We start from the raw sequence: 72089 nt of genomic DNA, 5'->3' as shown, positions 1-72089 counted from the left end.
CACATATTCCCTTATGTATGGCACAGTGATATGGTAATGCTTCTCTCCGCTGCAGTTCCTCAATATTGTACTGCCAGCAATAATGCTACGCATATACATTCAAGTCAGCAGTGCACTCCAGCTTAGCCCCATACAGTGGATTATTGTTAAATCCTGAAGTTTATCATCTGAATGAATGCATGACTATTTCTCTGTCACAAAAATTAACTCCTGGCCAGAGGAACTAATGATAACGTATCACACTGGTAACATAGTTCAGGTAGATTCAATCTTTTATTTGGCACATCCAATTATCACATTTTATTGACCTTTAAACAGTATTTATTGGGTTCTCCAATTACAAATACATACAAAATTAGTATGCACCTTATACAAAGCACCACACACACAACTACTGGAGAATTTGTGAGACAATTGGAATTTTAAATATAGATCAAAAGAATGAGTTAAAGGAAAACTGTCAGCTTTCTCCCCTCGCACTAACCAGCGTAACCGGTTGTTAGTGCGGGGGACGCTGATCAGTTTGATCCTTACCGTGCCCGGATCTGCCGCGCCGTTCAGCCGTAATATTCTATTTTCGGTATATGCAAATGAGGGGCTAACTGGCCCCGGCCGGGCTAACTGGCACTCTGACATCAGTGCCGCTGGCCACAGCGCCGCCCAGCTAATCAATATTCCTCCCCTCCGCCTCTCCCTCTTCTCCCCGCTCTGTAATGACGAGAGAGGGGAGGAATATTGATGAGCTGGGCGGCGCTGCGTGAGTGCCAGTTAGCACTTCATTTGAATATACCGAAAATAGGAGATTACGGCTGAACGGTGCGGCGGATCCGGGCACAGTAAGGATCAAACTGATCAGCCTCCCGCGCATTATGAGTCAGTACCGCTGGTTAGTGTGGGGGGAGAAATCTGACAGTTTTCCTTTAATAAAAAAGAGGAGCTTGATACAAATGAAATGATAAATGTATCACCATTTTAGGTCTACAGCTATATCAGCTAGAAGCCAGCTATTGGACGTGAAGTAGCTGTATTAAATTTGCTTATAGATAATCTGTCAGTTCTAAATTGTGCCCAGATCTCAAGTGTTAAGAAGGCAGTGCTGAACTGCAGTATTCACACTTCCTCTCTCCTGCACCCCTCCTTGCTTTGACTGATGTACAGAGCTGGGTGTTGGAAACGGAGCCCTGTATAGCGATCATGCAGAGAGGGGTGGGGGAGGGAGGAGGCATGTATCCTGTGGTTCAGCACTGCCTCCTTAACACTTGAACTCTGAGCATGATGTAGAACTGACAGATTTCCTTTACCCACCTTGGATTATACAAAACTGGGCAGCTCATTATTAGAAATCTTATCCAGTCGGGCATCTTTCTCCACACACTAGATCTGCTTGGTATTAGAATGATGCCTTAAAAGGTTTTTTGATAACAACCGGTACACTTTATGTATTGTAGATAATAACATTATTTGTAATATACATTAGTTAAAAATATGTATATTTTTAAATGAGAAAATGCTGTCTATGCAGCTGTTGCCTGTGTGCCCTGCTTGTCCTCAGTTCACAGAGCCCTGCTTGTCCTCAGTGCATAGAGCCCTGCTTGTCCTCAGTATACAGAGCCCTGCTTGTCCTCAGTGTACAGAGCCCTGCTTGTCCTTAGGGTACAGAGCCCTGCTTGTCCTCAGTGTACAGAGCCCTGCTTGTCCTCAATGTACAGAGCCCTGCTTGTCCACAGTGTACAGAGTCCTGCTTGTCCTCAGTGTACAGAGCCCTGCTTGTCCTCAGTGTACAGAGCCCTGCTTGTCCTTAGGGTACAGAGCCCTGCTTGTCCTCAGTGTACAGAGCCCAGCTTGTCCTCAATGTACAGAGCCCAGCTTGTCCTCAGTGTACAGAGCCCTGCTTGTCCTCAGTGTACAGAGCCCTGCTTGTCCTCAGTGTACAGAGCCCTGCTTGTCCTCAATGTACAGAGCCCTGCTTGTCCACAGTGTACAGAGTCCTGCTTGTCCTCAGTGTACAGAGCCCTGCTTGTCCTCAGTGTACAGAGCCCTGCTTGTCCTTAGGGTACAGAGCCCTGCTTGTCCTCAGTGTACAGAGCCCAGCTTGTCCTCAATGTACAGAGCCCTGCTTGTCCTCAATGTACAGAGCCCTGCTTGTCCTCAGTGTACAGAGCCCTGCTTGTCCTCAGTGTACAGAGCCCTGCTTGTCCTCAGTGTACAGAGCCCTGCTTGTCCTCAGTGTACAGAGCCCTGCTTGTCCTCAGTGCACAGAGCCCTGCTTGTCCTCAGTGCACAGACAGAGCCCTGCTTGTCCTCAGTGCATAGAGCCCTGCTTGTCCTCAGTGCACAGAGCCCTGCTTGTCCTCAGTGCATAGAGCCCTGCTTGTCCTCAGTGCATAGAGCCCTGCTTGTCCTCAGTGTACAGAGCCCTGCTTGTCCTCAGTGTACAGAGCGCTGCTTGTCCTCAGTGTACAGAGCCCTGCTTGTCCTCAGTGTACAGAGCGCTGCTTGTCCTCAGTGTACAGAGCGCTGCTTGTCATCAGTGCATAGAGCCCTGCTTGTCCTCAGTGTACAGAGCCCTGCTTGTCCTCAGTGTACAGAGCCCTGCTTGTCCTCAGTGTACAGAGCCCTGCTTGTCCTCAGTGTACAGAGCCCTGCTTGTCATCAGTGCATTAAGCCCTGCTTGTCCTCAGTGTACAGAGCCCTGCTTGTCCTCAGTGTACAGAGCCCTGCTTGTTCTCAGTGTACAGAGTCCTGCTTTTCCTCAGTGCATAGAGCCCTGTTTTTGAATCGGAACAAATAATTGTTATCGCACACAGTTTTCCATCCTACAAAAAGTCGAACGAAAATATAAATGGACCAAAACCACGGTTTTCTTTCTTACAAAAAGTTGAACAAAAGTATAAGTGGACCAAAGTGAGTGCATGAAAAATATTATTTGTCATTAGAAGTCGATGGATACGTCAAGAAATACGATTCTATATGATGAACTAGATGGATGTAAAAATTGTTATGTGAATGCAGCTTTGTGATTTCTACCTTATACTTGATGTGTTCCAGAGAAAACACTCAATAGTAGTAGCCATGTCGCACTTATCATAAATATATTAATTTCTATATAGCTGCAAAAGATAGAAATACAGTACATTTTACCTACATATTAGCTGTGCCCAATGACTAACCCAGTCCTGTCCATGTTGTAATATTTTGACAGCCATAATGTCATTGAATCCTATGGAATTTACTCAAAATGCCAGATCCATATGATGCTAAATACCTTCTAAAAAGAACAAGATACCACATTGATGTGGCACATAGCTAGAACTATATCACTAGACATGACTTTGTGACAAGGTTTTATCACTGCAGTTTTCTGGGAAGGAAAGAAGGGTTAATGTGAAAGACTACATTATTTTCAGTCACATCTTTTTGCCACAACGTTATATTTTCATCAAGTTATTTTTCATTTCTAGGGTACAGAACCTGCTCAGATCAGCATTTTTTAGTAACTGGATTACTGCTGTCTCTCCCAGGAGAGAACGCACTGCTTGTTCTGTATTGACCAGGGAATATTACTGCAGGCTCATTTCACAAACATTGTTTTCTGCTAATACCATTTAAAGCACGATTTATCAATATGTTTAAAAAAAAAAATATATATATATATATTTTTTTTTTTTCTTTAGACAAACAAACCATAGGATTTAGTACATCTGCTTGTCTCCTACTGCAAAATAAATCAAATGGTCCAAATTAAAATTAAATGTTTATTAAAGGAGTACTGTAGTGAAACATACATTATCCCCTATCCAAAGGACCGATAAGTCCTGAGACCCCCGCAATCTCCTGAATTGGGCCCTGGCAGTCTGCTGGAAGCAGGCGTGCCGACCCCCACACAGAGTGGCAGCCGACACCCCCCCCCCCCCCAATGTATCCCATAGAGATACATGGAGGGGGCGTGTCGACTGTGGCTTCCTGCGGGGGTCGGAACGGCTGCATCCTGTGCACTGCTGGGGCCCCATTCAGGAGTTTGCGGGAGTCCCAGTGGTCGGACTCCCCACGATCTATAACTTATCCCTATCCTTTGGATAGTGGATAACTTTTATATTTCACTGCACTACTCCTTTAATAATAAACCTACTTACAGGGTGGAGCGAGGCCACACCCCTGACATACTGAGCTTTAGGGATACGTTTACACAAACTTAATTCGCTGCATATTTTATGCTGCAATTTTAACTATTCATATGGATACAATCTGCATGCTCTGGGGGTGTATATATTAGGCTGAGGGGTGTGAAACATGCTCAGGGGGTGTAAATATGAAGCTTCTATTCACACCCCATTAGCCTAGCATTCACACCAATTTTACAATATAGTTCCTGCCCATCTATCTATCCAGTGAAACTGACCACAGGTCCTCTTTAGATATAAAAACATGACTGCTCTCATTGTCCTACCCTAAAGATTTATCTTTTAGCTCAAACTACTATTAGATTCTCTACACTCTGTTACTTCTCATATTGGGGAAATGGTTATACACTAAATCAATGACCTGTTTCTATTTAGTAACATGTTTCATACCTTGTAAATTGCGCTTAGGTAAATCAGAGAGAAAACTAGGATACCCACTCTGGTAACTCTGGAGGTCCTGCAAAGATCAACAGCTGAGGGAGAATCTGTCCACAGGACAGCTATTAGTGGTGCACTCCACAAATCTGGCCTTTACAGAAGAGAGCCAAGAAGAAAGTAGTCATTGAAAGTGAGCCACAAGATATTCAATTTAGAGTTTGGCACAAGCCATGTGGGAGACACAGCAAGCATATGGAGGAAGGTTCACTGGTCAGATGCAGGGTCGGACTGGGACTTAAAAGCAGCCCTGGAACACAAACCCCACCAGCCCACATACAATATGACCTCCTATTCCAAATTGGATATAAAAAAATTGACAACTGAGTATCACCATTCCCCTCATCCATACACATGGACATAGTCCAATCCTTGCTGACAGTATCAAACTACATAGAGACATATGATATTGACTAGAGAATTTGTAGCATCCAGTATGGAATTAGGTCAGAGACTTACAGATAGTAATTGAATATTGCATCACAAAAAGTCATCAATGTAGACCAGGCCATTTTCATACATAAGATACCCCAGAATTCTTATCTTATGGGCAACACGATGATTTATTATTATAACAGACAGGTCAGGAGAGGTGACCGCTCCTTTATAATGTAATGACTTCCAGGAGATTTCTTCTCTAATTAATTGTCATCAGTTTCACTCATACTTACCTGCCCCCGATCCGTAGTCCCGGTCACCAGTTATCTTCCTTGTTTAGGTGGCGGGCTAGGTGGCAGGCTCCTGAAGCTCCACCAAGCCTGTTGCCTGAATGAGGAAGATAACTGGTGACCGGGACTACGGATCAGGGATAGGTAAGTATGATTATCATCAGTGTCACCCACACTACACGCTTGTACCAACAGGTTAATGTGGGTGAAACTGATGACAGATTCCCTTTAAAGTCATTCACCTTTCCTATTCTTTTCCATCGGATGGCTGTCTCTAACAATTGCAGATGATGAGACATCTTCTGCCCTTCAGTTGTACCACCTTCCCTCTTTAACAACACAAATAAATCCAGACCCCTGCAAAAATTCATACCCCAGAACACTAAATCAGTTTTAACCCTGAACCCCTGCATAAATTAATAATCCAAAACCCTAAACAAATTTGAACCCCCAAACCCTTGCATAAATTCATACCACAGACCTTCAAATCAATTTATACCCGAGACTTCTAAATAAATCCAGATCCTAGACACTAACACTAACAAATTAAGACACCAGACCCCAAATTAATTTCAGGCAAGAGTCACAGAAGGTCTTCACTGATTCCTCTTCCCAGTCCCAAGTCACTGCAGGCTGTCTTTCACCCCCCCTGCCCTGAGATAGTAGTAACAAAGTCAAAAGGGCACAGGTGTATAAGATTGGGAAGGGCTGTACAGTGGTCTCTCAACATACAATATTAATTGGTTTCAGGACGGCAAATGTTTGTGACTCCTCTTCACTAGGATATAGGGGGAGGGGCTCTGCCCACTCTAAATATTCATTGTCTGTGTCTCCACTTCCCTAGGATGTGGAGTCGCATACAATAAATATGTAAATTCAGCCATCAAAGCCCCGCCCCCTGTGCGTGATTTACTGAATTTAGCAGAGGATCTTCTGGGGAACATCTCAGAACCTACTGGACGTATTTAAGTAATTGACCCCTCGTTGGACTCCTGTTCACCCACATTATAACCCAGTGTATTGTGTTTAGTATGGGTGCACAGGCTGACAGTTTTTCTTTAATGAAGTAAAAAGATGTGCACCTACACCACTCTTGATGAATGACCCCATGTCCCAATGACCCTTAATTTACAACCAAAGCTACAGAAGAATTTTTAGATCAAAGCATGTTAATGTCCTAAAATGGCCCAGTGAAAGCCAAGGCCTGAATCTAACTGAAAATGTATGGCAATGCTAAAAATTGCTGTTCATTGCCAGTTTCCATCCTATCTGACTGAGCTTCAGCTTTTTTTGCCAATAAGAATAGACAAACATTTCCATCTCTAGATGTGCAAAGATTGTAGAAACATACCGCCAAAGACTTCTATCTGCAATTGCATCAAAAAGTGGTTCATCCAACAGATACCAATTTGTTGTTCTCATTGTTGTTTGTGTCACGATAAGAGTACAATACATACTGTGTTAATCAAATGGTAAAGGTCTATTTAAGTCTATTTAAATTTCAGTTTGTTACAGTAATAAAATTGCCAAAAGGTGAAAAGCACTGAATACTACTATGGGAAACAGATCTATACAAGAATGGTCCTCATGGACCAGACAAGTGTCCCTATCTTACAGTCTCTGCTTTAAGATGACATCTCATAGAATCTCATTTGGTCCATAAGGATCATACCTAGAATTAAAGGGGTACTCCGGGGGAAAAACTTTTTTTTTTTTTTTTTTTTTATCAACTGGTGCCAGAAAGTTAAGCAGATTTGTAAATTACTTCTATAAAAAAATCTTAATCCTAACTGTTCTTATTAGCTGCTGAATACTACAGTGGAAATTCTGTTCCGTTTGAAACACAGAGCTGTCTGCTGACATCATGAGCACAGTGCTCGCTGCTGACATCTCTGTCCATTTTAGGAACTGTCCAGGGTAAAAGGAAATCCCCATAGCAAACATATGCTGTTCTTGACAGTTCATAAAATGGACAGAGATGTCAGCAGAGAGCACTGTGCTCGTGATGTCAGCAGACAGTTCTGTGTTTCAAAAAGAAAACAATTTCCGCTGTAGTATTCAGCAGCTAATAAGTACAGGAAGGATTAAGATTTTTTAATAGAAGTAATTTACAAATCTGCAGGGCCCTTGCAGAATCACAGCACTCACTGTATAATAATATATATAAAATAAAATATACTAGATTAATATACAATGCTAAAAAATATAATAATAATATAGAGACCAAAAGGTGATAAAAAAACTGTATAAAATTCAATAAATAATGAAATTAATGAATAGCCCTCCTAGGAGTCCATCTGCATTTATATATGCTATATTATATAACATATATAATATTGCTGCTGAAGAAAAGACTAAGTATAGTCTTGAAACGCGTCTAGCCCCTTTTATATGAACTTTGAGACCAGTGCATAAGCCCCCGAGAGCCCCAGTACCAGTGGCCACTTACCCAGCTAATTGGCAGCCAAGAGCGCGCTCCTCTGAGCCATGAGGACGCGACCGCGACCGCCAGCAGAAGCGCTGGAGCCACATCTTCCGGAACCCACCGCCAGCCTTGACACTGTCATCCTAGGAGACGACAGTGTCCTCTCGTGCAGAGAGAGTGAATGGTCGGACTCGAATGAAGAGACACCGCCAAAGCCCGCAGGAGGCATCGCAAGAGAGATCGCAGCATCCCCTAAGAAAGCCGGCATTCCAGAGCGGTGAGATAATCTGTATCATTTGCAATACAAAGTAGCTATTGAGACATTATATGACACATCCTTACTACAGCGCTGCAACACATTGATTCACCATTTATGCTGGAAATTATTAATCTCCTTTGTATACTGGCTATTGGATATTGACCTTCTGTATACACTGGTACTGGATTCTCCGTTGTATGCTGGATACTGGAGAGTAATTTTTCTCCCCATTTAGGATATTGACTTTACCAGCATTAAATGCAGATGGACTCCTAGGAGGGCTATTCATTAATTTCATTATTTATTGAATTTTATACAGTTTTTTGTCACCTTTTGGTCTCTATATTATTATTATATTTTTTAGCATTGTATATTAATCTAGTATATTTTATTTTATATATATTATTATACATTGAGTGCTGTGATTCTGCAAGGGCCCTGCAGATCACGACTCACTGCGTCTCTAAAATGTATTCTATTATTAATAAATGAATAAATAATAACATCTTGATAATTAAACCAGCGGTGTCCTCATATCCTTTACCCTGAGCCCCAATTATCTTCTTGTAAACCAGTTTTATTTTTTCACCTTGGGTATAGGTGTTATTTATTGGGCAGCCCGGGTAACCATTGGTTACAGTTGAACAAAGAGCCACTCCAATTCTCTTCTAAATTACAAATCTGTCTAACTTTCTGGCACCAGTTGATTTAAAAAAAAAGTTTTTCACCGGAGTACCCATTTAAACATGTTGGTGAGGATGTGGCCAATATAGTAGCATGGTCAGCATGACCTAATGTACAAGCATATTAGAATGTTGTTGTCATGGCCGACTGGGGGGACAGGGAGTGTGTGCCCTAAGCTTTCCCTGATAACCACTCTCCCTGCCTACTTACCCATCCGCCCTAAACGGCAGATCGACAACCACAGTGCCGGTCCCTACCTGAGCTAAAGTGCACTGGGTGTAAAGCAAATATAATATACATAGTTGGTCACAGATCAGAAATAGAATGGGAAAATTACCAAACAAACAGATATACCAGGCAGAATATAAACTCACAAACAGGGCAGGATGTAGTGTACTAACAAACAGATCAGAAACCGGCAGAAACCAGGAAATGCAGGGGATGAACAGAAGAACTGAATCTTAAACACTAAACTAATCAGGAACAAAGGACACTGTTCACATTGGACACAGAACACTAACATAAACAGATTAAGTTCAGAGGACACAGATCAGTGAGTAAGCACAGAGGAAACACTAGATCACTGATCATGTACTCTTTGATCAGTGTATGTACAAAAACTCTAAAGATCAGCAATCATGAACTCAAGACTCCCCATTCCATACATGGAGGGACATAAATTGTAACTCCAGATAAACTTCTAGCCAGTGGGCACACTCCACCGTGTGATCAGGATGCTGGCCCAGAAGGAAACAGAAATATAAAACATGAAACTCTAGACTGAGAAACGGAGGAGTCTGAACAGACTCCACAAAATCAAACTCCACAACGTGGAGGGAAACAGGTCAGTGTCCTAACAGTGTGAACACAGACTAAGATACAAGGCAAAAGCAGAATGACATACAATCCGAAAAAAGGACAAATGTACAACATACTAAAATCTATAATAAACAGGACTATTAACCATGGTTAAAAACTCAGAAATATCACAATATAAATACAAGGTGCATGATTAAGCAGACATGGACAGCATAGCACAATAGCTGGGCTGCATAATAAAACATAGTCAGAGTAGATCAATCACCAGCAGCAGAGCTTGGGTATAAATAACCACACCCAAGTTGCAATTGGCTCAGAGCATTAACTATTCGCCAGCCAGGGAGAATAGCAAACTGCTCAGACAAAAGTTAAAGTCTGAACAGACCCCAAGATATAAAAACACAAAAGCAAATAAACGGACATTACAGTTGGGATTTATCAACAACTTATTTTATCTAAATGTATCTCTAAATCCTGCTTTTGTATTTTATTCCATACAAACCTCCCTTATTCCTCACTACCCATTTTACCCATTATCCTGGTGGTCAGAATCAGAAATGGTTTTTCATAAAAACTGGGAACCTAAACTCTACATTCATAATCTCAGAACTTTAAGGTTTTGTTGATTTCTCTTACAGAATGCAGCAAATAGAAGCCTTTTGCACTATAAGAGCGAACCACTTTTTGCAGACGTGGTTGTCTCGGTTCCTTATCATGTCTGCTGTCATTGGACACCCTGGGCCAGAAATAAGGAGAAACTGTAAGCAGCAGGGGATCAGATGTGCGTGGAATGGGAGCTGCAGGGCATTGGGGTAAGAATGGATCATTTTTTGTTTTTTATGTATAGCATAGCAACATATTGGCCCTGATTTACTAAGAGTGTAGTTTTTTTTTTTTTTTTTTTTCGTGTGTTATTTACTAAGATGTCCCTTTACAGAAGGTACAAAAAAATGTGGGAATAAACAACAGTGGCTCTCCAGGTCTGAGAAAATCTGAGGCAAGTGACACCACCCCAACAACCAGCAATGCAAAAGCATGACATTTCTAAAGCATTTGCCGAATTACTGAGAAACTGAGTTGGGTGTAAAATCTGCTCAGTGAACCATAACAATTTTATTTAAGAAATTACACACTTTCACAATTTTTGAATACCATTTGAGCATGCATTTTGACACTGAAGCTATAGCCATAGCGACAATATTCTACAGACCAGATGGAAGAAAACACTGAAAGTGGATTATGCTAGCAATCCTACAAATAAAGTTGTACAATAAATATTGAATAAATACCAGATAAAGTTAGAAAGTAACAATGCAAACATCAAAGTAAACAGTAAAATTTCCGCACATTTAAGGTATAAAAATTAAATATTTGTCCATATATCCTATCAAGTCAGGAATATAATTTCCGATGAAATTAAAGTTAAGCGAACCATTCTTTTTTAATTTTGGTTTACCTAGTTTAGGGTGATTTCACACTACGATTGTAGTGTACGGTTGCTGGATCCGGTTGGGAGGGGCGAAAACCGAAATCCCAGCCGGATCTGGCCCGAACCCCATTAATTTCAATGAGCCGACCGGAGTCAAACGCTGTCTCCGGTTGTCTCATTTTTGCCCCGTATACAGTTTTCTGACCGGACCTAAAACCGTGGTATACCACGGTTCTAGGTCCAGTCAGAAAACCGTATTCAGGGAAAAATGAGACAACCGGAGTCAGCGTTTGACTCCGGTCGGCTCATTGAAATGAATGGAGTTCGGGCCGGATCTGGCTGGGATACGGGAGCGGCCGGTTTTCGCCCCTCCCAACCGGATCCAGCAACCGTACACTACAATCGTAGTGTGAAAGCACCCTTATTCATATTGCCCATAAGAACCTAAATTTAGTCCACAAAACTTGATAAAAACTGTTGGGTTCTGCTTAGTAAATGAGGCCGATTGTGTTTTCATTTTCGTCGGGATACCCTTTTAAGTCCTCAGTGTTGTCTGTGAGTCAGGCTACTTATATCACATTTACTTATACTGAGCTAAATTCCCTTACACTGCTTCTAAATCAATTATTAAAAATAGAAGGCAGGTAAAGATGGCACTAGCTGTGCTTGTATCTATTTTGTAAACAGCTATGTACACAAGGCAGAGGAAAGGTAAAGTCAGAATATCCATGGTGCTCAACATGTAAAAAATGTGACAAAAATGAGTAAAGTAACAACATGGCACTCACCAGAAGACAATTTCTAACAGAAGCAGAATATTTCCAACAGCAAATTTCTTAAAGGGGTTGTCCCTCATCTAAAAGGTTATTTGTACATTTGCTTCTCAGCTCACTTCCAAGGAGTGTTCCAACATAGCCAGATACTGGCAAGTCGCAGTCTGGGTTTCCAGGGCTGGGGCTATATTGCGATCAAATGTGGAGGAAAACACAAAAACATGTTGTGGCCAATGGCTAAATGAGTTATGGATATTATAGGAACATGGTGCAGTCATTGGTCACCACATGCAGACATAGTTTGTCCCATCCAGCAACACAATGAAGATCCAGCCCCGGCGGCACAGAACAGAGCAGAGATAAAATCATGGGGCTGCGTTGGTAAACTGCTAACTAACTCGGAAAAGAAGGGATTAAATATCTACTGTAACAAACTACATATGAAAAATCATTAATATGCAAACACCCCACAAAGCATATTTAGATATTACATTTCTCATATTTCCTGTCAAAATCTGCATCATGACATGATGGTATGAATGAAAGGACCCCTATCTATGTAATATCTTTAGTGTATGATGGGAGTCAAGATTTATGAAATGTGTAATCTGTATTTGTAAGGAAGGAGGACATTTAGGAGAGGGGATACGGTGCCCACCCAGTGAGTGCAGAGTGTGAGAACCTGTGTGTGAACTAGGGCATCCTGTCTGCCATAGTGACAGGGGGTGGTAGTGTTTGGTGTGTGGGCATGTGGACTGGTTTTGGGGTGTGCGTAACAGAGGCCTTTTGCAATAGGTGTGTGAAAGTAAGTGTGAGTACCCCTTTACACAACAGTGGTTCATGACCATAAGTAGTAGCAGTGTGTGCAGAGTTACACAGAGGTGTGTAACTGGCACAATGGAGCATAGCGGGCTCAAGGGAGCTGAGTGTAGACATGCCAAATTGGCAGTGTAGTGATAGGATATTAGAGATATTAGATATGTTTGATCCCTTAGGATCATGCACATTCCAGCCAGAGGAGCATACGTGACACTATTCTTAGTGCCCAATTATGCTGTCCTGTCATGTGGTGGTAGCATGACTGGTCACTTTAAACTTAAATGGGTCTTCTGTGCCTTTAACATATAGTAATAGTCTATTTATTAGTATATTTAATAGCCTATTCACTGTTTAAGGTCATCAATGTCTGATTAGCATTGTGCAGTTACAATACAATGGACAGTTCGGTTCTGGCACATACACAATAAATACCAAACAGTTTGCTCAGTTAATTGTGTAGAGGTGGCATTGGGTTAAAGGGGTACTCCCGCGCTAAGACATCTTATCTCCTATCCAAAGGTGCTCCGGGGACTGATTGTAACAGGGGGCTGCGTGCAAGATTACGTAGTTCCCCAGCGGCGCGACCCCCGCGATTCAGGCATCTTATCCCCTATCCTTTGGATAGGGGATAAGATGTCTTAGCGCCGGAGTACCCCTTTAAGGAAGTACAGATACCATTCACTTCTGCAGTAATCCAGAACCTTCACTACACCATGAATGGTGCTGAGTCTTCTGGCCTTTCATTATGTATGTGCTGGGCTGTGCAGAATAGCTGAACAGATGTAGATGACCTATCATGTGGATTGGCCATCAATATTAAATGCCGGAAAAACCCCTCTGATCTATGCTTAGGAACCTGGAACTTTTCTCCAACTATGATGCTGTCTCTGTATGATTCAAAAGTTCTGGATTAATGTATTAACCCTATTTAAGTGGATTTCCTCTTTCCCCCACATACCCACTATAACCACATAATACTTATTAAAATTGCGAGACATCCTACGAAATAAAGAACAAATAAAGGTATCTCTTTGACGCTCCTATAGAGAATGAATGGAGCATGTACAGTCCCCAGCATGCGTTCCTCTGAGAGAATCCGTGCCTGTTCAGGAAATTGCAGGGGGTACAAATGGTCGTACTCCCCGCGATCTGACACGTATCCCCTATCCTGTGGATAGGGGATAAGTTACCTTTCGCTACAGTACCTTTTTAACATTCTGATGAAATTATTGCTTGATGTTTAGTTTAATAGGGAAAGTGGAAGAAGCTGCTGCCAAACAGCTTGAGAACAAAGGATCAATTTGCAATCCAATATGTCTGATCCATCATTTCCCTAACTAGTGTTGAGCGTGAATATTAAAAATGCAAATTTTTACCGCGAATATTGGCACTTCGCAATTTCACGAATATTTAGAATATGGATATATATTCGTAATGATGAATATAAAAAAATGTCTGCGAATATTTGCGAATATGCAAATATTCATAAATATACAAATATTCGTCATTATGCAAATATTCGCGAATATCAGCACTTTCAGGAGAGGACACTGATCCCTCCCTTCTTTTAGGTCAAAGATATAATTGTGCATGTGCACTATGCGAATTTCATTCCAAATTTTTGCATGGAAAAAATAAGAGAACGTACACAGCGAATATGCAAATTTCACGAACATATATTCGCGAAATATCACAAATTTGAATATGGCCCCTACCGCCCGTCACTATCCATAACATCTGCCCTTGGAAGGTGTCAGCATAGCCCCACATGTATAATACAGTGGACCTGTCCCACCAGAATCGTCAGGTTCAGCCGACCTTGCTCTAGTGTGTAGTGGAAACTGAAAATAATAATTTCTAGATTTCATTAGTAAAAGATCAACAAAATCAGGTAGCAGAACTGACAAAGCTGCTTCCTTAACCAAATCCAGGGCTTATAGGATGCAGATGTGAGGATCATAAAATGCAATGTTTTAAAGTGTACCTGTCCTCAACAAAAACTTTTTATATAATGTAGATAATACCATTATATGTATATTTGTAATATACATTGGTTAAAAAATGTGTATATTTATGTCCCTGCAGCTATTGCATGTGTGTCTCCATGAGGAGACCAAATACAGGAAGTGAGGGTGGACAAGTAGAGCTCTGTACACTAAGAAAAAGCAGGACAGTGAGCACTGAGGCTCTATAACATGTTCCCGGCTCATACATCAGGATGATTGACAAGCCAGGAGTCTGCACAGAGCCCTGCTTGTCCTACCCTCACTTCCTGTTTTTGGACTCCTCATAGAGACACATAGACAATAGCTGCAGGGAAAGGATTTTTTCACCCAAAAATATACACAATTTTTAACCAACGTATATTACAAATATACATATTACAGTATTATCTACATTATATCAAAAGTTTTTGTTGACGACAGGTACACTTTAATAGAACAAAGTGTTACTTTGGTAGATCGAGAACACAAGTTAGCTCCAAGAACTAAGAGTTAGTACCTCATAATTCCAGCTCCCAGGTATTTCAATAACAGATAAGGGGCTGTCTATCATAATCTTCCCAGTCACCAACATCTCGCAGTTTCGTCCGCGCCTCTGCCATATTACAACTCTCGTGATTAGGGATGATGAATCGAGCGCCACAGTCTCATTCATCTCCTCTATTTTTCCCATTGCTAATTGTCTTAATCATTGAAGTGGCCCAAGTACCCACCCTGCGAATAGAGGTAATGTAATTTACTACATCAGTCATTTCAACAAATTGTTCAGAAAAAAATAATGGTCCCTAAAAAAAAAAGAAGAGATCAATTCGAGCAGGACCAGGGGCAATGCACTCTATGGGCTTCACTGGAAATGAGAGAAATAATTCAATTACGTCCCCTACAGCCTCATTACACAAAATCATGTTAAGAAGTGTAGGAGAGGCAGGCTGCAGATATACAGTATACACCCACCCTCAATTGTCACCCCCCTCCTTAAATAGGACTCTGGAGCAAAGACACATGCTGGAGACCTGTTGCTTCTTAGTAGTCGGCAGAGAAGGACCTACTGGACACAATGTGGTGGAGGTTTTCATCATTCTCAAAGCAGGTGAAGAAACACCCTGGAGTAAGTCCTGCTTTTCTTTGCATTATCTTACCTTTAAGTAATTTTACCTGTATTGCCTTGTAACGTGTAGCAGGAGTTACAAGCAAATGTGTAGTAGAAGTTTCTTTTAAGTATTTGTGGTGACAAGTTATCATATCCACTGTATACTACAGTGTTTCCCAACCAGCGTGCCTCCAGCTGTTCAAAATTACAACTCCCAGCATGCCCGGACAGCCGAAGGCTGTCCGGGCATGCTGGGAGTTGTAGTTTTGCAACAGCTGGAGGCACGCTGGTTGGGAAACACTGGTTTACTAATATGGAGTATATGAGATTAAAGAGGTGTATTATGGGGGTATTCATGAAAAGTGGAGTAGGTGAACATGGTTTTACTCCTTTAAAGGGGTACTCCAGGAAAAAACTTATATATATATATATATATATATATATATATATATATATCAATTGGCTCCAGAAAGTTAAACATATTTGTAAATTACTTCTACTAAAAAATCTTAATCCTTTCAATAATTATCAGCTGCTGAAGTTGAGTTGTTGTTTTTTTTGTCTGGCAACAGTTCTCTCTGCTGACCTCTCTGCTTGTCTCGGGAACTGCACAGATTAGAAGAGATTTGCTATGGGGATTTGCTTCTAAACTGGACAGGTGTCATTAGAGAGAACTTAGACAGAAAAGAACAACTCAACTTCAGCAGCTCATAAGTACAGAAAGGATTAAGATTTTTTAATAGAAGTCATTTACAAATCTGTTTAACTTTCTGGAGCCAGTTGATGTATAAAAAATTTTTTTTTTTCCTGAATAACCCCTTTAATTTATGTGGCGGAAACTGCGTACCTGCACAAAATTCATTACATGGTGCAGGGCAAGTGATAAATCTGGTGCTGATCACAATTATGACATCAGTACTCCACTTTGTATGGTGTTTTTATGTGACTTTTTTTGCAACCTTTTTAACTCGTGAAACAATTATGCAACTTTTTAATAATGCTGTCCGTCCACAGTTTGTTTGTATGCTATTTTTTTTTTTTTTTTGGTGATTTGCGCCCTTTTGGGTCCTATGCGACTTTTTCAAAAGTCACAGTTTCATAAATCCCTGATCACTGCAAAAAGTCAACTTAAAAAAAAAAAAAAGCATGTAAATGAAAAGTGGCATAAACAGTCACAAAAATTGTACTGTGCCAAAATATTGCAACAAATGTACCCAAATTTACTGTTACTTCTTTAGATGTTCCTTATAAATGAAAGGTCCTCACATCGATAGGTGGACTTTCATCATACCAGCTAAATCATAATATAATGACAGATACACAGGGTTGTCACATCCTAATTCTTTAGGACTGCGTTTTCCAAACAGTGTGCCTCCAGCTGTTGCAAAACTTCATTAGACCACCTAGATTATAAATGGAAAGGAGAAGACCAGCTCACCCTGCCCTGGACAGATGGAGCACGGATCCAGGTGCCGGACGACACCGGTAAACAGGAAAACAAATAAATATATAGAATCCAGCTCTTGTGCAAATAAAATCCAAGATTTATTCCAATAAGACAACACAGGAAGTTACGCGTTTCAAGCGCAGAAATCGCTCTTAGTCATACCAAGACCAAGAGTGCTTTCTGGGCTTGAAACGCGTAACTTCCTGTGTTGTCTTATTGGAATAAATCTTGGATTTTATTTGCACAAGAGCTGGATTATACATATTTATTTATTTTCCCATCTAGATTATAGAAACATCTCTGTACAGACCACAATATAATGCAATGACAGATGCACGAGGGTTGCCACATACTAATTCTTTAGGACAGTGTTTTTTAAACAGTGTGCCTCCAGCTGTTGCAAAAGTACAACTCCCAGCATGCCCAGACAGACAAAGTCTGTCTGGGCATTCTGGGAGTTGTAGTTTTGCAACAGCTGGAGACGCACTGTTTTTAAAACACTGCTTTAGGATTATAGAGCATATACATTGTTTTATAGTTGATGTAAGCAAGCATCAATATGCCATTCTTCACTTGTTGGATAACCCCAGATCCCCTTTCCCAAATGTATTGGATGAATTGAATGATAACTCTGAAGATACTATTCTGGACCAGACTTAGAGACCTCAATGAATGTGACGCTATGAACGATTTGTCTTGTTGGTATGATCCAAGGGGTTTGCTGTAGGCTGTAACCTGTACTAATTGACTAAACACAGCTTCAAATCTGCAGCTTCAAATTCTGCACATCAAATATATGCAGGATACTGTACGTGTGAATGCAACCGTAGGGTTAGTTCACACCTACAGGATCTGCTGCATATTTTGTGCGGCTGATTTTGCTACTCATTAACTTCAATGGGAAGCAAAATCAGCTACTCAAAATCTGCAGCAAAAATCTGCAGCAGATCCTGTACGTGTGAACTAACCCTAGGGGTGCATTCACACATACAGTATCCTGCACAGATTAGAAGCTGTGTTCAGTCATTTAGTTTACATTGAAATCTGCAGCAGAAAATCCTGCGCATCAACTCCTGCGCAGGATACTGTACGTGTGAACACACCCTAAGGGTATGTTCAGACCGGCAGATCCACAGCGTATTTTTATCTGCGGATCCGCCGACGATGGACCCCCTAGTTGGTGCCTCAGATGTGCCTGCTCGGAGCGGCAATAAGGCACTACGAGCAGACACACTGCTGCGATGTGCAAGTCGCCGCGTGCATGCGCAGTGTACTCACACACATCGCGGCCGCTCCCTCTGCTCCCTGAGATAGGCAGTAAGCAGCCACAACATGTGAGAGTATACTGCGCATACGCGCTGCAACTCGCGCATCACACTCGTAGCGGCACATCTGAGGCACCAACTAGGAGTCCATCATCGGCGGATCCACAGCATAAATTACGATGTGAATCCGCCCCTCTGAACGTACTCTGTGCGTATGTGTGTATTTTTGCTGTAGATCTGCTGCAGATTTGCTGCTGCAGATTTTGCTGCCCATTGACTTCAATGGGCAACAAAATCTTCTGAAGCAAATCTGCAGCAGAAAATATGCACGTGTGAACGCACTATAAGGGTGCATTCACACGGGCGTATTTGTCAGCGGATCCGCTGACAAAGGCCCCTAAAGGGTTGCCCTCTTTGTGCCTGCTAATAGCGGCAATCCGCCACTACCAGCAGACACACTGTGAAGTGCGAGTCGCAGTGTATCTGCACATCCCGCACATCGCGGCCGCTCCCCCGGCTCCCTAAGCTACACAGAGAGCGGCCGCGATGTGTGCGTGTACACTGCAGGGTAACTCGCACATCGCAGTTGCGGACCCGCTGACATATATGCCCGTATGAATGCACCCTAAGGGTCTATTCACACGTACAGTATTCTGTGCAGATTTGATGCACAGGATTTCAAGCTGTGTCCAGTTATTCAGTTTACATTGAGATCTGCAGCAGAAAATCCTGCGCATCAAATCTGCGCAGAATACTGTACATGCATCATGCACACACACAACATACTTTACACATTACATACTGTACATGCATGCATCATACACACACAACACACTGTACACATTACATACTGTACATGCATCATACACACACATACTGTACACATTACATACTGTACATGTATCATACACACACTGTACACATTACAAACTGTACATGCATCATACACACACACTGTACACATTACATACTATACATGCATTATACACACACATACTGTACACATTACATACTGTACATGCATCATACACACACATACTGTACACATTACATACTGTACATGCATCATATACGCACACATACTGTACACATTACATACTGTACATGCATCATATACACACATACTGTACACATTACATACTGTACAGTACATGCATCATACACACACACACACACACTGTACACATTACATACTATACATGCTTCATACGCACACAGATAGAATAGATCAGTGTTTCCCAACCAGGATGCCTACAGAGGTTGCAAAACTACAATTCCCAGCATGCCCAGACTTTGGCTGTCTGGGCATGCTGGGATTTGTAGTTTTGCAACAACTACAGAAGTAACACACACACAGGCACAGTACATAGACATACACACACACACACACATATATATATATATATATATATATATATATATATATATATATATCCACACACACATGCTTATACACTTATATTTATATAAATGCAGGGACACTAACTGTAGTCAGGCCCCATGTTGTACAGCCTCTGCGGTCTCCTTTCCTCACAGCTCTGTGCTCTCTCCTCCCCCCTCCCCCTCCTCCTGCTCAGACGGCTGAAGGCTGAGAGAAGAGTGCGGGCTGAGGGAAGATACCAAGTGCAGCGGGGGGTGGGGAGAGAGTGATTGTGGTGAGGTGAGAAGAACTCCAAAGCTGCAAATTAGTTTATTTAAAAAAATGTCAGACATTCGGGGGCCCTCTTGTTTGACTGGGTGCCTGGGGCCCAGAGCTCAAACTCCAAGAGCAGGATTGTTGATTGCTTCAGGACGGGCAAGCACTGGCTGTGCTCGGGGACCCCCAGCCAGCTTGGGGCCCCAAGCAATTGCTTGGTTTGCCTGTCCTGTAGCGACGGGCTTGTATGTCTGAAACACAAACTGTCTGATTTGCCCATAATAACCAATCACAGCTCAAATTGTTTATCTTAATGAGCTCTGGGAATATCAAAGCTGAGCTCTGATTGGTTTGCTATGGGCTAGTCTCAGTCATATTGGTAAATCTGGACCATAGAATGAACCTCTGGGAGACCCATTTATAGAGGTAAAATGGGGCATCTAATATTGGAGGCATCTGGACAAGATTAAATAAAGAGATAACTGTGCATATATATAGCTTCCTATATTTATAGGGGTTGTCTAGGATCCGAAAAAAACTGTTTTAAGTTTTGTTAAAACAGCACCTTGTCAACAGCTTGTGTGTACTACTACAGCTCAGTCCAATTCACTTCAATGGAGCTGAGCTGCAATACCAGTAACAACCTGTGGACAGGAGTGGTGCTGTTTTTTTTGTTTTTTTTTTAATCCTGGGCAACCCCTTTAAAGTAAATCCTGTCACTATGCAATTTCTGCCCAATCCACAGGCATCATGTTACAGAGAAGAAAGCTTGGCAGATTGTTTTATAGTTTTATTGGAAAAGTTCCAGGATAACAAGATAACAGGATGACTCAGTGAATGACAACCTTTTCTGTATACATATGTGGTGGATCAGAGGGATGTTGTAAGAGTGGCTTGGTCTGATAAGAATAGTAATTCCTGATATGTCACATGGCTAAGTCGCACAACCCATAGTTTCTTGAAAAATGGTAAATAGGACTGCACAGAGCCCTGCTTGCCCTCAGAGTACAGAGCCCTGTGTGGTGGCCCGGTACCGTAATACATACCGTACCTAGTATAGAGTTCCCCAAAGTCAGAGTAACTATGCTCAGGTAGGGTCCCTCAGGTGGGACAGCCCCAGTCGCCTCTCCTTAAGTCTAATTCTTGAATGCTGATAACTGTATATATGCAATAATAGTATATATCTAGGATAATGCATAGTACTTACCTTGTTTAGCGTCGCAGGACCTTCGGTCATGTGACCATGTTAATATCCTCTATGGTATGTTGGAGGATCTTAGGAGGTCCTTGGGTCACGTGTTACCCGCAAATCTTTGTAATGGTGATTGACATCAGTAATGGACCAATTCGCACTAGTCCAGCCCCTGCACATATAAGGGAGCTGTAGCCAATTATCGCTTTCTTGGGTTGCTGCTCTCGTGGATGCTGGACTAGCAGGATGGATATGCGCAACTTTCAAAGACACGCTAGGCCTGGAAAACCTACCGGCCTCAGCAGAACTAAAACCGTGAGTTCTAATCTACCCCACACTAAAGCTAGCATGACTACTGGACCGAAACTAAATCCCAAAAATCCAGTGGCACTGCGCCTAATACTTAAAGACTCTAACTTGCTTAAGTCCCAACCTTTGTCAATCTCCAAAGAAAGCAGTTGTATGCATAGAGACTGTTCAGTTTATGAGGCTTGCAGAAAAACTTCAGTAAAAGTTATACCTGTTTCAGAAAACTCTCCGGTTGTGGACATTCTATTATTATCTACCTCCCTATCGCTCTTGGGAAGGGTGGCGGTAGGACAAGCATTACTGAGGAGCCCTCACCCTGGCATCATGAATAGCAAGGGTTAACAAGCATCCTTTAATTACCGCACACTCCCCATACCCTACATCCTCCAGGCTATCACACCTGCTTGTCCTCAGTGTACAGAGCCCTGCTTGTCCTCGGTGTAAAGAGCCATGCTTATCCTCATTGCACAGAGCCCTGCTTGTCCTCAGTGCACAGAGCCCTGCTTGACCTCAGTGCACAGAGCCCTGCTTGACCTCAGTGTACAGAGCCCTGCTTGTCCTCACTGCACAGAGCCCTGCTTGTCCTCACTGCACAGAGCCCTGCTTGTCCTCAGTGTGCACAGAGCCCTGCTTGTCCTCAGTGTGCACAGAGCCCTGCTTGTCCTCAGTGTGCACAGAGCCCTGCTTGTTTTCAGTGCACAGAGCCCTGCTTGTCCTCACTGCACAGAGCCCTGCTTGTCCTCAGTGTACAGACCCCTGCTTGTCCTCAGTGTATAGAGCCCTGCTTGTCCTCAGTGTATAGAGCCCTGCTTGTCCTCAGTGCACAGATCCCTGTTTGTCCTCAGTGTAAAAGCAAAAAAAAGACCCCCAAAATTTGTAACACAATTTCTCCTGAGTATGGAAATACCCCATATGTGGACATAAAATGTTCTGCGGACGCACAAGGCTCAGGAGTGAGAGCGCACTATGTACATTTGAGGCCTAAATTGATGATTTGCACAGGGGTGGCTAATTTTACAGTGGTTCTGACATAAACGCAAAAAATTAAATACCCACATGTGACCCCATTTTGGAAACTACACCCCTCATGGAATGGTGCGTTCACAGTGAGAAATTCAAGAGGAATTTACTCAAGTAATTCCTCTTGAATTCTCCGCTCCAAATTAATTCACATCTCCTCTGCACATTGACTTTAATGTTTTTTCCGCTGTCCTGTTCACACTGTGTAAATTCTGCTAGCGGAATTCCGAAGCTGAATTCCGTTCCACTTGAAGAAAGAGCATGTTCATTCTTCAAGCGGAATCCGCTAGCAGAAATAAATAGAAGTCAATGGTAAAAAAAAATTCCGCCCGTATCGTTTTTGCTCGGAATTTGCACGAAAATGTCTGAAAAACCCTTCACTTCTTTCTACCCCATTTCTGTGCGCAATTCAGTGTGAATTCTGTGCAAATTGTGTGCGAATTTCGCGAGAAAATAAAAATTATTTTTGCCATGTAAATTTTTCAGCGTGAATTCCTCTTAATTTGCTCAGTGTGAACGCACCCTAACAAGGGGTATAGTGAGCCTTAACACCCCACAGGTGTTTGACAAATTTTCATTAAAGTTGGATGTGAAAATGAAAAAAAAAAAATTTCACTAAAATGCTGGTGTTACCCAAAATTTTTCATTTTCACAAGGGAAAATAGGAAAAAAGCCCCCTAAAATTTGTAACCCCATTTCTTCTGAGTAAGAACATACCCCATATGTGGATGTAAAGTGCTCTGCGGGCGAACTACAATGCTCAGAAGAGAAGGAGCGACATTGGGATTTTGAATAGAAAATTTGTCCGGAATCGAAGGCCATGTGTGCTTACAATACATAGTGCTAGAACCCCCCCCCCCGCATGTGACCCCATTTTGGAAACTACACCCCTCACGTAATGTAATAAGGGGTGCAGTGAGCATTTACACCCCACAGGTGTCTGACAGATTTTTGGAACAGTAATCTGTGAAAATGAAAAATTTTATTTTTCATTTTCACAGCCCACTGTTCCAAAGAACTGTGAAACGCCAGTGGTGTGTAAATACTCAGACATGCCCCCCAAAAACCATTTCAGCAAAATTTGCTTTCCAAAAGCTAAATGTGACTCCTTTTCTTCTGAGCATTGTAGTTCACCCGCAGAGCATTTTACGTCCTAACATGGGGTATTTATATACTCAGAAGAGATGGGGTTACACATTTTGGGGGACATTTTCTCCCATAACCCTTTGATAAAATTGTAAATTTGGGGAAAAAACTGCACTGTAGTGAAATTTTTTATTTTTTCATTTACACATCCGAATTTAACGAAAGGTCGTCAAACACCTGTGGGGTGTTAAGGCTCACTAGACCCCTTGTTATGTGCCTTGAGGGGTGTAGTTTCCAAAATGGTATGCCATGTGTGGTTCTCTGCTAAAGTGACATGCCCCCCAAAAACCCTTTCAGCAAAATTCACTATCCAAAATCCCATTGTCGCTCCTTCCCCTCTGAGCCCTCTACTGCCCCCCCCCCAGAACACTTGACATACACATATGAGGTATTTCGAGAGAAATTGGGTTACAAATTTTGGGGGGTATTTTCTCCTTTACTTTGCTGCTATTCCTGTGAAACACCTAAAGGGTTAACACACTTACTGAATGTCATTTTGAATACTTTGAGGGGAGCAGTTTTTATAATAGGGTCCTTTATGGGATATTTTTTAATAAGAAAGCCCTTCAAATCCACTTCAAAACTGAACTGGTCCCTGAAAAATTCCAATTTTGAAAATTTTGTGGAAAATTGCTGCTGAACTTTGAAGCCCTCTGATGTTGTCCAAAAGTAAAAACTTGTCAACTTTATGATGAAAATATAAAGTAGACAAATTGTATATGTGAATCAAATTATTATTTATTTGGAATATGTTTTCCTTACAAGCAGAGAGCTTCAAGGTTAGAAAAATGCAAAATTTTCAATTTTTTCAATTTTTTTTTGAATTTTTCACCAAGAAATTATTCAAGTATTTACCCCTAACATAAAGTAGAATATGTCCCGAAAAAACAGTCTCGGAATCGGAATGAAAGGTAAAAGCAACCCAGAGTTATTAATGTTTAAAGTGACAGTGGTCAAATGTGCAAAAAATGGCCGGGTCCTTAAGGTGAAAATGGGCTGGGTCCTTAAGGGGTTAAAAACACATTTCACTGTCCAGTAAACCTTATTTTTACTTCAGTCACCCTACTATGTTAGGCATAGCAGCTGGTACAGTTCTGGGCCACCACACACACTTATACACAAATAGCTGTCTATCACTGAGTAGGATCTCATGACTACTTATTCCAGAATGAGCTGAAATTTTTTAATGAATAAATTCATAAACCTTTTCCCATAAATAGTATATACCAAACTACTCCACTCCTTCTGCTCTATCTCACGATGCCTGCAGATTAGACAGAATGTGACAGGTTCCTTTTAAGTCCTCGGCAGTTATGAAAAACATGTGTGAACATGCCATAAAACCCTCTAGTATACCTGTAATGGGCACCTACAATATTTAGCTTTGCATCATAATTTGTTAAACCCATAGGTGTAAAATATTTTACTTTTTGGTTTTCTTCCTTTTACCTATCCCTCACTATACTTTAATTATATTTAAAAGTTGTATTTTAATGGGATTTTTATTCATATCAGATACATAGTTGAATATAAAAAAGTTAGTTATAGTATAAAAGTTATGTATTAACAGAATATTAATAAAGTAAATATAATGATATGGATCCTTACTAGATGCATCACGGTATAATTCTAAATGTTGTCCTTCTCTTTCATCCCATAATATACTGTGCTGCTATTTTTCCATGTGCATCATTGTTGGTGTGAATGGAATGTGTATATGTTTAAAGAAGATGAAAGTAAACCTTTATATGTGCTTATGTGCTTGGGAATGCTTATGTTTGACTCCACTGGGTGAAAGGTCTATCATTTGGAGGATATCCAGAAGGAAAGTACTCTTCCCAGGACCTCTCTTCCCACTAGATACATCCCTGAGTATTCCCACTAATCTCATCAAGTCACTGAGAGCTATTGCTGAATAACCACCTCCTGTGTCTTGTCTCGGTATAAGGATCTTAATAAGATTCCTCGGTTCTACAGCCCATTCATAAAGACATTACACTGCAACTGAAGTGCTGCGGAATGTGGATCCTATATTCTCAGTTTTCTAGCTCTATAATAGAGTGTATTCTACTCAGTCTGCAATCTGGTGGAATCCTTGCTACTTGAATTAACTAAATACTAATAATGGAGTGAATATAAATTACCGTTGTTACCTTTTATTTTACCATGCACTACGTCACTGGTTCCCAAACTTTTTCACACTAAGAGTCATAAACTACACTACACTAAGGAACCCCAACCTACTGTCCATTTATTATATATTGTGTCCGCATTTGTTTTGTTTTCATTAACATGACTTAAAGGGGTACTCCGCCCCTAGACATCTTATCTCCTATCCAAAGGATAGGGGATAAGATGTTTGATCGTGGGGGTCCTGTCGCTGGGAACCCCCGTGATCTTGATTGCAGCACCCCAGACATTCAGTGCACGGAGCGAACTTCGCTCCATGCCGGATGACTGGCGGAGTCTCGTGATGTCATGGTTATGCCCCACTCGTGACATCACGGCCATGCCCCCTCAATGCAAGTCTATGGGAGGGGGCGTGACAAGACGTCTAGGAGCGGAGTACCCCTTTAAGTAAAGTAACATCACAATAATAATAGACACAGCAATGTCACAGATCATGGCTGAAGAGGAGGACCACAGTGAAGTTACAGCAAGAGAGCACAGAGTACATAGAAAGGTATCACATACTATTGCAACAAATGACCATCAGGCCAAATACCTTTACTAACTTATGTACCCCAAATAAGTTATTTATCTATATCCCAAATTGTTCATAATTCAGTCTGTTTAGTAAACAAAAATATCTATAAAAGTTACATTTTAGGCTCCTTTCACACTATGAGCATTCATCCGTTATAAAATATCTGTTTTCTGTGTAAAAACGGATGGACAGGGTGGGCCATTTATATGGATACACCTTAATAAAATGGGAATGGTTGGTGATATTAACTTCCTGTTTGTGACACATTAGTATATGTGAGGGGGAAACTTCAAGATGGGTGGTGACCATGGCGGCCATTTTGAGGTCGGCCATTTTGAATCCACATTTTTCTTAATAGGAAGAGGGTCATGTGACACATCAAACTTATTGGGAATTTCACAAGAAAAACAATGATGTGCTTGGTTTTGACGTAACTTTATTCTTTCATGAGTTATTTACAAGTTTCTGACCACTTATAAAATGTGTTCAATGTGCTGCCCATTGTGTTGGATTATCAATGCAACCCTCTTCTCCCACTCTTCACACACTGATAGCAACACCGCAGGAGAAATGCTAGTACAGACTTCCAGTATCCGTATACACTGCTATATACTACTATATACACTGCAGGAGAAATGCTAGCACAGGCTTCCAGTATCCGTAGTTTCAGGTGCTGCAGAATGGGCAAAACAAAAATTGGAACAGGACCCTCAGTTTAGGCAGAAGATTTTGTTCAGTGATGAGGCAAACTTTAATGTTAATGGTGAAGTTAACAAACAAAACCACCGCTATTGGTCTGACACTAACCCACATTGGATAGATCCCTCCAAGACTGTTGGAACACAAATATTGATGGTATGGTGTGGTATATGGGGTACAAAGATAGTGGGGTCATTTTTCATCAATGGAAACCTCAAGGCCACTGGATAAAACCAAGCACATCATTGTTTTTCTTGTGAAATTCCCATTAAGTTTGATGTGTCACATGACCCTCTTCCAATTGAAAAAACAAAAGTTGGATTCAAAATGGCCAACTTCAAAATGGCCACCATGGTCACCCCCCATCTTGAAAAGTTTCCCCCTCACATATACTAATGTGCCACAAACAGGAAGTTAATACGACCAACCATTCCCATTTTATTAAGGTGTATCCATATAAATGGCCCACCCTGTATTATAACTGATGAAATAACGGGCGCTAACGGCTGAAGAATGTCTGTCAAAATAACGTGCATATTCATCCATTAAGACCCATTATAACATCTGTCATGAACGGCTGTTTTAACACCTCTGCCTGCAGACTCCCACAGCCAGGACTACTACTACTCCCATCATGGAACAGACTTGTTTCCATGATGGGAGTAGTAATTACCTGGTAGTGTTGCTCACGAATATTCGCAATTCGAATATTATTCGCGAATATCGCATATTCGCGAATTCGCGAATTTCGCGAATATAGCGCTATATATTCGTAATTACGAATATTCTTTTTTTTTTTTTTTTCACAGTACACATCACAGTGATCATCCCTCTCTGCTTCCAGCTTGTGTGGTGTAAAGAAGGCTCTAATACTACTGTGTGAGACTGGCGTGCGAAAATTCGCATATGCGAAAATTAGCCTATGCTAATTTCCGCATATGCGAATTTTTGCGTATGCTAATTTTGTATATGTTAATATTCACATATGTTAATTTTCGCATACGTGAATTTTCGCATATGCGAAAACAAAACGAGAATATAACGAATATGCGAATATTCGCGAATATATGACGAATATTCGTCCATATATTCGCGAATATTCGCGAATTCGAATATGGCCTATGCCGCTCAACACTATTCCCTGGCTGCGGGAGTTTGCTGGTGGCTGGGGAGGCTACATTAGTGTTTGTACTACTACCCTCATCATGGAACAGAGTCTCTTCCATGATGAGGGTTGCAGTACAGGGGCTGAGGAATTGATAGCACCGGGTCTCACTTCTGAGACCCATGCAATCAGAAGTTATTAAGCAGGGGAGCAGGCGGCATGGTCTGCAACCCTGCAATGTATCATGTGTTTTAACTTTCATTTTTAAATCCCCCGTGGGGAGCCCTGAATGGCCGGTACTGAGGAGCCATTTCGGGCTCTCCGCAGGGTTTTTAAAATGGACATTGGGAGTGGCAGCGGGGGCCATATGTATATTAAAAGCGCTGTGGGGGGCAAGATATATAGCGCTGCAGGGGGGGGGGGAGACATATAGCCTATATATCTAGCCCCCCAGCGCATTTATAATATGCCCCCCACAACGCATTAATAAAGATATGACCCCCGCCAGCGCATTTATATATGTATATCCCCGCAGCGCATTAATAAACATATGACCCCCGCCAGCGCATTTATACATATATACCCCCGCCAGCACATTTATATATATATATATATATATATATATATATATATATATAAATACAAACAAAGAATAAGTCAGCCAGCACTTTAGTTGATACCAAACTATTATATGGACCTGGCCTACAGGTGCACGCTACTAGGCTAGATATACAGCAACAGAAGAATGCAGCAGCACACTGCCAGCACAAGGATATAGGTGAAACATGAAAATGCAGTTAAAACATGGAGAGCTATACAGCTATGGAGTAATAGATGCAAATGTGAAACTATGAAATAGTGAGGCACTTAGCTCGCAAATTTGTCTCCGCCGGCGGTCAAATAGCTTGGACCGTCCCACCGCGATAAGGTAGCCTCCTTGGGACGGACCCTGCACTGTGTATATGCCTCTGTGTGAACAGTTCAGGAAGCATGGCAGGATCTGGAACATCCAAGACACTTTATATACACACCTGATAGAGGTGGGTGGGGTGCAAGGCCAACATGGAGGTAGCCACTCCCCCGTATGTGCAATACAGACAAAGAATAAGTCATCCAGCACTTTAGTTGATACCAAACTATTATATGGACCTGGCCTACAGGTGCACGCTACTAGGCTAGATATACAGCAACAGAAGAATGCAGCAGCACACTGCCAGCACAAGGATATAGGTGAAACATGAAAATGCAGTTAAAACATGGAGAGCTATACAGCTATGGTGTAATAGATGCAAATGTGAAACTATGAAATGGTGAGGCACTTAGCTCGCAAATTTGTCTCCGCCGGCGGTCAAATAGCTTGGACCGTCCCACCGCGATAAGGTAGCCTCCTTGGGACGGACCCTACACTATTTGACCGCCGGCGGAGACAAATTTGCGAGCTAAGTGCCTCACTATTTCATAGTTTCACATTTGCATCTATTACACCATAGCTGTATAGCTCTCCATGTTTTAACTGCATTTTCATGTTTCACCTATATCCTTGTGCTGGCAGTGTGCTGCTGCATTCTTCTGTTGCTGTATATCTAGCCTAGTAGCGTGCACCTGTAGGCCAGGTCCATATAATAGTTTGATATCAACTAAAGTGCTGGCTGACTTATTTTTTGTCTGTATTGCACATACGGGGGAGTGGCTACCTCCATGTTGGCCTTGCACCCCACCCACCTCTATCAGGTGTGTATATAAGGTGTCTTGGATGTTCCAGATCCTGCCATGCTTACTGAACTGTTCACACAGAGGCATATACACAGTGTAGGGTCCGTCCCAAGGAGGCTACCTAATCGCGGTGGGACGGTCCAAGCTATTTGACCGCCGGCGGAGACAAATTTGGGAGCTAAGTGCCTCACTATTTCATAGTTTCACATTTGCATCTATTACACCATTGCTGTATAGCTCTCCATGTTTTAACTGCATTTTCATGTTTCACCTATATCCTTGTGCTGGCAGTGTGCTGCTGCATTCTTCTGTTGCTGTACAAATATAAATATATACCTCCACAGCGCATTAGTAAACATATGACCCCCGCCAGCGCATTTATACATATATACCCCACGCCAGCGCATATATATATATATATATATACCCCTGCAGCGCATTAATAAACATATATTTATACCTATGTGGTGTCCCGGTACTGTACATGTACTGTACCTTGTGTAATAAGTCCCCAAAATCAGAGTTCCTCCGTACTGATAGGATGCTCTTAGTGGGATAACCCCTAGTCGCCTCTTCCTTCTTTAATTTTATGTAAATATTTTATATATTGTATAGTGTAAATGTTGCTTCAAGGACCCTAGGTCACATGATTAATAATTATGTTGTTCTGCTAAGGTTAAGGAACTTCCAAGTCATGTGCTCATGTCACGGGATGTACCACAATGCTTTGTATTAAGACTGATAGGTCTGGGGGGAACCATAAGCTTGAAGCCTGCCCCTTTAGAAATAAGGGTGCTGTTATCCAATCCTCGTGCTCTTGTCTGTCTCTTTCCCTTGTGATATGACAGCGAGCAGAGCTCATTTCTTACCTACAAGACAAATTAGGCCTGAAGCCTACCAGTCCAGAGCCTTACTAAACCGTGAGTCTACTCAATCCAAATTCCGTTTATCCTACGTGACTGCTGGACCTAAACAATACCCCTTTACCCAATTTATCTGCTGCGAAAATATGTAAAGTATGGGGTGAAGCCATGTTATGATTCTCTGGTCCATACAGTACTGTGAGGATAAACCTGCTACCAGAAAAGCGCACAAAGAAAGCAGCCAAAAGGGAACTTAAAGTCACTGCTGTTGTTTGCCGGGGGAATGGAAGTCGGGGCTGCACTGATGATGTCCTTCCAGTCGGCAGCCATTTTGGAGAAGCCCAAGATAAAAGGAGCACTGCACAGCGACCTCTTCAGTCTGCACGAGCAAGAGGAGAGTACAGACATGGCGGAGAGCAGCGTTCCACGTGGTGAGAGTTCAAAGATGGCGCCGGAGCAACAGAAAGTTGTGGTGGTCGCAGCCCAACTATTCCAAGAACTTGCCAACCGTCTGCAGCAGTTATCGCTGAACACGTAGGGGACCTGTGACCTACCCCCATTGCCAGATGATGACGACAGGGACATCAAGAGTGCCATCACCGGTGAGACTGTCCCCTCACCACCGGACATGGGGATCCTGGGCTTTGATCCCGACGGAGGAGTCTTCCATGAGTACCCCGGCGGAAGCCACATTTTCATCCTCCTCCAGCCTAGAGCCAGAAGTACCCCTGTCCCAATTAACCCTGCCGAGTGCACGGCCGCGCTCGCCCCCTCTGCCTAAGTGGGTGTTTGGGGATGAACTCATCCAGTTTATGCACGAGACTGTCCTCCCTGAGCCCGGGAAGCCACTCCACAGAAGGAGAGGGCCTGCAGGAAGGCCAAAATGGCTAAGCTTATGGAACAGCTTAAAGCTCGACATAGGGAACTTTATGCTCCTAAGTCTGTTCATCTCCCCTATGAAGAAAGGGTCCGCCAGCAGCAAAATACCAAAGATCTGGAGGCCTCTACATCCGCATGTGGGACCACCCCCGAGAAGGGGAAACACCGTTAGAGCACCGCCGCGCTACAGTGGCCAAATTCGATAAGGCCAGGGGATATGGTACTCTCCTTGTTTGCTGGACAGGGATTACCATCCTGGTGAGCAGAAGGGCCGTCCAAAGGGAGTATCTTCACAAAAAATACCACTCCCTGGAAGTTGGAGAAATAGTGGAATATACACCAGTCCAGAGTCTAAGGGGTGAGTGGCCTGCAGCGGTCACGAGGCCAAAGAACCCCATGCAGATCCCCTTCAAGTATTTCTCCTCCGATGACTGGGAGGCGGACCCGCATGGACTGAAGCCGAAGAGGTCCATCCCTATTGCCTCCAACGAAAGAGACTTTCTCCCACAACGACCAAATGTCTCCAGATCTGCAAATGTGCCCAGGCCTACTCCTACTGAGGAGGTTTGGCCTAAACTGCGGGCACCAACCACTGTGCCTAGGCCTACTCCGTGCCCGGAGGTTTGGCCTACCCACCAGGCACCTACAAAAGTGCTGCAGCCTACTCCTACTGAGGAGGTTTGGCCGGACCAACCGGCACCAACAAAAACAGCGGCCATTAATTTCATGGTAAACGTAAACCCCACGGTGTCTCAGTCTACCCTGACCAATGTTGCTTGGGACACCACCATCAACCCCGTCAAGGCGTCCTCGTCTCATCCTCAGCCCCAGAGGCACAAGACTGCCACCAAGAGAGGAGGGAGTGTCAGGAGGGGCCTTAATGTTTTTTTTTCCATCTCTGTCTTTATAGACTAATGCAACGTTGAAGAAGGTGCCTAGCAGGATTATGCCTACGGCCAAGAGACTCCAGATCCTTAGGAGATTCTTAAGTGGTAATAGCCGTGTTTTGTGGACTCCTAGCACAGGTGGACTGTTGATCCTTGTGTGCTTGTTTACATGTACATACATATCTGTCTATAAATTAATATAGTGTGTCCCTGCGTGGATAATTTGCACTTCTATCAGGTGAATGCACCTGTCAATTTTTGTGTCCTCCAAGTGTGTGTTTAAAGGTTAAACTAATGTAAATGGTTATTGTACAGGGATTTCAACTCTACACGTGTACACAAAATGTTAAGGGTGTTGTAGTAGCTGTATTCAGGTGGCTCTCTCAGCTCCACTGAGAGTAACATTCATGTCACCCATCGCTAACACCTACTTAGGGAAATCTACCTCTCAGATACCAAGACTGACTTCCAAATAATTTCATGTACACATAGTGCATAGTGCACTTCTCTAGTGTACTTACCTCACACTAATTTCAGTACACAAAATAAATATCTCACACTTCAAGTAACTAGACACAAAGCTTTAGGGACTGTAATTTGTCATTATTCAGTTCCATATCACTGTTTGTACACTAACTTGTTATTTTTCTTTCTACATGTTCAGGATGCTCTTCCTGGCCAGAAGGCGCTCCTGTAAGCCTAAGTGTATACACGTATTCAGTAAGGTAACCTATGTCACGTTTATCTAGGAAGAGTTCTAGGGATAGTGCGTGTAGCCAATGGACTCTAGTAGCTAGGTATTGGTCAGACAGCCTTAGGCAAGCCAGTACACCACCAGTGTGCGTAACAGGTAACTAATGTGGTATAAATAAAAATATAAAGTGAGATTCAAATGTCTTAATATGTAGTAACTCTTAGCTTAGCATACATATTTCTAACAGTTTAGTCAAACCAGAGAATGAAAAAATATAAATAATAATAGTCAATAAATGATAGGATGTATTTCATGTGTAATATTGTCATCTTGTTCGTGAATTCATGGACAATACAATTCTGTTCATGAGTTTACTAGCTTCCCATGTTTGTACAGCAAGTTAAGTTATAAAAAAGAAAAAACTGTTTTAATATTTAGAGCCTGCAAGGACTTTTATCAAAAGCAAGGACTCTTTTGTTATGTGGTGACTAAAAGGACATTTTAAATTATGCCCAGGACTGTCTAAAAACCCTCAATACTTCGTCTCTCTGTCTCAGGGGACAGTCGTCAAGGCCGACTCATTTCAAGTAAGGGGGTTTGTGGTGTCCCGGTACTGTACGTGCACTGTACCTTGTGTAATAAGTCCCCAAAGTCAGCGTTCCTCCGTACTGATAGGATGCACTTAGTGGGATAACCCCTAGTCGCCTCTTCCATCTTTAATTTTATGTACATATTTTTTATATTTTATAGTGTAAATGTTGCTTCCAGGACCTTAGGTCACATGATTTATAATTATGTTATTCTGCTAAGGTTAAGGACTTTCAGGGTCATGTGCTCATTTCACGTGATGTACCACAATGCTTTGTATTTGGACTTACAGGTCTGGGGGACCAATAAGCTTGAAGCCTGTCCCTTTAGATATAAGGGCGCTGTTATCCAATCCTCACGCTCTTGTCTGTCTCTTTCCCTTGGGATATGACAGCAAGCAGAGCTCTGTGCTTACCTACAAGACAAATTAGGCCTGAAGCCTACCAGTCCAGAACCTTACTAAACCGTGAGTCTACTCAATCCAAATTCCGTTTATCCTACGTGACTGCTGGACCTAAACAATAAACCCTAAATCCAGTGGAACAGCGTAAAGCAAATCCTTCAAGCTTGTTCCCTACAAGGTCCCAACCAAACCTGTGAGGAGCCTAAGGTCCGGTCCTCTGTAAAGACTGTTACTACGTTTAACCTGCATAAAATCTGCAGTAAAGTTATCTTCAATTTACTAAAATTCCGGTTGTGGACAATCCTTTATTCCTCCCTATCGTTCCTGGGATGGGTGGCGGTAGGATACATATATAGAGAGGAACCCGCACCCTGGCTTCACGACAGTTAAGGGTTAATGCTACACCCTTTCATCACTACACAGCTACACCCTATTCACCCTGCACCCCCCAAACTACCACACATATATACCCCGCCAGCGCATTTATATATATATATATATATATATACCCCCGCAGCGCATTAATAAAGACATGACCCCCACAGCGCATTTATATATACATATATATATCCCGCAGCGCATTTGTCATAATATGCCACCGCAGCGCTATATGTTAAAAGTATTTCTATCAGCAGCGCATAGTGCCAGCAGCCAGCCGGCCCTATGATGCTGATAGAAATACTTTTAATACATAGCGCTGTGGCAGCATATGTATATAAAAGCGCTGTGGGGGGCAGATGATGCTATATATCTGCCCCCCAGCGCATCTATATACATATACCCCTGCAGCTCTATGAATAAAAAGTATTTCTATAAGCAGTGCATAGTGCCAGCAGCAGGCTGCAGGCTCTATGCGCTGCTGATAGATATACTTTTCATGCATAGCGCTGCAGGGGTAGACGTAATGGGGGAGATTTATCAAAACCTGTCCAGAGTAAAAGTTGCTGAGTTGCCCATAGCAACTTTATAGTGTGAAAGGGGCCTTAAATGTGGGTACATTTGTAAAGGGTCACAGTGCAGGAATGCTGTTCACAAGCACTGTGATGTCACAGTATAGGATTAATGCACACAGAGATGTTACATGATAGGATGATAAACATAGTGATGTCACATCTAATAGCTAAGAATCACAGTGATGTTACAGCACAAGGGTCATAAACACCAAACCACAATATGGATAAAAGACAGTGATATTGTAGTAAAGAGATAATATGCACTGCCCCTTAATTCACGGCTGGTGCAAGGATTTTTGCAACCCTAGGTGAAAGCTAATTTTGCTACCGCTTGACCCTGCCCATTGGTTTTGCCCTTTGACATGCCCCACCTTACTACTGGGTTGACACTGTAACAAACCTTCTCCTCATGTAATCACCTTACTAGGGTGACACACTGTAACAAACCTCCTCATCATGTAATCACTTTACTAGGGTGACACACTGTAACAAACCTCCTTCTCATGTAATCTCCTTACTGCTGGGGTGACACTGTGATAACCCTCCTTCTCATGTAATCACCTTACTACTGGGATGACTTACTGTAACAAACCTACTACTCACGTAATTACCTTACTTCTGGAGTGACACGGTGGTGCTGGCAGGGCGGGTGCTTTGGGTGAGTGGACTTCAGATGCTAGCTTGCTACTAACTTTCTTGCAGTGTGCAGAGCGGCGCCTCCATTAAAAGGACGCTCTAGGTGGCTGCCTATTTTGCCTGTAGGCAAAACCGGTCCTGCCTTTATTGTGACACCACTGGGACCAAATAAAGACACAATCTACTATATCACTCCTGTGAAAGGTAATTCAACTGCCTGAGAGGTTATGCCCAACTTGTCTGTAAATGGATATATATCCACACAAAGAATGTCATATAATTCAGTCTGTTTAGTAAAATGAAAGAAGCAATCTGATTGGTTGCTATGGGCAACTACACCATGCTTCCTCTACACAAGTCTTCCCTTTGGGGGGGATTTATCAAAACCTGTGTAGAGTAAGAGTGGTGTAGTTGCCCATAGCAACCAATCAGATTGCTTCTTTCATTGTTAAAGAGGCCTGTGAAAAATTAAAGGTTACCTATCATCAAAAAAAAAAAATGTTTTATATATTAAAGATCGTTCCCTAATGAATAACTTTCTAATTACTTATAATTAAAAATGTTGCATCCTTTCATGTGTACTTTAAGATTAAAAAATTCACCACTAGGGGTCTCCCTAGCAGTCCTGGCCGCAAACATTTCTATTGATTTTGGACTCATGAGTCCGAAATCACACTGCAGCCAGGACACGTACAAGCTCAGCGCAGCTCCCCGCCTGTCAATCATACAGGTGGGAGTGAGAGCTGTGCTCGTACTTTAACACTTCAGCTCCTACTACAGCCATTGCGCACTCCTGACTCGGCTGGCCACCCACCTTCTTTTATTTTACTGCTGCAGGCACGGCAACTCTGTCCTCCGATCATCAGAGCTGCCATGCCTGCTCCCTGCTGAGATTCTATGCGCGCTCCTGAGAGGGATCGCAGCATAGAGGAGGAAGGGGGTAGTGAGCCCGGCCAGGCATCAGCTGGCGTCACGCCTGCCGGGCCACTCCCCCTCCCTTTCTCTCAGACAGACAGCAGAATGAGCAGCTTAGCTCATATTAAAAAAAAAAAGGTATTTTGGGTGGTTTTTCACACACAAAAAAAAAAAAAAAGCAGGGATAGTGTCAGATAGTCAGGGACAGTTGGGGGGGATGGGGATTAGGGAAAGTTTAGTTGTTGATAGATACTCTTTAAAGAAGAAGTCTGGTTGGTTGCTATGGGCAACTGCACCGCTCTTCCTCTGCACAGGTTTTGATAAATCTCCCATAAAGTTTATTTAAAATGGAAGTCTTCTAAAGTAGACCACCCATTTAACCCCTTCTGCAACCCTTTTATAATCTGTTATTCTTTAGTTTACAACAACGATCAAAAAGAATGTTTTCTTTACAGTTGTGACAAGTGCAGCATATACTAGGGAGGGACATTCCAAAAGTTTTTACACTTTTATATTTTTGTTGAAAACAGTGAAGGTGGTTGTGTCTTAGCGTGTCACATGACTGACATCGCAAAGGAAGTTGACTATGTAGAAAAGTGATGTAATTTGCTTTCGTTGCAATTTGTTTGGAAATAAATAGAGCTAAAAAAAAGAGTGCAGAAACTTTTTGAATATCCCTCTTAATTATTGACATTCAAAAAATGGTATGCACAAATGTTACATTTTATTCACAAGGCTAGCAAGTCAACTTGTTCTAAATCGCTCATTGCCCTTCGCTTTTTTATTATTTCCACAGTTTGTATGTCAGAGCTATTCCGTGTGCAATTGGTCCAGTGTGAATGAGGCAATCAGCAGCAGTACATAGCCTGGCAGGGGACTCTAGTTTAGTTAAGGTCAAGAGCTTGTGTATAGTATCCGATTGAGGGCAAAGCTTTCCTTCCCCTGGGACAAACACAGGCAAAGTAGACCTGAAGACAGCAACAAAAGCCATTATTCTGAGAAATGGAGAAACAAAACTCTTATTAGTGCGCTAAGGAGGTAGGGGTTTGACCCATCGAGTGCTGGACAGACTGAGGGATGCTGCAATGAGGGAGTATTGCTACTAAGATTACTATACGATTATTTGTCTGGTTTCATTTGGCAAGCAATTAATCTTGAAAAAGTTGAGAAAAAGTAATAACAAAAATATAAATAGCTTTTTGTACAATTATTGTGTAAAAAAATATATAGAGAGATATAAAAACAAAAATGATGAGGTTGGTTTACAGCATTTTATAAAACAAAAAACTAATGTCTCACAAACTTGGCTGGAGTGAGAGTATGTGAAATATATATATTTGGAATTTTCCACAAACAAAACCTTCATTAATTTAAATATTGAATTAACTGAATCTTAAAATTTATGAGGGGGGAATTTTTATTTATGTTTGGAGGGTAGAACACTTTGTTGTTATTGTATTAACTGTATAAAAACAAATAAAGGTTTTCTGATTTTTTTTAAGTGCAGTCATGGCACTTCGAGACCCGTACTTGGCCTCCGTGACAGCTGTCACAGAACTTTTGCTATAGCCTGCATATGGGAGGCTGAAGCAATATAGGGCCAATCTAATGAATCATTGATCATTATAAGCTTAGAGAGATGAACACATTTTTTTAAAATTTGATTTGGCCGATTCACCGAATTTTCTGAAAAAAATCTGTATTAAAAACGGCTATTTCTGGCCTACGGAGAGCCTCAATAGGGGTGTATTGAAATACTATCGCATAGTGGCACAATGACAGAGCCTGGAGGTGGCATCAGTATGAGGAGACCATATAGTGGCTGAATGACACAGCGTGGAAGTGGCGGCAGCAGCAGGAGACCATATAGTGCCTGAATGACACAGTGTGGAGGTGGCGGCAGCAAGAGCAGAACACATAGTGGCTGAATGACACAGCCTGGAGTTTGCGGCAGCATGAGGAGACCATAAAGTGGCTGAATGACACAGCCTGGAGTTGGCGGCAGCATGAGGAGACCATATAGTGGCTTAATGACACAGCCTGGAGTTGGCAGCAGCATGAGGAGACCATATAGTGGCTGCATGACACAGCCTGGAGTTGACGGCAGCAAGAGCAGACCATATAGTGGCTAAATGACACAGCCTGGAGTTGGCAGCAGCATGAGGAGACCATATAGTGGCTGAATGACACAGCCTGGAGGTGGCAAAGGTATGAGGAGACCATATAGTTGGAGAATGAAACAGTCTGGAGGTGGCAGCATCATGAAGAGAACATATGGTGGCAGTATGAGACAGCCTGGAGCTGGCATCCGCATGAGGAGAACATATGGTGGCAGAATGAGACATTCTGGACATTGCATCAGCATAAGGAGAACATATGGTGGCAGTATGAGACAGCCTGGAGCTAGTATCAGCTTGAGGAGAACATATGGTGACAGAATGAGGCAGCCTGGAGTTTGCATCAGCATGAGGATAAAATATGGTGGCAGTATGAGACAGCCTGGAGATGGCATCAGCATGAGGAGAACATATGGTGGCAATATGAGACAGCATGGAGCTGGCAGCAGCATGAGGAGAACAGAAGGTGGCAGAATGAGACAGCCTGGAGGTGGCACCAGGAGTCCTGAAAGTGACCCGGTGACATAGTGGGGCAGTGGGTGGCAATACCAGTACCCGATAGCCGGTAGCGAGGGTCCAATAAGGTGGAGAGCCAGAAGTCATCCCGCTGCCGAATGGTGACAATTCAGCGGTCACTACGCAAGCAAGAATGCATTGTGCCATTTGTGCAAGTGAATCGGAGGGGCTCCCTGCCTCCATCTCCACTGCATACTGCCACAATGTGTCTGGGTCCTCAGTCTCATAACTAGAGATGAGCGAACTTTTGAAAAATTCGATTTTGATCCGAATTTTGATCCAAATTTATTTTTGGTTAATCTATATTAAAAACGGCAATTTCTGGACTCCAGAGAGCCTCAATAGGGGTGTAGAACTTTGCTTTGTTCTAACACGTATATGAAGTGTGCTGGGGTAGTGAAATAATACTGTTTTTCAGTATGACATGCAGATTACAGGCATCGTTTTTAGAATCGCTGCCGCAGAGCAGCACAATGACAGAGCCTGGAGGTATCAGCAGTATGAGGAGACCATTTAGTGGCTGAATGACACAGCGTGGAGGTGTTGGCAGCATAAGGAGACCATATAGTGGCTAAATGACACAGCGTGGAGGTGTTGGCAGCATGAGGAGACCATATAAGGGCATGATGACACAGCGTGGAGGTTTTGGCAGCATGAGGAGACCATATAGTGGCTGAATGACACAGCTCGGATGTGCCTGAAGCATGAGGAGACCATATAGTGGCTGAATGACACAGCGTGGAGGTGTTGGCAGCATGAGGAGACCATTTTTTTTGTGTAGGTTTTTTCTGCCTGAATTTATGTGTACATACACATCCATTGTTCCATTTCCATGTTTTCCACATGTCTTTATTATGTGTGATGTCATGATACATGTGTTGTTTCTAAAAAAGTATTTAAAGTTTGGATTTTATCCTGTGTGTTATGCCATGACTAAGGACCTGTAATGGTCCGAAACGCGTCGGCTCCTGACTGATGCAAGTTTGTATCCGCTGATCCTACAATAAAATACCTGTTGTTTTACCGCACTTGGCGCTGGACATTCCTTTGCTATATCATTGATCCGGTCCGGGGAATCTGACGGCTAGCCCATGCGCTGGTGCTGGAAACACGAGGGAGAGAGCTGTCCACACACAGTGTTGCTTCTGAGGAGACCATATAGTGGCTGAATGACACAGCGTGGAGGGGTTGGCAGCATGAGGAGACCATATAGTGGCTGAATGACACAGCTTGCATGGGGCAGAAGCATGAGGAGACCATATAGTGGCTGAGTGACACAGCATGGAGGTGTTGGCAGCATGAGGAGACCATTTAGTTGCTGAATGACACAATGTGGAGGGGTTGGCAGCATGAGGAGACCATATAGTGGCTTAATGACACAGCCTGGAGTTGGCAGCAGCATGAGGAGACCATATAGTGGCTGCATGACACAGCCTGGAGTTGACGGCAGCAAGAGCAGACCATATAGTGGCTAAATGACACAGCCTGGAGTTGGCAGCAGCATGAGGAGACCATATAGTGGCTGAATGACACAGCCTGGAGGTGGCAAAGGTATGAGGAGACCATATAGTTGGAGAATGAAACAGTCTGGAGGTGGCAGCATCATGAAGAGAACATATGGTGGCAGTATGAGACAGCCTGGAGCTGGCATCCGCATGAGGAGAACATATGGTGGCAGAATGAGACATTCTGGACATTGCATCAGCATAAGGAGAACATATGGTGGCAGTATGAGACAGCCTGGAGCTAGTATCAGCTTGAGGAGAACATATGGTGGCAGAATGAGGCAGCCTGGAGTTTGCATCAGCATGAGGATAAAATATGGTGGCAGTATGAGACAGCCTGGAGATGGCATCAGCATGAGGAGAACATATGGTGGCAATATGAGACAGCATGGAGCTGGCAGCAGCATGAGAAGAACAGAAGGTGGCAGAATGAGACAGCCTGGAGGTGGCACCAGGAGTCCTGAAAGTGACCCGGTGACATAGTGGGGCAGTGGGTGGCAATACCAGTACCCGATAGCCGGTAGCGAGGGTCCAATAAGGTGGAGAGCCAGAAGTCATCCCGCTGCCGAATGGTGACAATTCAGCGGTCACTACGCAAGCGAGAATGCATTGTGCCATTTGTGCAAGTGAATCGGAGGGGCTCCCTGCCTCCATCTCCACTGCATACTGCCACAATGTGTCTGGGTCCTCTGTCTCATAACTAGAGATGAGCGAACTTTTGAAAAATTCGATTTTGATCCGAATTTTGATCCAAATTTATTTTTGGTTAATCTATATTAAAAACGGCAATTTCTGGACTCCAGAGAGCCTCAATAGGGGTGTAGAACTTTGCTTTGTTCTAACACGTATATGAAGTGTGCTGGGGTAGTGAAATAATACTGTTTTTCAGTATGACATGCAGATTACAGGCATCACTTTTAGAATCGCTGCCGCAGAGCAGCACAATGACAGAGCCTGGAGGTATCAGCAGTATGAGGAGACCATTTAGTGGCTGAATGACACAGCGTGGAGGTGTTGGCAGCATAAGGAGACCATATAGTGGCTAAATGACACAGCGTGGAGGTGTTGGCAGCATGAGGAGACCATATAAGGGCATGATGACACAGCGTGGAGGTTTTGGCAGCATGAGGAGACCATATAGTGGCTGAATGACACAGCTTGGATGTGCCTGAAGCATGAGGAGACCATATAGTGGCTGAATGACACAGTGTGGAGGTGTTGGCAGCATGAGGAGACCATTTTTTTTGTGTAGGTTTTTTCTGCCTGAATTTATGTGTACATACACATCCATTGTTCCATTTCCATGTTTTCCACATGTCTTTATTATGTGTGATGTCATGATACATGTGTTGTTTCTAAAAAAGTATTTAAAGTTTGGATTTTATCCTGTGTGTTATGCCATGACTAAGGACCTGTAATGGTCCGAAACGCGTCGGCTCCTGACTGATGCAAGTTTGTATCCGCTGATCCTACAATAAAATACCTGTTGTTTTACCGCACTTGGAGCTGGACATTCCTTTGCTATATCGTTGATCCGGTCCGGGGAATCTGACGGCTAGCCCATGCGCTGGTGCTGGAAACACGAGGGAGAGAGCTGTCCACACACAGTGTTGCTTCTGAGGAGACCATATAGTGGCTGAATGACACAGCGTGGAGGGGTTGGCAGCATGAGGAGACCATATAGTGGCTAAATGACACAGCGTGGAGGTGTTGGCAGCATGAGGAGACCATATAGTGGCTGAATGACACAGCTTGCATGGGGCAGAAGCATGAGGAGACCATATAGTGGCTGAGTGACACAGCATGGAGGTGTTGGCAGCATGAGGAGACCATTTAGTTGCTGAATGACACAGTGTGGAGGTGTTGGCAGCATGTGGAGACCATATAGTGGCTGAATGACACAGCCTGGAGCTGGCCGCAGCATGCGGAGACACTAGGGCTTCACAATCTTTAAGATTCACAGCCTGGAGTTTGTGGCAGCATGAAGAGACGATATAGTGCCTGAAAGGCACAGCCTGGAGTTTGTGGCAGCATGAAGAGACCATATAGTGGCTGAAGGGCACAGCCTAGAGGTGACTGAAGCATGAGGAGACAATATAGTGTCTGTATGGCACAGCCTGGAGGTGGCAGAAGCATGAGGAGACCATATAGTGGCTGAATGGCACAGCCTGGAGGTGGCAGAAGCATGAGGAGACCATATAGTGTCTGAATGGCACAGCCTGGATTTTGCTGAAGCATGAGGAGACCATATAGTGTGTGAATGGCACAGCGTGGAGGTAGCTGAAGCATAAGGAGACCATAAAGTGTCTGCATGGCACAGCCTGGAGGTGACTGAAGCATGAGGAGACCATATAGTGGCTGAATGGCACAGCCTGGAGTTTGTGGCAGCATGAGGAGACCATATAGTGTCTGAATGGCACTGCCTGGAGGTGGCTGAAGCATGAGGAGACCATATAGTGGCTGAATGGCACAGTCTGGAGTTTGTGGCAGCATAAAGATAGACCATATAGTGACTGAATGGCACAGCCTGGAGGTAGCTGAAGCAAGAGGAGACCATATAATGTCTGAATAGCACAGCCTGGAGGAGGCGTAAGCATGAGTAGACCATATAGAGGCTAATTGGCACAAACTGGAGTTTGAGGAAGCATGAGGAGACCATATAGTGGCTGCATGGCACAGCCTTGAGTTGGCTGAAGCATGAGAAGAGACCATATAGTGGCTGAATGAGACAGCCTGGAGGTGGCAGCAGCAGCATCAGGAGTCCTGAAAGAGACCCCGTGACAGAGTGGTGTTGTAGGTGGCAATACCAGTACCCGGTGATGAAGGTGGGAGAAAAAAGGTCTAATGTGGAGGGATGTTTGTAACTGGGGAGCAGCGCCTTAAATCTGTTTGGCACTATACATGATAGGGTTTGTGTGGCACCATGGTCAATTTACTCTCATGCATCAGGCATTGGTGGTTGGAAATCCTGGCTGATCCATGCCTGATTCATCTTCACAAAGGTCAGTCTCTCCATATTTTTCGTGGACAGACGAGTTCTCCTTGGGGAACGCAAGCCGCACTAAACACCCGCTCTGATGGCCCACTACTGGCCGGGCAGGACAGCTTTTCCAGGGCAAACTCTGCTAGTTGTGGCCACAAATCAAGTTTGATTGCCCAGAATTCCAGCAGATCTTCAAGGAGTGTTGGCATGGGCTTATCAAGGTATGCCACCACCTGCTGGTTCAGGTCCTGCTCCAGGTGTACCTGCTGATGATGAGTTGCTTCACTATGCGGGTGAAGAAAGCTACTCATCATTAGACTCAGGCTGCTGCTGATGGAGGTGGTACTGCTCCTTCCACCCCACCCCTCCCAAGCAGTCATGGCAGTGGAAGGTAAGCGCAGGGTGCCCCCCAAGTCAGACCTGCGAGAGGATGGACGATGGCGCCGATAGGCTTCGGCCAACTGACTACATAGGATGCTTCCGTAGTAGGTCACTTTGTCCTCCATCTCAGTGGGTGTAAAAAAGGCCCCTATTTTGTGGCGGTAGCGAGGGTCCAATAAGGTGGAGATCCAGAAGTCATCCCGCTGCTAAATGGTGACAATTCGGCTGTCACTACACAAGCAAGTGAGCATGCATCGTGCCATTTGTGCAAGTGACTCGGAGGGACTCCCTGCCTCTATCTCCACTGCATACTGTCACGGTGTGTCAGGGTGCTAAGTCTCACCTTCCTCATAACCCTCTAGCTCCTCTGGCTGCTCCTGCTCCTCCTCTCCTGTCAGATTTCTAGAAAAACTGCCCATTTGGCAAAACATACACTGTGCTCCACTGTGCCCCTCCCCCTCCTTCTCCTCCTCCAGTTCAGCCCCCACAGGGCTCATGTGGCCGTGAGATGTAGGCGCCACGTTTCCAATGCCCTGACCAGCCATCATTTCTAAAACGTGTTGTAAGAAATGAAGCAGTGGAATGCCATCATTCATCCCGTAATCCTGGCGACTTACTAATAATGTGGCTTCCTCAAAGTGCCTGAGCAAATGGCAGGTGTCATGTATTAGCTGCCACTGGTTCACATTGAAGTTGCACAGGGGAGTACTCCTATCTGCTTGGATCATCAAGAAATCAGTGATGGCTTTTCTCTGTTCATACAGTCGGTCCAACATATGGAGGGTGGAATTCCATCATGTGGCAATGTCACAAATACTGTTCTGACGCTGCAGCTCAAGGAGGGTGTGCTTTGCGGTGTACGAGTGGCTGAAGTGCTTGCAAAGTTTCCTTCCCATTGTTAGGATGTCTTGCAAATGGGGGGAGCACTTCAGGAACTGCTTCACAACTAGTGTTGAGCGGCATAGGCCATATTCGAATTCGCGAATATTCGCGAATATATGGACGAATATTCGTCATATTCGCGAATATTCGCAACATTCTCGTTTTATTTTCGCATATGCGAATATTCGCGTGTGCGAAAATTAACATATGCGAATATTCGCATATGCGAAAATTAGCACACCGGTCTCACACAGTAGTATTAGAGCCTTCTTACACCACATAAGCTGGAAGCAGAGAGGGATGATCGCTGTGATGTGTACTGTGAAAAAAAAAAAATAAAAAAAAAAAAAAAAAACGAATATTCGTAATTACGAATATATAGCGCTATATTCGCGAATATTCGCGAATTCGCGAATATGCGATATTCGCAAATAAAATTCGAATTGCGAATATTCGCGAGCAACACTATTCACAACCAGACTGAACATGTGTGTCATGCAGGGTGCATGGCTCAGCCTTCCCAGTCGTAGCGCATGTTAGATGTTGCTCCGATTTCTTTACGAATGACTTTTAGCAGTTCCTCCCCTGTGTGACTCCGTTCACTGTGAAGAACAGCGTGACACCGCCGTACCCTGCACACATGGTATGCTGAAGGGCCACTGAGACTTGTCTGGGCAGTGGAGGCTGAGGCCACGGTGGAGGATGAGGAAGCGGAGTCGCACACGGTCACAGGACCAACGGCCTGAGAGCATGGAGGAGGAGGAAACGGCGTGACCTGTCCAAGTTGGTGTTGTGGATGTGCAGGACCCAGTAAGCCGTAAAGGACATGTATTGTCCCTGACCATAGTTACAGCTCCAGACGTCGGCGCTGTCGTGCACTTTGGTACACACCGACAGGCTCAAGGACTGGCCCACCTTCTCTTCCACAAAATAGTGCAGGGCTGGTAATGCCTTCTTCGCAAAGAAATGACGGCTTGGCACTCTCCACCTCGGCTCGGCACAAGCCATCAGTTCTCTGAAAGGTGCTGAGTCCACCACTTGAAAAGGGAGGAAAGGAACTTGGACAGGAGCACATTCAGCTTCTGCGCCATTGGATGAGTGGGCGCAGACTGCTGTCTCTTTGACATGGCTTCGCCGATAGATTTTTGGCGGAATGGCTGACTAAAAGTAGGAGGTGCAGGAGCATTCGGAGCAACAGAAGGAGGGTATGACACACAGCTCCCTTCGGCTTAGGTGGTGGAGCCTTGGCTGACTGAGAGAGGGAGTGGTGTGCCATTGGGTGATGCAGCAGGCTGGATCAAAACATCGGTTCTCTCAGGCCGCTTTATGGTGGTGAAGCATATGTTGATGCAGGGCCGTGGTGCCAACATTGGGACCCTAGGCACGCTTCACCTTATGCCGACATATCTTGCATGTGGCTATGTGAACCTCCTCCGGATGCATCATCATTAACAGGTGTCGGCATGCCACTGATGTCTTCCTCAGGTTCCTCAACAATGTCTGCTTCAGGACCCTGAACCCTGGCAACAGCGCCTCCCACGTCACCCTTCTCATCATTACTTGCCCTCCTAGCGGAGGAAGCAGAAAATGTTTCCTCCACTTCTTGGCTGGGTAATTGCTGCTGACTGTCCTCTATTAGATCATCCTCACTGAATAGTGGAGCTGAACCCACAGCATAAGATACTTGTTTAGGGGAGAGAACAGCATAGGACAGAGGCAATGGGAGGACAGGGACTGCTCCCAGGCAATGCCAACTAAGGGTTGTGTCTGAGGAACCCACCGACTGTTGACTGGAGGTATCAGATGTCACTTGTGATGAAGTGGATGACCGTGTTAACCAATGGGTTAACTGGTCGAGACACGAGCGCTAGCTGATACCGGGAGCTCAGGCCTCTCGCTGCGGCTCCTGCTGCCACACGCCTCTAGTCTGCTGCCACGTCTGCCTGATGAATTTAGGCCTCTGCCACTCCTCTGTGCAAGTCCTAGCACTTCTCTGCCTGACATACTTAGTGCGTATATGAGGGGAGTACAATACGTCCCACTACGCTTAAAACAGTATTTGTCTAGAACAGCAGCAGGTATGTACTTTTGACTATCCTTTCACAGTATATTGGCCCTTGACAGATTAATAGGTACAAAATAGTACACTACTTAGATGTAGGTATGTGGTATGCACTTATGAGGGCAAAAAATTTGCTATAGTACGCTTAATAAACGTATTGGAGTGAAACACCAGCTGGTGATTACTTTTGGTTTTCCTTTCACAGTATGTAGGCCCTGGACAGATCAACAGGTACAAAATAGTTCACAACTTAGATGTAAGTATATGGTATGCACTTATGAGAGCAGAAAAATGTTCTACTGTACACTTCAAAAATTATTTGAGTAAAACACCAGCCGGTGATTACTTTTGGCTGGATTCTCACAGTATCTAGGCCCTTGACAGATTAACAGGTACAAAATAGTACACTACTTAGATGAACGTATGTGGTATGCACTTATAAGGGCAGAATTTTTTTTTACAGTACACTTAAAAAAACGTATTTTTGCACAACACCAGCAGTGCACAACAGTGCTGCAGCACAAAAAAGCTGTGTACTAAACACAAAATTTCACTCTGTCAAAGACTATTAGGATTGGACTGCTGGGTATTATACCGTCTACAGACTAGTATAACCAGCAGATGATTTGCTGTGGAACAAAGACACAGAATTGGGCTGAAAAATTCTTCCTGCCTTCTCTGCTAAGGTTTATGAAGTTGAGGCAGCTTGTATGAGACACAAAGCTATCTGCCCCTTTCTGAAATACAATGCTAAAGAAAGTGACTGGGAGGTTAATGGCTGAAGTAAAAATCCTTTTCAGTAAAAAAAAAAAAAACACTGCTCTCTGTCTCCCAGAATGCTGATGTGATTAGGGTGGGAAACGCTGCTGGAATTAGCTTTTCTGAGTAACACACAGCGATGTCTGTCCTATCTCTATGCAGTGTAATGAATCATATGACGAGCTGCAAAATGGCTGCTGAATATATAGGGCTGTGACATCACAGGGGTGACTGGCTGCTGATAGGCTGCATCCTGCATCTGATTCAGGGTCATCACGCCTACTTCCCTTCCCACCTTACCTTCCCACCTTCCCAGCGTTCTTTGCCCCATGTACTGACATGTGGATCCGCCATTTTAGATGCCCTGGAGCCTGGACCACAGTAAATGAAGTTTAATGAAGTGATTAGCGATAGAATCGCGGCAATATTCGCATTCGTTGCAAATCGAATATTTCATGAAACTCGTAACAAATTCGGGTTCATCAGCTTCCCTTTGCTCATCTCTACTCATATTCCTCTAGGCAATGGGAGGACAGGGACTGATCCCGGGCCATGCCAACTGAGGGTTGTGTCTGAGGAACCCAACGACTGTTGATTGGGGGTGTCAGATGTCACTTGTGATGAAGTTTATGACCGTGTTAACCAATCGATGAGGACCGAACCAAATTTTTTCAGAAAATTCAGCAAATCGGCCAAATCAAATTTTTAAAAATCTGCTCAGCTCTAATTTCTAAGCTTCTACTGTGACGTAATAGGCCATACCTGAAGGCCATACTGGCCATGGCAACATGTCAAAGGAGCAGTGCTATAACAGCAAATGCACACTAGATAAATTCACATCATGAAATGCTACACAGATTTTGTAACAGATTTGGTGTACAAATGTTGCATCATACCAGGACGGTCTGGTGCACCCTATCCATCTCTTGCAGGACAAAATGGACTCTCGGCCCTCAGGTACCTTTCTCCTACAAGCTACAGGAAAGAATGACATGAAAATCTGATTTGGCTGAATTTCATAGGCCCCAAAGCTCCTGAAATTCAGGTACTAGTCAGCCGGTACATCCTAAAAATTGCCTATTAAGGGAGTAATCCGGTTTAGGAAAATGTTTCCCCTATGCAAAACATAGGAGATAAGTGTCTGACCACTATTGGTCCAAGCACTGGGACCCCTGTGATCTCTTGTGCCATGCTCTGGCTGTCCTTGTGCAGGGAGTGGGGGTCGGCACATGCCCTCTATGCATCTCTATGGGATAGGAGCACTGTACTCGTGTGTCTCCATCTCTCCCACAGAGTTGAATGGAGGGGCATGTCGACCCCTACTTTGTGCAGTGGTCAACACAGGGCCATGCAGGAGGGAAGCCAAGGCGCCATGCAGGAGATCACAGGGGTCCCCACGCAATCACACACTAAAGGATACATTTTCCTTAACTGGAGTACCCCTTTAAAGGGATGAGATGTTAGATCGCTGGGGACCCCCGTGATCTCCGGGCCGGCATCGGTGGTGTCCGGAACACAGAAGCTAGCAGCTTTTGTGTTCGTGACGTCACGCCATGCACCCTCCATTCATGTCTATGGGAGGGAGCGTGACAGCTAGTATATAGCCATCACGCCTCCTCCCATGAACGTGAATGCAGGGGGCATGGTGGGTGGCATCGCCAGTCATTGGGCACGTAATGGAGTTTGGTCAGTGCACCGAATGACAGGGGTGATGCAGCGGAGATCCCCTTTGTATAGGGGATAAGATGTTTACAGCGGAGTACCCCTTTAACAATTAAAAACACACATACAACTATCATAGATGCAATATTAAGATTCCCCCCAAAAAATAATGTAACCTCAATGGTTGATATAAAATATTTACCTTTATTTGTGTCTATTACAATTCTCCACAGCAAACATAAATACAATATAATAGCTACATCATTTGAAAGCTACATTATGTGGACATTTATTGTCATGATGTTTCAATATCTTGGTAAATCTCAGCTATTTTCAGTTGCCTACAGATCTATCTGAAAGAAGCTTCGGCTAAAATGAATAAGAAACAGACCAGAATACAATGAGCAGTTAATACCCATGGTTCTGCAATATTATTATTCATAGCTATGACATCATGAGTAACACAATTACTATGGGCTTCATGGTGGGAAGAAAATGTCATTCTTCAAATTGAAAAGAAGAAACTCTTTGAAATGATGCATGTTTTTTTTTAAGCCTAGTTGCATCCAGACACACATACAGTATGTCACATAAGTGAGTCCACCCCTCACATTTTTGTAAATATTTTATTATATCTTTTCATGTAACAACACTGAAGAAATGACCCTGTGCTACAATGTAAAGTAGTGGATGCACAGCCTGTATAACAGTGTCTAATGTTGTGTCCCCTCAAAATAACTTAACACATAGACAATAATGTCAAAGCCTTGGCAACAAAAATGCGTTCAACCATAAGTGAAAACCCAATTTGTCAATATTTTGTTTATTCTCCAGCACTGCCTTAACCCCATTTTTTACCATAAAATGCCTTAACCCCAAAATTTTACCATGAAATGTGCGGCGAACCCAAAATAAATATTTTTTTAGGGAGGAAATTTAAATAAAAACCACAATTTTGCACAGTTTGGATGGTTTTGTTTTCACACTGTACACTCCATGGTAGAAATGACGTGTTCTTTATTCTGTGGGTCAATACGATTAAAATGATACCCATGGCTAGATACTTTTATATTTTTGTACTGCTTTAAAAAAATCTAAAACTTTTTGTACAAAATCAGTAATCTAAAATTGGCCTAATCTGACCACCTATAACTTTTTCATTTTTCTTTATATAGGGCGGTATGAGGGCACATTTTTTTGCGCCGTCATCTGTACTTTTTATTGATACCACATTTGAATATATAAAACTTTTAGATAATTTTTTATACATTTTTTTGTGAATAAAATGGGACAAAAAACCATCATTTGTGGGCTTTTTTAATTTTTTTACGTTTATACCGTTCACCGTACGGGATCATTAACATTATATTTTGATAGATCAGACATTTACGCATGTGGCAATACCAAATATGTTTATTTTAAAAAAAATACGCTTTTTGGGGGTAAAATGGGAAAAATTGACAATTTTCATTTTTATTGGGGGAGGGGATTTTAACTTTTTTTCACTTTTTATTTTTACGTTTTTCTACTGTTTTTTACACTTTTTACGTCCCCATAGGGGACTATCTATAGCAATCATTTGATTGCTCATACTGTTAAGTGCTATGCATAGGACATAGCACTGATCAGTATTATCGGCAATCTTCTGCACTAGTCCGTTCGATCTCAGACCAGAGCAGGAGACACCGGGAAACGGACAGAGGCAGGTGAGGGGACCTCCGTCCGCCATTACAGATGATCGGATCACCGCGGCAGCGCTGCGGGCGATCCGATCGTCAATTTTAACGTGCACATTGCCGCAGATGCCATGATCTGTACTGATCACGGCATCTGAGCGGTTAATGGTGGACATCCACCCAATTGCGGATGTAGGCCATTACCGGCGGGTCCCTGGCTGATAGCAGCCGGAACCTGCCGTGTATGACACGAGCACCACTCCGATGCTCGCGGTCATACACGGGACGTAAATGTACGTCCTGGTGCGCGAAGTGCCGCCAGGCCAGGACGTACATTTACGTCTGTGGTCATTAAGGGGTTAAGCCTCATGGGCATTGAGTTCATCAGAGCTTCACAGGTGGTCAACGGAGCCCTCTTCCACTGAGCTTGAGTTTGTTTCAGGTCTGGAGACATGTAGGCATGACACACTTGTCTTTGTACTCCTCACCTGGTTGTCACCATACACACTTGACACCATCTGAACCAAGTTTGTCTTGTTCTCATCGGACAACAAGACATGCCTACAGTACGACATGCCCTTAGTCTACTTGTCTTCAGCAAACAGTTTGCAGGCTTTCTTGTGTTTCATCTTAAGAAGAGGCTTCCTTCTGGGATGACAGCCATGCAGACCAATTTGATGCAGTGTGCGTTGTATAGTCTGAGCACTGACAATCTGACCCCTCTCCATTTTAACCTCTGCAGCAATGCTGGCAACACTCATGTGTTTGGTGTCACAGCACTGGAGGCTGTCCCGGGCCTTTGGACTGTCTCGGGCAGCTCGTCAGCACAGGGTGTTGGGCCCACACGAGTTCCACTGAAATAATGTGTATGCTATATTTACAAGATGGAGTAATATATTTGTATAAACATTTTTATAAATTACTTTTGTTATTTATGTATTTATAGGTTGTAATAAGTGTACTGTGCCTTTAAAATGTGAGCAGTGAACCACATGTGACCATGTGAGCCAATGAGACCCCAAAAGTCTCCCCTGTATAGTGAGGTACAGGGGAGGAGTTAGTCAGTCTTTAGTTTGTTCAAGTTCCAGCAAGGGCTCCTGAGCAACAGCTAGGCTCAGGTGAGCTGCGTGTCATGTGCTCTGAGTAGAGGCCTACTCCAGCTTTAATCTTTTTAATGGTCATCCTACAAGATTCACTCCCAGGAGGAATACATGCCCCTGCAGAATAGTCCATAGTGCCTTGGAAGGACCCTAGCAACCAGAATTTCAAGTTACAGTCTACAATTCTGTCCAGTGAAAGCACCACAAGTCTCAGCAAAGCAACAGGGCTCGCAAGGGGTACGCTGCACTCTCATACCAAGGCCAACTGCACAAGCTCAGTAAAGACAGTTACCCGTAACCTAACGTCAGTGTGTTTATTCGCTCATCCTGTCTGGCCCAGGAGAAGCTGCCTCCAACCTTCGGACTGCGGATTGGAAAAATGGTGCCCTGGCATCTTGACGTGAACAGGTACTCTTACTAACACCTCGTAGCCACCACATATGTCTATTTCCCATAGACAGCCCCTGGATATGAAACTGAGCATGTGCACTCATCTTCTCAACTTCATGGCGAGGCCTGTTCTGAGTGTAACCTGTCCTGTAGAACCGCTGTATGATCTTGCCGACCATGCTGCAGATCAGTTACAGGGTCTTGATAATTTTCTTATAGAACAGGCCATCTTTATGTTGAGAAACAATTCCTTTTTTATAGATCCTCAGTTCTTTGCCATGTTGAACTTGTAGTGACCATTACAAGAGTGTAAAAGCGATAACACCAAATTTAAGACACCTGCTTCCCATTTGCACCTGAAACCTTGTAACATTAATGTGTCACATGACACCAGGAAGGGAAAATAGCTTATTAGGCCCAATTTGGACATTTTCACTTAGGGGTGTACTCACTTTTGTTGCTAATGTTTAAACATTAAAAGGGTATTCCATGATTTTTTTTTATTTGACTATGCTACAGGGGCTGTAAAGTTAGTGTAGTTCATAATATATGGTCTTTACCTGTGTGTGACGGTTTTCTCACACTTCTTATGTGATTTTCACCCCAATATTTATTTTTAACAGCATACAAAATGACTGTTGTCTCGGATTTTTCCCAGCTTGCAATGCGGTTGAGACCTGACTCACTAGTCAGCTGATGACAGCGAGCCTGTCTGCTTCAATGGGTGGAGAGAGCAATCTGCAAGTAATGCAACAGCTGGAGGCACCCTGATTGAAAACCACAGGTCTGCAGCTCATTTATGTTTCAATGGGTGGGGTGGCTGATCTGTGGGAAGGAGGAAAATGGAATCATGGGATTTGTAGGCAAACAAGAAAACTGAAAACAGAAAATACAAGTTCACAAAAAGCTAGCCACAGTGTTATGGTAATCTCATGACATAGCCATTTAGCCCCAAGACAAGCGCAGATCCTTCCTAAGCATGTCCATTACTGTCTGCCAGGTACATACTAAAATCACCTTATGCTGGATAACCCCTTTAATGGCTGTATGTTGAGTTATTTTGAGGGGAAACAATATTAGGGGGGATTCTGTTATACAGGCTGTGTACCTATTACATTGTAGAATAGTGTCCTTTCTTCAGTATTGTCACATGAAAAGATGCAATAAAATATTTACAAAAATATGAGGGGTGGACTCACTTGAATTTTCTATGGTCAGTCAAGGTCCTTATGCCACCTCCCTACAGTCTGGTGATGCAAAGTATAAAAAATAAGCAGCTCTCCAAAGTATATGGGCAGATTCCATGCCATTAAACCAACAATAGTTCAGCTCACCAGATTGGCTTCATGATCAGTAGTAGTGCACAGAAGGAAACACCAGACTGGTGCTGGGTCAAAAAATCCTTGTCGACAAAATATGAAAAAAACACCATTTGAAATATAAAAAACACTATAAATTTTGTTTGCATGATTACAACATGTTAAAAAGATAAAAAGACAGAAAAAAACACAAGGTTCCTACACACAATGCAGCCTACACAATTCAAACCAGTTACTTGTAAACTATGTGTTTGATGGGCTGTTCCTAGGAACTTCAGGGTTTTTATGTACCGTATGTTTTTCCTTCTTAACATACGGTATTTCTTAACAAGGCAATATTATGTGTTATCACCACTAAAACTAGACTATGGGCTTCATAATAAATAATATTATATGTGTTTCTGCTATTTTGTACAGCCTTAATTTTGGGTCTAAAAAATCCCTGTGGTGCTCCCGCGAAACAGAAGAAATATAGCATTACCTTAAAGAGAAACTTTCATCAAACCATATTTTCTAAGCTAACTCAGATTATATTCCCTAACACTCCTAACACCCCTCCTGCCCTTTCTGAGCCTTAAAAGCTCTGTGTCATACCTTTCCCCTTGTTCACATTGTGTAAGCTCGCGGCAGGAAAAAGTGAGTGTTCCCCAGCAGGCGCGACGTCACTGGAGCCTGCAAGAACTGTGCCTCACCATGCCCACGCACATCCTGAGTTGTGTCTCCTGCCAGGCCAGGAGAAGACCAAACTAACTGTTTGACTTGCACAGGGAACAGAACAGAGCCACCTAGTGGCCGTTTTTTTCAATCACATTAAAAACATATAAAGGTTGAAATTTTTACCAGCAAGTAAATAGCAAAGTGTCTTATAATTACATAAAGAACAATATACTTAGTTTGATGACTATTATTAATATTCATGTGGGTGCCCTATTTCCATATACTATGACTAAGTTTGCTCAGACCAAATCTAAGATTGCCTAAAATATAAGCAGGCTGCCTACACTCATGGAACTGAACTCCCAATGCAGATACAAATTATTAAAATATTGCATATTGAACAACATTTTCTGTATTAGCGAGTTGAGAATATATGCCTAAAGCTGTAGGGTTTTAGGCACATTCTACAGGTGTGCCCAGAAAAGTGCTGGGTAATTTCCTGGTAAGAACACACCTATTTTTATTTTTTCATGGCAGTGTGGAATTACCACCCCTCTTCATCAAACTGCTGTATGAGAAGAAGAGAGATTAGACTAGAAAATCCTATAGCTACTATAGCATGTTGTAGACAGGAGGTACTGTGCCGCCAGTCCGGGTGAGTAGTTTAACCCCTTAAGGACCAGGCACGTATGAGTACATCCCTGCGCCCTGGGTCTTAAGGACCAGGCACGTACTCATACGTCCGTGGGAATTTCGCAACCCGCCACGCAATGGGCGGGTTGCGAAACCGGACGCCTGCTGAAATCGTTCAGCAGGCGTCCGAGGCAAACGCCGAGGGGGGTCCTGAGACCCCCCCATGTCGGCGATCGCAGAAAATTGCATGTCAATTCAGACATGCAAATTTCTGCTATTCCGGGCTGATCGGGTCTCTGGTGACCCGATCAGCCCGGAAAATAGTGATGATCTGACCTGTCAGTGACAGCCCAGATCATCTTGCAGGGTAGGAGTGAGGTTGCAGTGCTGCGATCTCCTCCTATCCCTTGCCATTGGTCAGAACTGATTCTGACCAATGGCAGAGCAGGACAGTGGGTTGGCAGGCCATGGCAACCCCCCGTTCTGCCCACTGTTACGCTGAGCGCTCCGGGTCTCCGCTCCTCCCCGGAGCGCTCGCAGCGTTCTTTAATTCGCAGCGCTCCGGTCAGACCTGCTGACCGGGTGCGCTGCGATATTGCTCCCAGCCGGGATGCGATTCGCGATGCGGGACGCGCCCGCTCGCGATGCGCATCTTGGTCCCCGTACCTGACCCGTTCCCCGTCTGTGTTGTCCCTGTGCGCGTGGCCCCGCTCCTTAGGGCGCGCGCGCGCCGGGTCTCTGCTATTTAAAGGGCCAGTGCACCAATGATGGTGCCTGGCCCAATCACCTTGATTAGTTTCCACCTGTGCACTCCCTACTTATACCTCACTTCCCCTGCACTCCCTCGCCGGATCTTGTTGCCCTTGTGCCAGAGAAAGCCTTTCCTTGAGTGTTCCTAGCCTGTGTTCCAGACCTCCTGCCGTTGCCCCTGACTACGATCCTTGCTGCCTGCCCTGACCTTCTGCTACGTCCGACCTTGCTCTTGCCTTATCCCTTGTACCATGCCTATCTCAGCAGTCAGAGAGGTTGAGCCGTTGCCGGTGGAAACGACCTGGTTGCTACCGCCGCTGCAAGACCATCCCGCTTTGCGGCGGGCTCTGGTGAAAACCAGTAGCTACTTAGAACCGGTCCACCGACACGGTCCACGCCAAACCCTCTCTGACACAGAGGATCCACCTCCTGCCTGCCGAACCGTGACAGTAGATCCGGCCATGGATTCCGCTGAGCTGCCGCTGTCAAGTCTTGCCGACATTTCCACGGTGATTGCCCAGCAATCCCTAATGATCACCCAACGAAATCACCAGCTGGCATACTTGACCACCGTGACACAGCAACTTCAGTCACAGATACAGCAGCTGCTGCCGCAGATACAGCAACTTCAGTCACAGACACAGCAGCTGCAACAGCAACAACCATCTCCTCCGCCGGCTCCTGCAACTCCTCCGCAGCGACCGGCCGCTCCTAACCCCTGCTTGTCCCTGCCGGACAAATTTGATGGGGACTCTAGACTCTGCCGTGGTCTCCTGCCTGGGAAGGCCCTGCCATGTGCCACACCGCTCGGAGCACCTCTCTCACAGTATCCTTTGCAATCCACCCCTGTGCCTCCCGCCGAGGAGGCTATGCAAGTGGATCGGTCTCGCCTGACCCCTGAAGAGAGGACTCGCCGCAGAAAGAAAGAAGATTTACTTCTATACTGCACTGTGCGTTACCGCACAGAACCCCTGCTCTTGAGCATGGAACTTTTTTTTTTGCCCAAATGCTCCTCTGAAGTCCTCCTCGGTCTGCCATGGCTCCAACGCCACTCCTCTACCCTTGTCTGGACCACCGGGGAGATCATGAGCTGGGGTGCTTCTTGCCACAGAAAATGCCTCACGTCTGCTCCCAGTCCCGTCAGTCAAACCTCTGTGTCTCCCCCTTTACCTGGTCTCCCCAAGGCCTATCTGGACTATGCTGTGTCTCCTCCTCACAGCCCCCGTCCTGTTAACACTCTGCCCCGTGCCAAGCTTGACCCTCTTCCCTCCCTCCCCACCCCCACGCCTTCTTGTGTGCCCGCTGTTGATGTGGTTTCCCGGGGCTTTGCCACCATCTGGAAAAAGACTCTAAAATCCCTCATACTAGCCTCATCCCGGGTGAAGAAGCTTGCCGAAGAAAAAAGAAGAACTCCTCCTGTTTTTGTGTGGCTCTCCACCAAGTATATCCGCTTCCGTGTCCCCAGTTTTAATCTGGGACCACGTTATCTTGGACCCTTTGTAGTTGAGTACTCAGAGGAGAGATCTTGGGAACCTGAGGACAACATCCTGGACAAAAGTCTTATCCTCAGGTTCTCAGGCTCCAAGAAGAGGGGGAGACCCAAGGGGGGGGGGGGGGTACTGTTACGCTGAGCGCTCCGGGTCTCCGCTCCTCCCCGGAGCGCTCGCAGCGTTCTTTAATTCGCAGCGCTCCGGTCAGACCTGCTGACGGGTGCGCTACGATATTGCTCCCAGCCGGGATGCGATTCGCGATGCGGGACGCGCCCGCTCGCGATGCGCATCTCGGTCCCCGTACCTGACCCGTTCCCCGTCTGTGTTGTCCCTGTGCGCGTGGCCCCGCTCCTTAGGGCGCGCGCGCGCCGGGTCTCTGCTATTTAAAGGGCCAGTGCACCAATGATGGTGCCTGGCCCAATCACCTTGATTAGTTTCCACCTGTGCACTCCCTACTTATACCTCACTTCCCCTGCACTCCCTCGCCGGATCTTGTTGCCCTTGTGCCAGAGAAAGCCTTTCCTTGAGTGTTCCTAGCCTGTGTTCCAGACCTCCTGCCGTTGCCCCTGACTACGATCCTTGCTGCCTGCCCTGACCTTCTGCTACGTCCGACCTTGCTCTTGCCTTATCCCTTGTACCATGCCTATCTCAGCAGTCAGAAAGGTTGAGCCGTTGCCGGTGGATACGACCTGGTTGCTACCGCCGCTGCAAGACCATCCCGCTTTGCGGCGGGCTCTGGTGAAAACCAGTAGCTACTTAGAACCGGTCCACCGACACGGTCCACGCCAAACCCTCTCTGACACAGAGGATCCACCTCCTGCCTGCCGAACCGTGACACCCACCCCTGGATGTCGCGGGGAACATGGACAGAAGATGGAGGTTGGTACCTGCAGGAGAAGATGCCTGGGAACAGCTGATCGTCGCTGCAGACTGCTGGATCCCGGCTCAGGGAGGGAAGCGACGTGGGGGGGGGGGATGAAAGTGAAAGTAAAGTGATCTTTACTGTGCCAACCACTAGGAAGGCCAAACTGCAACTCCCAGCATGCTCCCTGTCTGCGCATGCTGGGAGTTGTAGTTTTGCAACATCTGGAGGGTCACAGTTTGGGGACCACTGTTACAGTGGTCCCCAAACTGTAGCCTTCCAGATGTTGCCAAATTAAAACTCTCAGCATGCCTAGACTGCCCAGGCATGCTGGGAGTTGTAGTTATGTAACATCTGTCCCTTCAGATTTTGCAATTTTCATGACATTTTTGAAAATTGCTGCTCCACTTTGAAGCCCTCTAAGTAAAAATATGTCCATTTTATGATGCCAACATAAAATAGACATATTGTATTTGTGAATAAAAATAAAATTTATTTGGAATATCAATTTTTCTTACAAGCAGAGAGTTTCAAAGTTAGAATAATGTAAAATTTTCTAAATTTTCATGAAATTTTGGGATTTTTCACCAAAAAAGGATGCAAGTAACACCGAAAATTTACGACCAAAATAAAGTAGAATATGTCACAAAAAAACAATCTCAGAATCAGAGTATTCAGTAAAAGCGTTTTAGAGATATTAATTCTTAAAGTGACAGTGGTCAGATGTGCAAAAAAAACGCTCTGGTCCTACAGTGAAAATTGGCCTGGTCCTTAAGGGGTTAACAGACCAAAAAAATGAAAATGTGTGTAGGACAAACAAAATAACTGGCATTGCTAAAGAGCTACCGAGAACATATGGTTCTGTAAGGACTCCTCTGCTGAACCACAACCTCAAGCAAGGAGACATGTCTATTTTAAATTAGGGAAAAAACTTGCATGTGTTAACTCACTGCTCCAAGAATAGTGTCCCAGTTACCCTGATAGATCAGGAGAGAACAGCAATGCAATAACCAGTGGCGTTGCTAGGGTTGGTGTCACCCGGTGCGGTAGAAAATGGTGTCACCCCCATACCTCCCCCCCTCCCCCCCCAGTAAGTTTTTAGCCTGTTGCGACAGACACCACTGTTGTAGGGCATTGTGAGAAATTCCAGTATAATAATCAGATTTACCAGTTGCCACAGAATAGGAAAGTGTTAAAGAAGTTTTCACCATTGAAATATACAGCTCCCAGAATTACTTAAAGGGGTACTCCACTGGAAAACATTTACTTTTATATCAACTGGTGCCAGAAAGTTAAACAGATTTTTAAATTACTTCTATTTAAAATCTTAATACTTACAGTACTTATAAGCTGGTGTATGCTCCACAGGAAGTTGTGTAGTTCTTTCCAGTCTGACCACAGTGCTATTTGCTGACACCTCTGTCCATGTCAGGAACTGTCCAGAGCAGGATAGGTTTGCTATGGGGATTTGCTCCTACTATGGACAGTTCTTGACATGGACAGAGGTGTCAGCACAGAGCACTGTGGTCAGACAGAAAATAAATTAAAAAAGAAAATAACTTCCTGTGAATCGCTTATACAGCTGCTAATACGTACTGGAAGGATTAAGATTTTTAAATAGAAGTAATTTACAAATCTGTTTAACTTTGTAGCACCAGCTGATTAAAAATTTTTTTTTCCAGTAGAGTACCCCTTTGAGCAGTGGTGAGGTTATGCTGGGAGTTGTAGTTTCACTGACCTAACTGTAGAACTGACAAGTGACTACAGCTCTGATAGGACACAGAGAGGAGAATACACAATAATATCAGTGACTACAGGTAACGTCTTCTCTATAGTCTTCCCTTATCTAATTCAGATGGTACATACCGCCTGGTCCAGCTAAAACTTCTCTCTGCAGAATGTGACGCCCAGACGTCTCCTCACTATGTCAGCGGATTCTCATCCTCTATATGAAAACAATAATTATTATAAACCTGCCAGACACTGTATCCTCTAAATATAATACTACTATACACTACACTCTTTGATTATAAACCTTCCATACACCATACCCACTGAATATAATACTACCACACTGTACATTCTGAATATAATACCAACACATACTTTACACTCTGAATATAAATCTGCCACATACTGTACCCCTGAATATACCGCCACACACTGTACCCACTGAATATAATACTACCACACACTGTACATTCTGAATATAATACCAACACATACTGTACCCTCTGAATATAAATCTGCCACATACTGTACCCCTGAATATAATACCGCCACACACTATACCCTCTGAATATAATACTACCACAAACTGCGCCCTCTGAATATAATACTACCACAAACTGCGCCCTCTGAAAATAAATCTGCCACATACTGTACCCTCTGAATATAAATCTGCCACATACTGTACCCCTGAATATAAATCTGCCACATACTGTACCCCTGAATATAATACCGCCACATACTGTACCCTCGGAATATAATACTACCACCCACTGCACCCTCTGAATATAATACTTAGAGATGAGCAAACTACAGTAAATTCAACTCGTCACAAACTTCTCTGCTCGGCAGTTGATGACTTATCCTACGTAAATTAGTTCAGCCTTCAGGTACTCCCGTGGGCTGAAAAAGGTGGATACAGTCCTAGGAGACTCTTTCCTAGGACTGTATCCACCTTTTTCAGCCCACCGGAGTACCTGAAGGCTGAACTAATTTACGCAGGATAAGTCATCAACTGCCGAGCCGAGAAGTTTGTGACGAATCGAATTTACTGTGAGTTCGCTCATCTCTAATAATACTACCACAAACTGCGCCCTCTGAATATAATACTACCACAAACTGCGCCCTCTGAATATAACGTTGCCATACACTGCCCCCTCTGAATATAATACCACAACCAAAGTAACACCCCTCAACATCCGTTAGCTGATGCTATTACCACGGGAGGGGGGTATTGGTGGTGTTGCTAGTGGATGATAGGGGTGCTACTACTGGGGGGGTGTTGCTGGAGAATGATGAGGGTGCTACTGGCCATCCCCCCTGGCAGTATCACCCCCATCATCCATCGGCAGGATCATCCTCCTGGCAGGAGCACCTCCATCATCCACCATCAGGATATGTTGATGGAGGTGCTGCTGGGGGGGTGTTGCTGGTGGATGATGAGGGTGCTACTGCCAGGGGGGGGGAGCATTAGGTAGGCAGCAGTGCCCCCACATTAGGTAGGTCGCAGTTTCCCCACATTAGGTAGCATCTATTCCCCACATTAGGCAGCATAGATTCCCCACATTTGGTACCAGTTCCCCCACATTAGGTAGGTACCAGTTATCCCACATTAGGTAGCAATTTCCCCACATTAGGTAGCAATTTCTCCACATTAGGTAGCACAGATTTCCCACATAAGGTAGCATAGACTTCCCACATTTGGTAGCACAGATTCCCCACATTAGGTAGCATAGACTCCGCACATTTGGTAGTAGTTTCCCCACATTAGGCCGCAGGTTCCCTTGCAGGTTCCCCATAATGGGTCAAAGTCTCCCCACAATAGATCGCTGGTTCAACCCCCCCCCCGACCCCCCCCCCCCCACACACACACACACAAAAAACACATACAACACAGAGAGACAAACACACACACACACAGTCAGAGAGACACACTCACAGACAGACACACACAGAGTCGCACAAACACACACACACAGAGTCACACACACACTCAGAGAGTCACACAAACACACACAGTCACATACACACAGTCACACACAAGCATAGATAGAGACAGACAGACAGAGAGACAGACATACACACTCACCCATCCAGCGCAGCGATCCTTCTCACCGGGCGCCGTGCTAGTGACGTAACTCACGTCCTCCTGCGCGGCCATGCGGTGTGACGTCAGGCCGGCGCAGACGTGGGAGCGGAGGACGGGCACAGTGCTGGTGAAGGTGAGGGGGGTAGTGTGATGATGGACGGGCGCACAGTGAAGGTGAAAGAGGGGGTTTGCTGACGGACGGGCGCACCGCTCACACAGCGCAGGGGGGGGGGGGGTGCTGACGGATGGGAGGCCGGTCGGGCACAGATGGGGGGGGGGTGCTGCGGAGCGTCTTGGTGTCACCCCATTAGGTTGGTGTCACCCGGTGCGGGCCGCACCCCCCGCACCCGGGTCGCAACGCCACTGGCAATAACTATACCTAAAAAACAATAAAGTCTAACAAAGCTAGAGTAATCCAAAATTATTATTTTTTGGTATTCCAACGTTAAATACATTTGGATCCACATTGGATGCCAACCAGCATGGCTGACACGTTTCATGCAATTAACTCTTATTTAGGTCGCCTATGCAACGAAAAATAGTTCATAAACATAACGTGTCAGATGGGTGAGCCATGTGGCTTGCAATGTTTTGTATTGTTGAAATAATAAACAAAAATTTCTGTGGATTACCCTTGTTTTGTGTTTAGTTGGACCTTAGATTAGGGGTCTCTGGATCCACAGAATGAGTGCTGTGGTGGATGGGAGTGACTTGACCAAAAGGAGGGGGACCTCCCCCACATCATAAGTGGCTGTTGTCACGATGTCCCAGGAGGGACGGCTGGAGCAGGAGTGAGAGACTGTAAGTGTGCTGATGCTACTTTTTGGATGCCCGACAAATCTTACAGTAAGGCTGCATTCACAGGGCCCTAATACACGCATATATTAGTATCCATATTATGGTGCAATACCCAGATCTATCACACTTAAAGGGGTACTTCGCCCCTAGACATCTTATCCCCTATCAAAAGGATAGGTGATAAGATGTCTGATTGCGGAATCCTGCCGCTGGTTTGTTTAGAGCGTCGGGTGCAGCATAGACATGCATTGAGGGGGTCTCGCGTGACGTCACGAGCCTCCGCCCCACATCCCCAGTCATCCGGAACAGAGCGAAGTTCAGTCCGTGCACCGGATGTCTGGGTGCCGCAGCTGAGATCGCGGGGGTCCTTTGGATAGGGGATAAGATGTCTAGGGGCGGAGTACCCCTTTAAACTAAATCATACTTAGAGTCTGTAAAATTGAACACACTGGAGATCTAGATCACCAGAACCACAGGAAGATCACATATTGAGATCTTATTGTATATACTGTTGGTAGTAAGAAGTTATATTTTTTCAATTGACCCAACCATGCGTGCTTAAAAATAACTAGACATGTGCAGAACCCATAATTTCGTATTTTTCGTTATTTTCGTTTTGTTTTTTTTTTTTAATTTTCGGTTCTGTGAATATTCGGAATGCTGTGCATTCATCATATTCGGTTTTCGGATGCATCCGCAAATTTTTTTTTTCCGGATGCATTCGTTTAAAAAACTGATGCATTTGTTAAAAATAATGAATGCATTCGTTAATTCTGATTTTTGGTTCTGCACATGTCTAGTGATACCTCAACATACGATGGTAATTCGTATGTTGAGGGATTCGTGCAATGTAAAAAAGTAAAGTCCTACTCACCTGTCCCCGCTGCTCCCGATGGTGTCCCCGGGCCTCCGCTGGGCTCTCCTAGTCCTCTTCGGTACTCCGCTGGGCTCTGCTGGGCTCTCCTGGTCTTCTCCTGTCCTCCGCTGTCTGACGCAAGGCCTTACTGGGCCTCCGTAGCGACGTCATCACGTCGCTGCGCACGCCGTTCCTATTGGATGATGGGACGGCGTGCGCGATGGCGATGACGTCAGAGGGAGACCCGTATGAAGGCCCCGGACAAGCCCAGGACCCACCGGAGGAAGGCCCGGAGCAGCGCGGAAAGGTGAGTGAACCTGCCCGGGCTGCTTCTACTGCTATCCGGTAGCAGCTTAAGCATTATGCACTGCCGTATAGCAGTTGATGCATGGCCCCGACATTCGGTATACTGATAACGAATGCATTCGTTGTTCGTTAACATGCATATTCGTTATGCATGTATATTCGTATTCGTATGCTTTTTCGGGATTTTGTAATTTTTTTTTTCGTGCATTCTTTTCGCAACGAACATCTGAAAACGGGAAAATTCGTTTAGTTCCGTGTTCATTACGAAACGAATTGCACATGTCTAAAAAATAACTATTTAGATTGCAAGCTTCATTGCAGACAGTAAATGATGACCATCTTTGTACAACACCAAAGGATATGTTGGTAATTAGATTCTGAATCATTACATTTACTTCAACTAAAAAAAATTATACCCCCCCCCCCTGTCTGTAGTTTTTGGGTACATACCATTTTAAAAGATAAAGATGTTACTTTCTTGTCCTCCCTACAGTTGGTGCCTTTGCTTGGTTTCACAGCGTTGGGTATAACCAATGCAACCATCTACCTGATGAAGGCTGCCCTCACCAACAAAGATATAAGGTACAGTAGGTCAGGAATCCATATACCTCTCTTTCCATTTATTTAACAAGCTGGGGTAATATCCATGGCGCACAAGCATATGGTAACACAATGCAGATACTGGGCCATCCGATCCCTCTATACTTCCAATGCTTGGATTGGGATTTCTGCTGCTTTGTATCACAGTCACACCGACTCCATCTGCTGCATGAGCTGCTGTGTAATTCCTAATGGGTTTGATTCTATCATCTACAAGAAACTTCGCGGGCAATCGTAACCCAATCATGGTCCCAAATCTCACAAGATCAGTCCATTAATGTCCTTTATCTCTTCTATTGCTGGGGGAAAATATACCAATTTTATTTGACTTATATTGTCTTTTTTTTCAGTTGGGTAAAGAAGGAAGAACCTGAACCTTGGTATAAATGAGGTCCAGACCTCCAGACGAAAGGTGAAGACCTAAAGATGTTTTTATAATGAAAACAGGTAGAATGGATTGAAAGCTAAATGACTGCGCTTGTACATATTGTAGTAGTAGATTACTCAGCAGATCAGATGTAGCTGCAGCCCGCACATCAATTCCTAAAAGCATGTCATTCTCTCTAGTTATTCCCTTTCTTATCTTCCAGAAACCTCTAGCTAAAATGGGGTATTAGATAAGCTGTCACTCTTTGTTTCCTATATCACCACAAAGTTCAATTCAGCAATAAGCTAGCGTTGGTTAGGGCTGGTAGTAAGTCCTGTATCTTACTAAATAAAATTCACATCACGCTCAAGGACAAAGAACTTTCCCTTCCACATAAAAATGATTACACAAGGGGGGCTCGGCTGATACCTTTAGGGGCTGATAACACAAGGATCTTGATATTTTCATTAGAATCTTTCAAGACATTTAGGAAAATAACCAGTCTCTGTAACAAAAAAAAACCTGAACTAAACACTGAACTAAACCAGCTTTATACATCGTATCCCCTATCCAAAGCATTCTTATCCCCTATCCATAGCATTCTGTGACGGGCGCTGCCTCCGAGACGGGAACATGATGTCATGACCAAGCCCCCTCCATTCATGTCTATGGGAGGGGGCGTGATGGCCGTCACGCCCCCTCCCATAGACATGAATGGAGGGGGAGTGGTGTACGGAATGAGGGTGCTGCACCAAGATTGGAGGGGTCCCCAGCAGCGGGACCCCTGCGATCATACATCTTTTCCCCTATCCTTTGGATAGGAGATAAGATGTATTAAGCCGGAATACCCCTTTAATGAGAATCTAAATACAAGAACAAGGGGGCACAATCTGCAGATAGTTGGGGGAAGTTTGGAAGCAACATGAGAAAATATGATTTTACTGAAAGCGCAGTTGATGCTTGGAACAAACGTCTAGCAGATGTGGTTGGCAAATTCTCATTAAGCGGACGTAAGCCTGTCTAGGATAAGCATGCTGGCCTGGATTTACCAAGGCTAGGTTAAAGGGGTTATCCAGGAAAAAACTTTTTTTTATATATATCAACTGGCTCCAGAAAGTTAAACAGATTTGTAAATTACCTCTATTAAAAAAAATCTTAATCCTTTCAGTACTTATGAGCTTCTGAAGTTGAGTTGTTCTTTTCTGTCTAAGTGCTGTTACGCCGAGCGCTCCGGGTCCCTGCTCCTCCCCGGAGCGCTCGCGGCGTTCCTCTCTCTGCAGCGCCCCGGTCAGACCCGCTGACCGGAAGCACTGCACTGACTCTGCCGGCAGGGATGCGATTCGCATAGCGGGACGCGCCCGCTCGCGAATCGCATCCCAAGTCACTCACCTGTCCCGGTCCCCTGCTGTCATGTTCTGGCGCGCGCGGCTCCGCTCTCTAGGGCGCGCGTGCGCCAGCTCTCTGAGATTTAAAGGGCCAGTGTACCAATGATTGGTGCCTGGCCCAATCAGACTAATTAGCTTCCACCTGCTCCCTGGCTATATTGCCTCACTTCCCCTGCACTTCCTTGCCGGATCTTGTTGCCCTTGTGCCAGTGAAAGCCTTTCCTTGTGTGTTCCTAGCTTGTGTTCCTGACCTCCTGCCGTTGCCCCTGACTACGATCCTTGCTGCCTGCCCTGACCTTCTGCTACGTCCGGCCTTGCTCTTGCCTTATCCCTTGTACCACGCCTATCTCAGCAGTCAGAGAGGTTGAGCCGTTGCCGGTGGATACGACCTGGTTGCTACCGCCGCTGCAAGACCATCCCGCTTTGCGGCGGGCTCTGGTGAAAACCAGTAGCAACTTAGAACCGGTCCACCGACACGGTCCACGCCAATCCCTCTCTGACACAGAGGATCCACCTCCAGCCTGCCGAATCCTAACAGTAGATCCGGCCATGGATTCCGCTGAGGTGCCGCTGTCAAGTCTCGCCGACATATCCACGGTGATCACCCAGCAATCCCTACTGATCGCCCAACGAGATCAGCAGCTGTCGTACTTGACCACCACGATACAGCAACTTCAGTCACAGATACAGCAGCTGCTACAGCAACAACCATCTCCTCCGCCGACTCCTGCACCTCCTCCACAGCGAGCGGCCGCTCCTAACCTCCGCTTGTCCCTGACGGACAAATTTGATGGGGACTCTAGTCTCTGCCGTGGTCTCCTGTCTGGGAAGGCCCTGTCATGGGCCACACCGCTCTGGGCACCTCTCTCACAGTATCCTTTGCAATCTACCCCTGTGCCTCCCGCCGAGGAGGCTATGCAAGTGGATCGGCCTCGCCTGACCCATGAAGAGAGGACTCGCCGCAGAGATAAAAATTTATGCCTGGACTGCACTGTGCGTTACCGCACAGAACCCCTGCTCATGAGCATTGAATTGCATCTCGAAAAAATTAAACTTTTTGTTTTGCCCAAATGCACCTCTGAAGTTCTCCTCGGTCTGCCATGGCTCCAACGCCACTCTCCTACCCTTGATTGGACCTCCGGGGAGATCAAGAGCTGGGGTGCTTCTTTCCACAAAAAATGCCTCACGTCTGCTCCCAGTCCCGTCAGTCAAACCTCAGTGTCTCCTCCTTTACCTGATCTCCCCAAGGCCTATCAGAACTATGCTGTGTCTCCTCCTCATAGCCCCCGTCCTGTTAACACTCTGCCCTGTGCCACGCTTCACCCTCTTCCATCCCTCCCCACTCCCACGCCTTCTGGTTTGCCCGCTGTTGATGAGGTTTCCCGGGGCTTCTCCACCGTCTGGAAAAAGACTCAAAAATCCCTCATACAAGCCTCATCCTGGATGAAGAAGCATGCCGACAAAAAAAGAAGAACTCCTCCTGTCTTTGTGTGGCTCTCCGCCAAGTATATCCGCTTCTGTGTCCCCAGTTTTAATCTGGGACCACGTTATCTTGGACCCTTTGAAGTCAAGTGCCTAGAGAAAGCTACTCCTGTCTCCGGGTCCTCAGATGTCTTCTCAATTAAAGAATTTTCAGGTCCCAAAAATAGAGGGAGACCCAAGGGGGGGGGGGGGGGTACTGTTACGCCGCGTTCCTCTCTCTGCAGCACCCCGGTCAGACCCGCTGACTGGGAGCACTGCACTGACTCTGCCGGCAGGGATGCGATTCGCATAGCGGGACGCGCCTGCTCGCGAATCGCATCCCAAGTCACTCACCTGTCCCGGTCCCCGGCTGTCATGTTCTGGCGCGCGCGGCTCCACTCTCTAGGGCGCGCGCGCGCCAGCTCTCTGAGATTTAAAGGGCCAGTGCACCAATGATTGGTGCCTGGCCCAATCAGCCTAATTAGCTTCCACCTGCTCCCTGGCTATATTACCTCACTTCCCCTGCACTTCCTTGCCGGATCTTGTTGCCCTTGTGCCAGTAAAAAACCTTTCCTTGTGTGTTCCTAGCTTGTGTTCCTGACCTCCTGCCGTTGCCCCTGACTACGATCCTTGCTGCCTGCCCTGACCTTCTGCTACGTCCGACCTTGCTCTTGCCTTATCCCTTGTACCACGCCTATCTCAGCAGTCAGAGAGGTTGAGCCGTTGCCGGTGAATACGACCTGGTTGCTACCGCCGCTGCAGGACCATCCCGCTTTGCGGCGGGCTCTGGTAAAAACCAGTAGCAACTTAGAACCAGTCCACCGACACGGTCCACGCCAATCCCTCTCTGACACAGAGGATCCACCTCCAGCCTGCCGAATCCTAACAAGTGCTCTCTGGTGACACGTGTCTTGGGAACCGCCCAGTTTAGAAGAGGTTTGTTATGGGGATTTTCTTCTAAACTGGGCGGTTCCCGAGACACGTGTCATCAGAGAGCACTTAGATAGAAAAGAACAACTCAACTTCAGAAGCTCGTAAGTACTGAAAGGATTACGATTTTTTAATAGAAGTAATTTACAAATCTGTTTAACTTTCTGTAGCCAAGTTTTTTCCTGGATCACCCCTTTAAAATTGATGAATTTCCAGCCATAAATATCAGTTGGTGCTTGGACCATGCCGACATTGCTGTCCCCATAGGTGGCAGTGTATTTCACACGTATTCCGCCAAAAGAATGACCAGCATAATTTATAAGCTGAGTTTGGAAAATGTTGTAGTGTGAACCCAGCCCAAGAGTGTTGGGTTTTTATTAATGCAAAATGAAAGTTCTGAGCAGCTCTTTCTTGGTGGCAATTTCCAGCAAAATATTTACAGTTTATTTGTGTAAATTCAAAAGCGAGTAAGGTGAGTTGTGAAACCACACCCACTTTCACGAGCAACAACGCTTATTTTTAGGTTTTAGGTTATTTTGGCACATTGTGCCACAAAGTCTGGCACAGACAGAATTTGTGACGCACAACACCACATTTTGGTGTAAATCAGTTATATGTAATATCACTGTAATATGTTTGTATAGGCCAGATTGATGCGGTAAGGGAAATGTGCAGTATAGCCAGTTGACATTTCCTCCAACAACAGGGGTTACACAAGTCGTACCTTAACATAGTACATTGTATTTATTCATGTAATTTATCTATTATATTATATTTTTTTTCTTTAAGGATCTGAAAATTGATGTTGAAGAAGATCCAGGGCCACTGATCCAGAACCACTGCACAGAATGATGTTATTCCACTTTCTACTACATGAAATCACTGCTATCACTTATTGCTCCAGCAGTAATACCTTTACTTTATTCACTTCGTTCTGGGTTTAGACTTTATTTCATGACAGTTCTTGTTCTAGAACATTGCTTCATTTGGGATTGTTCCCTGATTACAAAATGCAGTACAGTTTGGGGAAATAATGCCGGAGCATATCACAATAGCACCGCCGCAGCATGGCTGACTTAGGCTGGGTTCACATCATGTTTTTGCAATACAGTTTCCGTATCAGGTTTTTGATGAAAAACGGATTCCTCAAAACCGGACTAAACTGTATCAAAACCTGTGTACAAATTTTAACCCATATATGGTTTTTAAAAATGATTTCCAGTTGCATTCGTTTTTAAGAAAAAGAACGTATATGTTTTTAACTTTTCACTCCATTATGAATAAAGTTTCATTTGTTTGATTGAAATTCCAAGAAAAAAAACTTGCGGTCTCAAAAACCGTATGGTGCAAACCAGATGGAACCGTACGCACATACGGTTCTGTACAGTTCCCATTGACTCCCATGTTTAGAAAAAAAAAAACATATACGGTTTCCATACAGTTTTTCACCCGTACCAAAAACCATGGTAGGCTACGATTTTGAGTACAGGAAAAAACGGAGAAAACCGTACAAGATGCACAACGGGCAAAACCAGATGCATCTTTTTCAATGGAGAATCAATGCATACGGTTTTCAATATGGTTCCATACGGTTTTCACATTGAAAACGTACATGGGAACTGTATTGCAAATACGTGGTGTGAACCCAGCCTAACTCTGTGTCCTATCAATGGGCTGGATGAGGAAAGCAGTAGTGCAGTCTATAAGCTCCTATACAATGATTACTGTAAATAATTCCTCCTTACAGGTCAATCAGCTCTATCCTATACTTGTGTGACATTTAGGTAATTTCTGCTCAAAATTTGTAAAGAAAATAGGGGGAACATTATTAGTGCAGTCAGTGTATATCTATGCAATGTCAAGAGTTGTTATGTCTCCACTCAACATTTAAAATCATTTAATTCAATCTTTTATAGGCATCCAAAAAATGAAATAACACAGCATTTCCAGTGCAGTTTGACTTGGCATTTTCTTAAGATTTTCGACTCACTATCTATTGACCTCAATGATAACATAGAAACATAGAATGTGTCGGCAGATAAGAGCCATTTGGCCAATCTAGTCTCCCCAATATTCTGAATACCAATTTTTTTTAAGACCGAGTACGAGTACCGATACTTTTTCTTAAGTACTCGCCAATACCAATTACCAATACTTTTTTCAATGTCATGTGACAGGGTTTTTTTTTCCTTAAATGGGAAAAAGGTGTGTTGTTTTTAGTTTTCATAAGAGAAAGTGCTTTTTTTATATAAAAAATATATATATATTTTATTTTATTTAAACATTTTTGAAAAGGGGGGTGATTACATTTTTTTATTTGGAAGGGGTTAATTCACAGTCATTATTTATTTTTATTGTTTTTACTGTTTTAGTCCCCATAGAGGACTATTACATGCAAGCATAGTGTTGATCAGTGTTATCGTCCCTCCTTTACTACTGCCTGCCATGGCTGGCAGCAGTAAAGTAGCAATGATCGGACGCACGGAGCAGGGTAAGGGATCTCCGGCCATCCTCTCAGCGGATCGGGACACCGTGATTACACCGCAATGATCCTGATCAGCATCTTTGAGCAGTTAATCTCAGAACTTTTAGATGCCGCAATCAACTTTGATCGTGGCATCTAAAGGGTTAATGCGGGTCCAGGCTATGATGTGCACTCAGCTGCTGAGTGCACTGCAAAGCTCGAGACCAGATAAAGCAGGCAGCTTACTGCACCTCAGTGATACCTGCCGGCGAGACTCCTGCTGGCAGGTAACATATTAGGTATTGGGGACATTTACAAGTACTCATGCAAATGTCCATTATCGGTCCTGACACTGCTACCAGTATCGGTATCGGGACATCCCTACCTTATGCCTATCCCTATCTTATATGAAGGATAGCCTTATGCCTATCCCATGCATGCTTAAACTCCTTCACTGTATTTGCAGCTACCACTTCTGCAGGAAGGCTATTCCATGCATCCACTAATCTCTCAGTAAAGTAATACTTCCTCATTAGTGTTGAGCGGCATAGTCCATATTCGAATTCGCAATATTTCGCGAATATATGGACGAATATTCATCATATATTCGCTAAATTCGCATATTCGTAATATTCACGTTATATTTTCGCATATGCGAAAATTTGCGTATGGACGAATATTCGTCATATATTCGCTAAATTTGCATATTCGTAATATTC

At 44.2% G+C, this 72089-nt stretch overlaps 1 long non-coding RNA gene across 1 annotated transcript; it reads left to right on the top strand.

Moving 5' to 3' along the window:
- The first annotated feature begins 15501 nt into the window (after positions 1–15501).
- LOC130357653 (uncharacterized) lies at positions 15502–71810 on the top strand. The gene is made up of 4 exons (XR_008889210.1): positions 15502–15603; positions 64657–64745; positions 65114–65175; positions 69696–71810. It is a non-coding gene; the product is annotated as an uncharacterized LOC130357653 (long non-coding RNA).
- Positions 71811–72089: the final 279 nt, after the last annotated feature.

This window comes from Hyla sarda, chromosome 2 (genome assembly GCF_029499605.1).
Source record: "Hyla sarda isolate aHylSar1 chromosome 2, aHylSar1.hap1, whole genome shotgun sequence".
In the NCBI taxonomy this organism is placed as follows: Eukaryota; Metazoa; Chordata; class Amphibia; order Anura; family Hylidae; genus Hyla; species Hyla sarda.
The sequence above is the reverse complement of the archived record's forward strand: the minus strand, read 5'-3'. Positions and strand labels throughout refer to the sequence as shown.